The 72,089-nt window shown below is 40.0% G+C and overlaps 1 gene segment (V, D, J or C); it reads right to left on the bottom strand.

Moving 5' to 3' along the window:
- Positions 1–47,179: 47,179 nt before the first annotated feature.
- Positions 47,180–47,752, bottom strand: LOC121139212. The segment is given in 2 exon segments: positions 47,180–47,540; positions 47,642–47,752. Coding segments are annotated over 2 exon segments (390 nt in total).
- Positions 47,753–72,089: the final 24,337 nt, after the last annotated feature.

The raw sequence follows: 72,089 nt of genomic DNA, 5'->3' as shown, positions 1-72,089 counted from the left end.
AGGGTCTCAAATGGTCACAAGTGCCCTGAGACCAGCTATGTCCTGAGACTGTCCATGACCTATAAGTGTTCCCTGTCTACATTTCCTGAGTGCTCATAGCGTGAACATTTTTCCAATAGGCCAGATGATGTAAGGAAACATATTCCCTTTATTTTATCTTGAAATTCATGTTGTGTTTTTGAGTGGCTGTTTTCTTCCATATATTTTCATTTGCAAGCAGCCATCAGATTCCCACATGATCAAAATATCTTCTCCAAATGTTATCCAATATTAATACAAGCACACACTCTCATTATCACCAATATGGGGTCATTTTGGTCCTTTGTTGCCAACTTAAATCTGCTCACTGTCAGAGTCTTCGAGGCAGATTGATCAGGAAAATTCTGAATATAGTGAGAATGGATTGTAACCAACGACACCCAAATCATGATCTGAGAATCCACAGTAGAAGCTCACAGGAAGGACACTGTCCAGACCACACAGCAGCCATCCCTTAGTTCCAGATTAGCAGCTAAGCTCTGAGTTAGTGCACAGAAATCAGAACTAGAATTATATGAATCAACACAGAAGCAGAAGAAACCATGATGTATGCTGTGATGAAAATATTTTAAATAAAAATTCAATGCTATCACTTCTTAGCCTTTTGTGTACCGCCCTGCAGATGAGGAGAGGGGGACAGACAAGTCAGAGTGCCAACCTTTGAATGAACCTGGCTCCTCTTCACTTGGTTTCCAGTGATTTAGTAACTCTGTTCCAGTCGAGGGTCTGCCCCAACCTGAGGATGAGGGAAAAGTCCATCTGAAGTTCCAGAGCTTCCCCACCATCTCATCTTGGTGACCACAGGATTTTTTTTCAGGAAGAACTTGGTGACATATTTGTTTAAAAATTGTATCAAGAGAGGACTTGTTTATTTTTTGAGATATTATCAATTCTCAGAGTCTATAATTGTTAAGAGGATCCTCAGAAAAAAATCAAAAGGAGAGGACACCTACATAACACTAAAAACATATAGCCATTATGTCTGAACTTGGGTTTATGGATGCTGAGCGCCCTCTGCTGTTCTTGGGAACATAGCTGGGAGGTTTTTGTCTGTGCTCACACTAAGACACCTCACTGTGTTGTGTCCCTTGTACAGTAATAGGTGGCCATGTCCTCAGTTCTCAGGTTGTCCATTTGCATGTAGACCATGTTTTGGGAATCATCTCAGTAGGTGAATCCAGAGGCTAGACAGAAATGTTTCAGGGACCAGCCAGCTTTACTAATTCTCCTCCAGACTGAAGCAGCTGCACCTTCCAGTGGACACTTGCAAACAGAGGGGTTGCTGCTCAAGAAACTGTCACAAAAGTCTATTGTATCTCTCACTCATATCTACTCATGCACTCACTATCCTTTATTATCTAACTTTAAAATAACAGCAAAGAAAACCCAGTGCAGCCCCAACCCCATGTTGATTGTCACGCTTTCCATGCTGGTCACTGAATGGGAAGACATGGCTAGAGTCCTTTGCCTGACCTACAGGAACAGGACAGGGCTGGTTTTCATGAACATAGGGAGGACATATTTACATATCTTCCTGCTATATCTCAATCTCTTCTGTGTGTGAGTCTTACAGGCAGCAGGCAATGGTGCCAATGTCTGAAGGACAAGAAAGTAGTTAGGACCTTGATTTCAATAAAATATTATTACTTATTTGTTTGTAAAGAGCTTGAGCATCCTTAATTTATAGTTTTCTTTTTCATACATGAACACTTGATTGCTTACCTATCCAGGTACTATATAGGAAGTTGATAGAAGTATAAAAAGAAAAAATTACAATCTGATAATACATGTGGAACTAATGAAAAGGTCAGTGAATAATGAATCGTACATTAAATTACTGTAAAGAAACTGGGCTCAGGACAGCATAGTGCAAAGCATGAGTATCCAAGTTTTATCTTCATTATAAATACAAAGATATGTATATATAATAAATATGCATATTAAGTAAACATTATATGAATAAATTTGACTTATTTATCATGGCTATATGTGGGTAAGTAAAAGGAAGAAACTCCACACCAATGTGATGACATCCCTTGCTGTTCCATCCTTGAGAAATAGTAAACATATCACAAACTAATTTTACATACATGCCACATGTTAGTATTTCATTTGTTAGTTAAAACCATTTTTGGTTGTGCTGTTAATTTTTCTCAACCTAAATATTGTTTAATTGTCTGTGGTTACCACAGGAATGAGACAAGTCTGGTATTTAGTGCCATGGTTTCAAGTATTCCCATCTCTTCACTCACACTGGAGGTGAGGGACCGTCTTGGTGTTTGTTGGATAAGTCTCAAGAGGCCTCTTTGAATAGTAACCTATGATTTAGAAAGGAGAGTTGGAAAGAAATTTTTAATTGACTAAGTACTTCAACCGTTAGAAAACTTGGCTATGGATAAAAGTTCTTCAGCTGAAGCAAAGGGATCACAGCAATGAGCATGCAGGCAAAGCCAACAAGAAAACAACAGCAAAAAGCAGGAAACTGTGATAAGGAACTGTGCTGCCAATGGATGGGAAACAGAACAGAGACCTTAGAAGACATCACTTGGAATTAGCACAATGGTCACTCAGTTTTTTACACAAGATGGGATATAAGAAATACTTGCAAAGTAATCATTACATGGGGCACTGTGTTGCAAAATTATCTTTACAAGGATGCAGATTTCCAACAAGTTTGTGTAAAAATGTGAATTACCTGTATACTACTAGAGCATTAACACATTGGAAACTGGAAACAGTAGACAATTTACTTTCTCATTTATGTGAGGTAGTAACATTCATTCATGGATGATCCGGATTCTACTCGCCAAGATGAGAAATAACCAGAAAGGATTTCAGATTACTTAAATTTCCATACGGTTTCCATATAAACGTATTGTCATCAAGTCTTAAAATTATAGGCAATATTGAAAAATATCAAGGAAAGTTTTATCTTTTTTTATTCTATCTGAATGCAAGTGGCAACTGAATGCCACTGTTGTTGCCTGCATTGGAGGAAACATGCTGTAAGATTACGTACTCTGATGAGTTAGCTTTCACTAAGTGAGTGAGGCACTGTGTTTCAAGATCTGCACTTGGGTTAGACTTCCATTAATATGACAATCTTTAGGATGATATCACAAAACACAGACCCAGGTAGGTGTATCTGTGCGGTGCCCGTGCCACAAGCAATTCCGAGGTATCAGGAAAACAAAGACCAGATGTCCAGCTGTTTGTACTAAGAAGTGTCTTTATTTTGCAAGTGCTAAGAGGTCTCTCTCTTGTGCGGGGGAGTAGGTATATATAGTCTTACAGCACATTAGAAAAAGTACAGGTGGAAGAGAGCGTGTTTTCCTCCTGCTAGATGTTGATGTCAGTGGGGTAATGAGGAGGCAGTAAGCCAGGACTAGAAAACAGGATGCACCTGTGGCTATCAGCTGACAAACAACTCAGAGACCCTGTGAGGACTAAGCCCCAACATATCTGCTCACAAAATTTTCCCTACTTTGAGGGTGAGGTCCTGGGCTTGGCTAATTCTGAGCTTCCTATGCTGGCCCAGAGTTCCTCTACAGGGAGATTTGTGTCAGGCATTACATAGAAGTCCACTCAGTGTGTGTCTCCTGTATAGTAATATGTGGATTTGTGCTCAGTGGGCACAGAGGTCAGCTGCAGGAAGAACTGGTTCTTGGATGTTTCTCTGCTGATGAAGATGGGACTCCTCATGGATGGGATGAGATGCACTCTCACGCTGAACTCTTGGGGGAGGGTCTAGGCCCTGCCATGGATGAAATGACAGACTATGGATACCCCCATGGAGGGCCTCACCTAACCTGGGTAAATGAGAGGATATTGGGTGGGTTGGTGGGCAGGCACGGGAGGAGGGGAGGGAAACGGAGAGGGACCTGGAATTGACATGTGAAGCAACATTGTTTCTAACTTAAATTTAAATTTAAAAATAAAAAATATATTAAAAAACTGCAAGCCTGAAGAACACAGGAAATAGTACATCTGCTGAAAGACCTGGAATTATCTGCACTGCAGTGTGTACAGGTAACAGACAGCCAGGAAAAGATGTTTTAGAAAACCATTGATTAGAATATGGCTGTTTACAACTCTCAGCTAATGTAGTAGTACACTGGAGCAGAAAGCTTGCCACATAAACAGATATCAATGCTGGGTTTTGTCTAGGAGACAAAATCTGACTTGGAACTGGTAAATTTCAATAAAGCCTGGAATGTGATAAAGGCAGAATTGTGACTTTAGAATATTAAATTTCAAACACTGGTGACAATGTGGAAATTCACTATGGATGTCTACACTTTCTTTCATAATAGCACTTCAATAGGATTAAGATTACATTTATTTAATTTGTCATATTGGAGTCCAGCACTTTTCATTTAACTTAAATTTAATTAATTATTTTTTCTCATCCCCCACTCCTCACAGACTTTTCACCACCTCCTTACCAACCAACTTTCTTCTTTATCTCTTAGAAAGAAAACATAAACAGAAAAACATAAATACAAAATATCCAATGAAGTACCTATTTTGTTCTCAAACTACTCCTGTGAAGTGTGATTGATATATCCTATGTTGTTCTACTGGGAAAAAACTGAAATCCTTCTAGCATTCATCAGTTGTGAATGACTTCATTGCTAAGAGTGCAACTTAGGGATCAGTACCATATCTCCATGCTTGGATTTTGTCCGGATTTAGTTCCTCCATGTTTTGGTCATAATTCCAGTCTTTGTGAGTTTCTATGCATCCCCTGAACACTGTTTCCTTGATGTTGTCCATATTTTGTGCTTTCTAAGTCACTCCAACCATTCTTCTTCATAGATCTTTGAGTAATGAGGGGAGGGTTGTGACAAAGACATCCCATTTAGAAATAAGCATGCCAAAGTCTCTCCCTCTCTAAAGGTCTATCAGTTGAGGTTTTCCTGCTGCTATTCTTAAACACAAGAGTACACTGAAGCCGAGTTTTGGCGCAGCTGGCTCAACTATCCTGCCAACTTCAGATACTTCTCTGTCCATGAGATGTGAATTTACTATGAAATAGCATAAGTTTTCATAACAAGATTTTTGTGGAACTTCCTTTATTATACACTGCATAACATCACATATGATATCAAACAATTTTTATGGACAGAACTTTGTCTCCCCAAACTTCATGAACACAACTAATGAAGCCTTTCATTACTTTTCCTTCTCTCCCTGAACAGAACTCTCACCTTTTCCAATCTCTGTGTTGCTAAGTACCAATCTTGCATTCATTTAAGAGTTTGGACCTATGGTGTAGTGTGAACCAGAATATACTCCCTTTGACACATATGTGTGAATACTTGGTCCTCAGATTGAGGAAATCTTTGGAAGGTATTAGAAGGTATGCCTGCATTGAAGAATATGAGTGGATGGGATAAAGTTTAGAGATTCTAATATCTCATGACATTTAAAGTGTGCCTCTCTGCTGCCTACTTGTGGATCAAGCTGTTATCTGTCTGGGGCAATTGATCGAACTATTCCTTTGGTTTGCATATCTTGGAAACTATAACCCCAATTGTATGCTATCTTTATGAGCTGGACATGTCATGGCATTTTATCGCAGCAATAGAAAAATTACTAATACAAAAATTTCTCACCCTTTTTGCATTGAAAGAGGAAAGCCTCATAGAACAAAGGTGGAATTTCTGTGACTCATAGAGTAATGAGCTGACTCTGTCACAGCAAAGGAGACACCAAATAGACACAACATGATCCCTGTTAGATTTAGATAAAATGGTAACTTGTGTGAAAGATTTTGTAGTTGAGCAGATCTTGCTCCTAATAACGGTTAGCATGTGATCAGAAGCATATATTAAATGCTTTCCTGGTGATGCAATTTTATCTTCAGTTCCTTTGTAAGACATTAATCCATGATTAAGTTGTCATCTCCCCACAGACACTGACTTTGCAAAAGGAATCAGTTCATACATATTCCATGAAAAACAGAAAGAAAAGTCATAAAAAGTGAATTAGTCACAAAAAAGAGGATGTCAGATATGACCCTGATTTTTATACTCCTCAGGGATAGGAAGGAGGGGATCTTTGAGCCTCGGTATGGTTTATGTACACATATTTGGGCATCATCTTCCCATTGATTTCCCTATATATAAGAGATAATCTAATAAAAAATCAGGATGAATGTCTGCCTGAATATGAGAAAAAAAATACTGGAATACCCATGAACTTCTCCCTGTGATTTCAGTGATGTAGCTGCAGAAGTTTTTACCCTCATGACTGTCACTTTGCATTTTGTTCATCCGAGATTCTGCCTCCTTTCTTAAATAACAACAAAAACACATGAGATGTGTTGGCTTTACGGACGCTGTAACGATACGCGACACACAATTACTGAAAATAAGGCTAAGTATTTTATATAGAAAATTACTCACAAGATACCAAACCCCGAGAAGCCCAGCAGATCTCAGCTAGCGACTGGACCGGAAGCCGAACTCCAGGAAAAGAGAGCGAGACTTCCTGTGCGCTGTCTTTTATGCCTTCCCCGTAACGCCCCTAGCCATGCCCAAAAGTGGGCCTGGCTAGTGACGTAGTTCCGCCTACGTACGTATACGTCTTTACGTCCAGCCGTATACGTCTTTAGTCCTGCCTAAAGTGGGTGTGGTTAGCGGTGTGGTAAACCGCCCTTTTATTACCTCATCTGTATGCGCCTCTAGTAAGTCACATGTTTAATGGCGGCATAGACTTAGTAAGTCACATGTTTAATGGCGGCATCAGATTTCCTCCTACAATTCCCCTTTTAGTCTAAAAAAGGACAACTAACTTGTGTCCATGAACAAAATGTATCAAACATCTATTCTATCTAAACCTAAACTTATCTTAAAGAAACACCCAAATATGAACACCTCCTTCCAATCCCAACTCTAAAATAATTGAAAACTAACACTAACAGGTGTAATCTTATAATATCAATAGTAGGGAGAGGGGGCGTGGAATTCTCAAAACTACTTCCTGCTGAGATGGGACGATGATAATCTCATGGGGACCTGTGAAAAGAAAATGTTAGTATAACAAAATCTCAGTAGATCAGACAGTCTCAGTATGGCAGGAGATGCTTGATTGAAGTTCCTGACTAGGGTTCTAATGTTGATTGAAGCTCTTATCTTGAAGCTCTGGTCAGATTGTAGAAGATGTGCTGTTTCAGTTTCTTGATCCGGAGTTGTGTAGAGTGATGTAGTTTCAAGCCAGTTTCAGGATAGTGCTTGTCAGGTGGAGTCAATGATGTGGGGCAATTCAGATGCCTCCAGTCGAATCAGGTGAAGTCAAGGAAGTGGATCCTCATTCTCTTTCTGAAGCAGTTGAGGATTGCTGTCAGGAAATCCCTTGTTCTCTGGAAAACTCAAACATTACTGTTAACAAAGAAATATTTTAACTTTCATATGTAAGCATACAGAAGAGGTGACAATAGGGAAGATGGAAAACTTGGAGGAAATTAGACTGTGCAGAAAAAGAAATCCACAGATAACAGTCCCTCATTTTATTTCTTCTGTCTTATATCAATGGCTCTTTGATATAATACAGAAATTCTGAATTGTATTAAAATAACATGCTTGGGTTTAGAGTAGGAGAGCCAATCCAACTCCAAAGCCAGCTTCAGTTAAATGAATGGGAATTGAGGTATGTGAAGAAATAAAGATAAAAGGATACTATGAAAAAGCAATATAGAGAGATTTAGACTTTGATACCACACAGTGTGTGTTTGATGTTCCTCAGGTAGCTATTCATTCTTCTACAGGAATCCATATGTCCAGTATTCTTTGCTGAGTTTACCTGTGAATACAAAAAACAAAACACTTCTCTTTCCTTTCATGAGGTCACTTTACCCATGGTGGACTATGAATTTGTAGATGTGCTGTTATCTTCCTCCTCCTGATATAATTGATTCATCCTCTGTAGCTAATGTATTATCCAGTGCCGTATTATTTACAATGGGCAGTGGATCTTCTAATTGTCCTGGGAGAGGCTGTCCTCCACTGTCACTGGGAATGACCGGATAATTTCTCTTTTCGGGGCTCGGTTGAGTCCCTGAACCCTGTTTCCCTGCTGTAAAGATCTACCTTGTCTGTCTATTGTGGAAAAGCATTCATCAGTCCAATGGCGCCCCTTCCCACACCTCCTGCACAGACCAGGAGGCTTAGGCCTTCTGTTTGATACATTCCTGGTAAAAGCATTATTTCTAGGAATGCATTGTCTACAGTTCCTACTAAGATGTCCTATTCTACCACAGTTAAAGCATTTTGCATCTTTACGCCTATTTAAATTCTTTGAGATTGCCTTCCCTACCCATGCCTCTATATCATCAAAGGTAGGGTATTTGGCATCCTGGTGCCTCCTCAAGCCTGTAGAAATAGCTTCACCTACCCAAGCTCCTGTATCCTGACTTTTACATTCCAGGTTCGCTGTATGCAGAACCCATTCCTCCAATGGCGCTGATCTTATTTTTAATGGCCAAATTACCTGCCTGCATTGAGGATTCACGTTCTCATACGCCAAAGATTCTATAAGGAGACACCTGGATTCTGGGTTCGCTACCTGTACCTCTACTGCTCTGGATAATCTCTCTAAAAATTCAGTGAACCTTTCCCTTGGGCCCTGTAATACTTTGGTGTAGGGTTGCATTATCTCTCCTGTTTCACAAACCTTATCCAAGGCATTTAAAGCAGCTGTACGGCACAAAGACAACATGTGCTCGTCATATGCAGATTGAACCTGCGTGTCAGCGTAAGGACCCTCCCCAAGAATCTTGTCTTGGGGTACTTCATGACCGTTCTGTAATTCCTGAATTTCTATTGCTTTTGCTTCTTGCCTCCATAAAGCTCTCCATTGAATTTGGCAAGAATTTTCGAGCACTGCAGAGGCTAATTGGGCCCAGTCTTTTGGGGTTACTTTATTTACAGTAGCCCATGAGGTTAGGAGCTCTCTGACAAAGGGAGAATGAAGACCATACATGACAATGGCCTCCTTAATATTTTTTAGATCCTTCATCTGTATAGGCTCCCAGTGATAAGCAATGGGACCATTTGATTGTTTTTTCGTTGCTGGTTTTTCTGTTACAGATACCGGAAAAACCATAGGGGAACGCATAGCAACCTTAGGGAAATCATTCCGGCATTTGAGAAGCTTTGGGAAACTCCTGTCCTGACCTGTTGCCTGTATTTCTGATTCTGAAGTATCAGATTGAGCGTCTTCTAAATCCTGCAGTCTATTCATCATTGTTTCTCTGAGCTCTTGAAGTTCTTGGGACAAATGATTTTCTAAGGATGTCATGGAATCTTTCATTTTTTTACATTCATCATTTACATGTGATTCCAAATTTCTAATATTCTCATCCTTAGCAAGTACCTCAATAGCATGTAAACTGCCTTCTACAAATGATATTCTATCAGTTAGTTTACCATTGCTCTCAGACATGGAACAATTCTTTTCTGCTAGCATTTCAATTTTATGTTCCAGTCTTTGTAATTTGCTAGTGAAATCATCAAACATGGAACCGTGTTTGTCGTTAAATGTTTCCACATTATGTTCCAATTTTTCAATTCTATCTATGGAACACATTTTTCCTGAAAATAATTCAATTTTGTGTTCCGTCTCTTTAAACCTGTTCGTCAGACCTACATTATCATTTTTAATATCCTGAATATTTTCTACCAACCCTTTCTTACTCTCCTGCAATGAATTTTGCATTTCCTGAATCCTTTGTATTAAGATTTCAAAACTATCCTGCGATGACTGTATGACCTGTATAAGTTTATTCCTATTTTTGAGCCATTTCATTAACAAAATTATATTGATTATGAAGCTAATAATCACCATCATGGGTAGGAAGCACCTTTCAGGTAGGTCCTCAACCCTTTCTAAAATCCCATCCATACAAAAACCAAGAAAATTCTTAACATCCTGCATCATAGTGTTAGCTGTTGACATTGTATAAAGCAGTTACGTTTGTTACCAATGGAGTAATTCAGGCCGAAATCAACAGGCTGCCAGCGAAAGAGCACGTGGCCGGAGTCAGCTGGCCGCCAGTAAAACAGCACGTGGCCGCGAGAGAAACCTTGGAATTCCGCCTAACCTTACCGGCAGGTAGAAGGTGCTGGTTCTTGGCGGCAGGAATCGTGCCTTGCCGAGCGAAGTGGTGAGGAACTTAGCGAAAGGAGAGTCCACGTGTGCCTGGTCAGGCCGAGAGAAGCGCCTGGGTCCCGATTCCAATCCCACTCCGACACCAAATTGTTGGCTTTACGGACGCTGTAACGATACGCGACACACAATTACTGAAAATAAGGCTAAGTATTTTATATAGAAAATTACTCACAAGATACCAAACCCCGAGAAGCCCAGCAGATCTCAGCTAGCGACTGGACCGGAAGCCGAACTCCAGGAAAAGAGAGCGAGACTTCCTGTGCGCTGTCTTTTATGCCTTCCCCGTAACGCCCCTAGCCATGCCCAAAAGTGGGCCTGGCTAGTGACGTAGTTCCGCCTACGTACGTATACGTCTTTATGTCCAGCCGTATACGTCTTTAGTCCTGCCTAAAGTGGGTGTGGTTAGCGGTGTGGTAAACCGCCCTTTTATTACCTCATCTGTATGCGCCTCTAGTAAGTCACATGTTTAATGGCGGCATAGACTTAGTAAGTCACATGTTTAATGGCGGCATCAGATTTCCTCCTACAGAGATGTATTGAGGATAACAGTCACCTACAGAACAAATATTTAGAGAGACTTTCTGGGAAATGTAAGATGAAAGGAGACTAAGTTGCTGAGAAGATTGCTCAATTATATCTTATTGTCTTTGTGATGGATATGTGTTCTGTGTGAATTACACTCCCTGGTGCCTCTGTGTGACCTCAGAGTGAAGTTTATGTCTAGGTTCATAGCCTCGATACCTCACTGTGTATTTCACACAGTAATAAGTGGCTGTGTCCTCTGTTCATTTGCAGGTACACAGTGTTCTTGACATTGTCTCTAGAGATGGTGAATCAGTCCTTCATGGATGATGCATAGTGTGTGGTACTGCCATCAGGTTTAATTTCTCCAACTCATTCTAGGCTCTTGCGTGGAGCCTGGCAGACCCAGCTCATCCAATACCTACTGAAAGTGAATCCAGAGTCTAAGTAGATGAGTTTCAGGGACCCCCTAGGCTTCAGCAATTCACTTCCAGTTTTCACTAGCTGCACCTCACACTGGATACCTGCAAACATAAAAAGTCCTGATCAAGAAATCATCACACATGCTCATTATCCCTCATATTAATATCCAGTCACAAATTCAGCATCTACTGCTCTCCATAAATTACCTTTAAAAAGAGCAACAAGGAAACTCCAGCTTAGACCTAACTCCATGTTGATCCCTGAATGAAGTCTTGAGATCCACAGTAGTCTTGGGATCCCATCATTGCAGGATGTATATATAACTCCCTGTATGTGCTCCAGCTATGAGTGTAGCTGCTTCCTCAGATTTTGAACTCCTTCTCTGTAGTGCGATCATGGGATGTGCTGAATTCCAGTGTTCAGCTAAACAACTGCAATAAATTGATTTTCCTTACTAAGTGTTGTCATCATGATGGTGTCTCCTCAAACCAGTAGAAACCCTAAGACAGATGTTGTGTCAAATTTTACATTGATATCACCCAAAGGATTGATTCCTTTATATAAGCTACATGGTCAGGGCTGGACTGCTATTCATGAGAAGAGAGAGGGCCCACTTGTGTATCTTTCTGCCATATAACAAGGTTTGTAGTGGAATCTGAAGATGGCAGGTCCTGGTTTTGTAAATATCCTGGATTTATAATGTTAATGTTGGAAAAATTGGCATTAATTTACATTACTTTCCAGTTGTCATCTACTTCCTTATTAATACTTGCAAAGAGAAATAATGTTTTGATGTTCATTTCAACTCAACTTTTCATGTCATGGTTTATAAATAGCCATAACTTTCCTTTCTAGTGCTCATTTTGTTAAGTATTTGCTGTACTGTGTGGGACCCATCATTACAGGATACATATATTAGTCCCTGAAGCAGTTCCACTATGAGTGTAGCTGCTTCCTCAGACTTTTAACTCCTTCTCTGTATTGAGATCATGGGATGTCCTCAATTCCAGTGTTCAGCTAAACAACTGCAATAAATTGATTTTCCTAAGTGTTGATATCATGGGGGTGTCTCCTCACAGCAATAGAAACCTTAACTAAGACAGATGTCATGTCAAATTTTATATGGATATCACCCAAAGGATAGATGAAAAGTAGGGCTATTGAGGACTTGGATGACATGGAACCATCCTGCCTTGCTTTAGGAATTCATATTACACCAGATCTTAATAGGAGCAGAATGGAGTTTCATAAAAGTGGTTAACATAACCTCTATGAAGTGCTGTCCCACTCCTGGGAACTTACCACACACAGAGAAATATTTCGTCTCTGGACTCTGAGTGCCTCAAAATCCCAGGCAATGGACAGTATGTATATAATCAGTGTTTGTCCAGGGTCTCATGGAGATAGAACTTGAACAACAGCTGAGCTCCCAGAGGCTGATCTTCATGTATATAATCAAGAGCACAGAAGTTTCATTTTCTGGGTGTGCAATAAGATTGTGGAGGTATGAAGATGAATTAATAAATGTACTGTTGACTGACATCTCCTTCTCTTATGTAAAGTCCTCAGGGAGTGAGTGAATTTTTATAATTTGTAAGGATGACCTGTCCCTGGTCACCTTCCTCTTGTTCTTTGTCCTCTACCCTTGTACTATAACAATAACAACCACTTTACTTACCAGGAAATCCAATTGAGGCTTTGCCCTGGGTTTCTTGAGAGAATGTTCTGTTCAGTATCCCTGTGCTTCTTCACATCTAATCCCAATGTACATAAAAGACTAATTTCTGTCACAATATGTGTGATTTGGTTACTTTGTGCAATTTCCTGTAGTAAATTTTAATCAAAAATCACAACTAAAGGAAACAGAACCCTTTATTTACAATGACATAATAGGTCGTACACACTGGAAAACCTGAAAGGATCTCTTGGGAACTCCCAGTTTGGATCCAGCCCTCACACCAGAGTGGAGCTCTCAAATGTATCTGCTGTTGCTCTTGGGTTACTCTTGTTCTCTGTAAGTGCTGAACTCACCCTGATGATCCCAGCTTGTATCGGGGAGATTTGATCTGCACTGACACTTAAGTCTCCTGACAGTCTGTGTCTTACAGCATACTATGTATCCATTTTCTACCAATCTCCAGACTACCTTATGATATGGGACATCCAAGGTGGTTGTTGGTTAAGTTTCAACATTAAGATTGTTGGTATATCTCTGCCCACATCTCCTTAATAAAAGATTGTTGCCCTCCAATCTTAAACCTGTAGAACTTACTGCACTGTGAAAGGAAATATATTTGTGGTAAGTAAATAGGCCTTGGATTATTATTTTATTTCTGTGGCATTCTCAAGAGAGTAACTTGGGTTCAAGGAAAAGAAAAAGATGTAGTGATATTTAATCATTTCTGTGCTGGTTCCTTCAAGGGAAAAGTTGCAAAACATTTAGTTAACAGGGTTTCATGTATCTTGAAATTTGCAGGCAAATGGATGGCAACAGAAGAAACCATCCTGAATGAGGTAACCCAGTCACAAAAAGAGAAACTTGGTATTTACTCACTCATTTATGGATGTTGGACATGAATCAGGGGAGTGGCAGCATAAACTCCCACTGCCAGAGTGTCTGGGAAACAGAATCTTCATCCAGCGACTACTGAAAGCAGAGGCAGATACCCACAAACACTGAACTGAACTCCTGGAATCCAGTGTCAGGAAGAGAGAACTTATGGGCAAAGGAGTTAAGACTGGGCTGGTTTAACCCACAGAAACAGTTGACCTGTACAAGGGGGAGTCTTGGACTCTAAATTGATGGCTATGGGGAAAGCATGGGACTGACCCAGACCACCTGAATGTGGGTGTTAGTAAGGATGCCTAGGTAATCTATGGGGCCTTGCATAGTATTTATCCCTGGTGTATAAATATACTTTGATTGCCCATGCCAAAATGTGGGAAGCTCTCTCAGCTGGGACTCTTGCGGGGAGGGCCTAGGCCCTGCCCTGGAGGAAATGACAGTTAGTGGAGATTCATTATGGAGGGTCTCACCCTCCCTGAGGATTGGAGTGGAGATTGGGTGGGGGAGTTGGGAGAACTGGTGGGAAGGGAGGGGAAGTAAGGGAGGGAGAGTGAGTTGGGATTGAAATGTGAAGCAAGATTGTTTCTAACCTAAGTAAAAAAATAATAATTATTTAAAAAGTAGGGTATCATGTGGGTAAGTGAGTGTAGGAAATTCTGATGGAGTCAGGAAACACCCTTGCTGGAGGCTTTCTGGACCATCTTTTCTAGTCTCTGATTAATGTGTGTTGTGAGTGCCACCTGCTAAGCAGCATTGTCATTGAGGCAGGGTTTACTTAGTCTGGAATTATGCTTTTAATATGTCACCTCAGAATCTGGTTTCTGAATGGGACCTGTGGTAGTTTTAAGGTTATTGGCCCCCGTAAGATCATAGGGGGTGCCATTATTAAGTGGCATGGCCTTGTTGTGGTGGGTATGACCTTGTTGGAGAAAGTGTGTCACTATGAAGGTAGGCTGTGTGGTTCCATATGTGTTCAATCTGCACCCAGTATACATATCAGGCCACTTTCCTGTTGTCTGTAGGTCAAAAAGTAGGAACTTTTAGTTCCTTATCCATTGGCATGTCTGCCTGCATGCTGACTTGCTTAAAGCCCTGTCAATAATGGACTGAACCTCTGACCTGTAAGCGAAGTACTCCAATTAAACATTTACTTTTATAAGCGAGGGCATGGTCATGGAGTTTCATCACAGCAATAAAAACACATACTAAGGTAGACATTGGTACTAGTGAATGAGTTATCACTGTAATAGGACTGACTATGTTTTTGCTTGTAGGACTTTGGTACTATGTGTTAGGGAAACAGTGCAATAGTATAAGCACTCTTTAAGGAGCCATACTCATAGAAGCATCAAAGATTTGAACTGTCAACACCTGGCTCAATATTTTTAAGTGGCAAAGAATTTTATTATGTTTTGTAGAGATCATTCTTTTTCTATTAATTTTATTATTTTTAAAACAATCTCATTTACATACCAATCTCAGTTCCCTCTCCTTCCAACCCTGCCAGTCCCCCCACCATCTCCCCATTATACCTCTTATCCATTATCTAAAGAGGTCAAGGCTTCCCATAGGGTATCATCAAAGTCTATCACATCATTTGGGGCAAGACCAAGGCCATCCTCCTATATATATGTTGTACAAGGTATCCCTCAATATAGAATGGGCTCCAAAAAGCCAGTTCATTTTCCATGGATACTGGTTCCACTGCCAGCATCCTTACAAACTTCCTAAGCCCTCCAATCAACACCCAAAGTCAAGGAATCTAGATCAGTTTCATGTAGTTTCCAAACTGTCAGTTTGGAGTCACTGAGTTCCCCTTTACTTGGGTCAACAGTTTCTTTGTGGGTTTCCCCAGCATGGCGTTGACCCTTTGCTCATAGTGTCACAACTTCCTCTCTATGTCATACTGATGGTATAAATCTATGTTGAAGAAGAGGTAGGATATAATAGTCCTTATTAACCTCTCAGTGTTAATAAATGTCAAATGGGGCCCAGTTGTAGTCCTGAAAATTTTAGGGAATTGTATAGCCAGTTGGACTGCCATATCAACCTCATTGTTGGGAACCACAGATTAAAGAACTCAGTCCATAGACAGACTTACACTCATGCCTTTTAGAGAAACGTCTTTCTAGGTTGGAGAGCAAAGCTGACTGCTTCACAAAGGGATTTCTGCAGAGCACAATGAGACTGTACCCTCTTATGAAATGGTGGCATTTCATGGCCATAGGAGAAATCTGTTGATTGCATACCACCTAGAAGTGATACTTAGGGAAAACTTTCTATGGTCAAGAAAAGAAATGGAGGCATAGATTAGCCCATTGTGATTAGCCGTGATCCCCATGGATCACTATCTTAAAGTGAGGAATATCAGGGCCATTGGTTGGGCTAACTCTGATATCTTATTGGGCTAAAAGTGGGACTCAATTACATCTGCACCTATTCCCACCCTTTTCCTGATATTTATGTACACTCTGCAAACCCTGCTGGTTCACAGCACTCCTGCATGGAGGTTAATGTTGGGGTTCACATTAATGTTCTCTCTCTCTGTGTCCTGCACAGTAATAATTGGCACTGTTTTCTTCTTTTACGGTGTTCATTTGCAGGTAGACACTGCTTTTGGAGACGTCTCTTGAGATGGTGAATCTGCCCCTCGCAGACTGCCGATAGTATGTTGCATAATTATTAGCTTTGCCTCTAATTTGTGCAACCCACTCAAGCCATTTCCCTGGAGCATGGCTATGGTCACTGAATGGGAATCCAGATATTGCACAGGAGACTTATAGGAACTTTCCAGACTGCACCAAGTTTACACAGACTCCTCCAGCTGCACCTCACACTGAACACCTGGAAATACAGAGAGTCCTATCAATAAACTGACACAAATATCTACTCTTCTATGACTCATGTCCATTCACACCATGTTCAGTATTTCTCCTTTGTGTAAACAGCAACAAGAAAAAACAAGTTCAGTATCAATTCCATTGTCAATGTTGCGTGTTCAGTGATGACCACAGAATGCGAGACCAGTCAGTCCAGAAATGGGTGCCTCTGTCAGAGCTGTAGGGTCAGGACTGGTTTTTATGCACAGATGATAATATTATTTGCAAAACTTTCTGTTATTTAATGAACTCGGGGGTGAGACCCTTAGAGGAGACAATTAGTATTGGAATGAATTCAGGATCAATTAGCATTTATAGCATCAAGGCATTACTTATTGTCTGGAAGGTTTGGTTCTGTTAGTAGAGAAAAATTTTGCAAGCCTGCTCCCATCATATGCTAGTGTCTTGCTTTGGTTATATGAATTTTGCCTTAATGAAGATAAGAGGAAAGAAATGTAGAAAAAAGGAACATCACTTAGTATGAATTCATATTTACAAATAATGCAATAAATTTACTTCCTTATTTTATTAAGATTTCTGTATAAAAACTCCTCTGGTGTCTCACCAGAAATTATTATGCCAACTCATAGAAAATTAAGACGTGAAAAATCTAAAATTTGACAATGTAAGGAATGCTGAATGACATTCGGTGAATAATTAATACATACATCAAATTGAATTAACTTATAGTAGCTGAGGCCATAGCCTCATACCTGTGTTACTCCTCATGTCATATAGGGCTGAACTCACACATCCACTATGCAGTCCTGATCCTCCCAATCTCAAACCCACCCCGATATTTTCTGTCTCATTTTGAGGCACCACGTAACACCATTTCTTTCCATACCATGTCCTTCTGATCTCCAGATCCTTGACAACTTGCCTTTCTCTCACCAACAGCTACATTTTCTCTTTCTCACAAAGAATATACACCTGGGCATTTAGATACTTGCCCTCCCTATACCACCTTGTAGTACAAGTCTTATCTCTAAAGTACTGTCTTCCTCTGACCTTCCGTTTCCATCCTTCTGTCTTTAATCCTTTCCACATCTTTCATTGTTTTCCAAGGTCTGATTCTCTGAACTTCTAAGTAGACATTGTTTCTACTTAGCCTACAGAGTAATGTAGGAGAAAGCCTGTATGCCACCATTAACCATGTGACTTACTAGAGGCGCATACAGATGAGGTAATAAAAGGGCGATTTACCACACTGCTAACCACACCCACTTTAGGCATGACTAAAGACGTATATGGCTGGACGTAAAGATGTATAAGTACGTAGGCGGTGAACTACGTCACTAGCCAGGCCCACTTTTGGGCATGGCTAGGAGGCGTTACGGGGAAAGGCATAAAAGACAGCACACAGGAAGTCTCGGTCTCTTTTCCTGGAGTTCGGCTTCCGGTTCGGCAGCGGAAAACTACTTGGCTCATCTGGGTTACTTGTTTGGTATCTTGTGAGTAATTTCTACAATAAATACTTAGTTTTACTTTCAGTAAGTGTGTCACTTATCGTTACAGCATCCATTGGAGCCTCAGAGTAAGAGTGAATTAAAGAAATTATTGAAAATTGTGCTTTCCTGTATGTTGATTGCCTTTCTCTCTCTGTCTCTCTCTCTGTCTCTGTCTCTCTCTCTATCTCTGTCTCTTTCGGTAACTCTCTCTCTGTATGTGTGTGTGTGTGTTTACATGTGTGGTCTTTGAATTAGAGTTTTAGGTGTCCTATCATTATATTAGTCCACCAAATATAGCCTGACCATTAATTTCTGAGCACTACATGATGGAGAGTGGTCTAGTCTTAGGTAGAGTTGATGAAGTGGGGCCCCATTTTCTTTCTGAAATGTTTGACGATTGTTTTAAGGAAATTCCTTGTTATCTGGGGAAAACTTACACAATGGCAACAAAGAAACTTCAGTTTTTATAGGTATGTATACTGGGAAATGCAGCAATAAGGAAGATAATAAATATTAGGGAATTAGATTTTCACCAAAAAACTGAGTACAAACAGATATCAGTCCCTAGATTTTGTTTTCTTCTGTCTTACATCATTTGGCTCCTTGATATAATAAAGAAACTATGAATTTTATTTTTGACAGAATGCTTGGATTTAGGAGTGCCAAATCCAGCTCCAAAGTCAGCGTTTGTTTAAGTGAATTGGGATAAAAGAATATTAGGCAGTAAAGAGAAACTGATATTTAAGGACAAATTTAAGAGAATTAGACATTGATACCAAACATTAGATTCTTCTTTGTTTGATGGTCAATTCTGTAGCCATCCTCTCTTCTTTAGGTATCTACATGGTCCGTATCTTCTCACTGTTTGGAGATGGGTTTTCCTGTGAAGACAAGGACAAAACACTTCTCTTTCCTTTTTTGAAGTCTCCTTAACCTCATAGAATATGACTTTGTGTATGAGCTGTCATCTTTACCCCTCCTAAGTTTTCTCCTGTACAGATTGAATCATGATGAATTATGATGGAATCCAAAGTTTGACTATTGTTTCTCCGAGTGCTTGATCTTCCTGGGTCAAAAGAGTTTCTAAGAATTTCAGAAAGTCTGTAAGTTTCTGGGATTAATCATTTATACACGATTCAAAGAATTTACTATTCTCATCCTTAGATATTATCTGAACAGCATGTATGTTGCCTTCTAGGAACAGTGTTCTATATGAAAGCCACTCATTATCCTCAGTCTTGACATGGATTTTTTCGGCAAGATTACCAATCTGATGTTCCACTCTTTGAGTTTTATCAATCAAGTCATCAGACACGGAACTAGTTGTTTCTGCAAGCCTGATAATGTCCTGCTGACTCAATTCTATTTTGGCCATAAGGGCAGTGGGCATGGAATCAATTCTACCCTGTTCATGTGTTTAAGTTCCAAGGTATCTACTTTGTTAAACATTTACCCATTGACCTGAAGATTTTGAATATTTTACTCTAATCTTTCGATTTGCACGATTTACCTGTTTCCCCCTGTTATTAATGTATTTTTTCTATTCTATTATATGTATTATGAAGCTATTCATTAGCATCAGACATAAATACATTTGGAGCATATCATAATTCTCTCCCAGGTTGTTATTCATGAAATAAGCAATGAGATCCCTGACATTTTGTATTGTTAGATAATCTGCCATGGTTTAAAGCAGCTAATCTTATCAGCAACTTAAACTACGGAATGCAAAAACTTACCTCCAATGATCTCGGGTTGAGGAAAGGAATTTTCCCTGCAATAACTATGCCTGGCCAGGAGGTGGCACAGGTGGGTTGCTGAACACAGCTCCTCCAGAGATGCTCTGAATTTCCCAGTGGAATGCAAAAAAAAATCCTAGGTAGTTTTTACAGAAATTTAGTGAGGAGGAGTTTGCTAAAAAAAAAAAAAGGAAAAAGCCCTGCGCAGATTGCAGGAATGTGCAGGCATGGAGTATTGCAGAACCTTACAAGCAGGAAGGAAAGCAACCACCATTCAGCTTTTATGATGCTCGTTTTGGCAACCAACAAGAGAAGCTCAGCGTGCAACCAGGGGAAGCAGCAGTGTTTAGTGGCTGCTCAGGGGCACTAGTTCTGCAAGCTTCCTGGAGACCAGGGCTTGGAGGTCTGGCTCGGTGGGATGTTGATTTTTGGCTTGGCAGAAGGTCTGTGGAGATGTGTGGTCTCTAAGAATGCTGGCTGCCCAAAGAATGCCTGAGGTGGTTAGCATGGCTGGAGAACAAAAGATATGGAACTCAGTTTTGCAGAAGAAAACAGTGCCAAGCCGGAGAACAGGACTGAGTTGGGAAACCCTGGTGACTTAGGAGAGTGTCTGGGAGTGCCTGGATGCCCCGGGCTGTAGACCACACACATAGACTGGCAGCAGTCACTCAGCCAAGGAGGGAGACAGAGGACCAGAGGTCAGGTAGGCTGGGTAAACTTATTGACACCATATAAAGCAGAAATATTAATCTATGCAAAGTAGGAATATCCTGTGATATTTTATTAAGGGAGAACTCACTTACGTGAGAAGCCAGGAAAGTCAACAAATAAAGGTCCTCATGTTGCTCCACAGGCCGCAACCAGAACCCAAAGTGATAGTATGTTCCACCTAGGTTTGCTCCCCCATACATTCTATGTACATGTGATCATGGCCAAATGGGCATGGTCAGCGTTATGGATACATAGATATCTCCCTATACTATGGAATATGTCACCAGAAATGGACTGTGAGAGATGAGATGATGCTGTATCAGTATAGCTCCATGTTCTGTAAAAGATTTAGGTTAGGAGAGGGCAATGAGGCTAGGAATGCAGACAATATGAGACCAGAGAATTATGCATATTATCAGAATGTATATTCATTTAGCATGTATATGCATAGGGCTATTATGTGACTTTTGTGAAATATCATTTAATAGCACCTTTAATAAACTTACAGGAATTATTTTGGCATTTAACAACATAAAGAATATGTATTAAATTCTAAGAGGGTAATGTTATTGTTGGACATCCCAGCCAGAACGAATAATGAGGTCACTTAAGATTTGAGTGCCATATTACTATATATTTGGCCTGTTTTTAACGTGCCTTTAAGAGAGTAATGAAGCAACGAGCCCTACTGGTTTTGGATTACAGAAACTAAGATAATGCACAATTACAAACATAACCACCACCAACAACCATTCCTAATTAAAGAAGAATGAGCAATCAATGGTCATTAATATCCTTGTCAAAGAAGAAATAAAAGAAATTCAAGACTTCCAAGAATTCAATGAGAATGACGACACAACATACCCAAACCTATGGGACACTTTGAAAGCAGTGCTATGGGGGAAGTTCATAGCACTAAGTGCCCACATGAAGAAACTGGAGAACAGTTATACCAGAGAATAAACAGCACAGCTGAAAACTCTAGAACACAAAGAAGCAAACTCCACCAGGAGGAGTAGATGCCAGGAAATAATCAAATTGAGAGCTGAAATCAATAAAATAGAAACTAGGAAAACAATACAAAGATTCAATACAACGAAGAGTTGGTTCTTTGAGAAAATCAACAAGATACATAACCTTTGTCCAAACTTACCAAACAGTAGAGTGTGAACATGCAAATTAACAAAATCAGAAATGAAAAGGGAGACATAACAACAGACTCTGAGGAAATTCAGAGAATCATCAGGTCATACTTTGAAAACCTGTACTCCACAAAATTCGAAAATTTAATCAAGATGGACAACTTCCTGGATAGCTATCATAAATTTAAATCAAGGACAGATAAGCAATTTAAATAGACCTATATACCCTATGGAAATAGACACAGTCATCAAAAGTCTCCCAACCAAAAAAAAGCCCAGGTCCAGACAGTCTCAGTGAAGAATTCTACAAGAAATTCAAAGAACAACTTACACCATTTCTTCTGAAAGTATTCTACGCAGTAGAAGCAGAAGGGTCTTTGCCAAACTCTTTCTAGGAGGCTTCAATAACTTTGATCCCCAAGGCACACAAAGACACAACTAAGAAAGAGAACTTCAGACGAATATCCCTCATGAACATTGATTCAAAAATACTCAATAAAATACTGGCATATCGGATCCAAGAACACATCAAAACAGTCATTCACCACGATCAAGTAGGTTTCATCCCAGGGATGCAGGGAGGGTTCAACATATGAAAATACATCAATGTAATCCACCATATAAACAAGCTGAAAAGCAAAAATCACATAATCATCTCACTAGATGCTGAAAAAGCTTTTGACAAAATACAACACCACTTTATGATAAAGTTCTTGGAGAGATCTGCGATAACAGGAACATACCTAAACATAATAAAAGCTATATTCCATAAACCAACAGCCAGCATCAAACTAAATGGACAGAAACACAACGCAATTCCTCTAAAATCAGGAACAAGACAAGGCTATCCACTCTCTCCATAGCTTTTCAAAATTGTACCTGAAGTTCTATCCAGAGCCATATGACAACAAAAGGGGATCAAGGGATACAAATTTGGAAGGAAGAGGTCAAACATTCACTATTTGCAGAGGATATGATAGTTTACATAAATGACCCAAAGAACTCTACCAGCGAACACTTACAGCTGATTAACACCTTCAGCAAAGTGGCAGGCTACAAGATCAACTCAAGATTTCCAGTAGCCCTACTATATACAGATGATAAAAGGGCTAAGAAAGAAATCAGAGAAACATCACCCTTTACAATTGCCACAAACAACATAAAATAACTTGGGGTAATGCTAACCAAACAAGTGAAATACCTGTATTGCAGGAAATTTGAATCTTTAAAGAAAGAAAATAGAAGCCATCAGAGGGCCGGGCGGTGGTGGCGCACGCCTTTAATCCCAGCACTCGGGAGGCATAAGCAGGCTGATCTCTGTGAGTTCGAGGCCGGGCTGGACCGACAGCCTCGGAAACAATACAGAGAAACCTTGTCTCGTAAAAAAACAGAAATCAGAAGCCATCAGAAAATGGAAAGATCTCCCATGCACTTTGATAGGCAGGATCATTGTAGTAAAAATGGCAATCCTGCCAGAAGCAATCTACAGATTCAATGCAATCCCCATTAAAATTCCAACACAATTCTTCACAGTCCTTGGAAGAACAATAATCAATGTTGTATGGAAAAACAAAGACCCAGGATAGCCGAAACAACCCTGTTCAACAAGGCAACGTCTGGAGGCTTTACCATCCCTGACTTCAAGCTCTATTATAGAGCAATAGTCCCGAAAAAAAGCTTGTTATTGGCACAAAAATAGACAGGTAGACCAATGTAATAGAATTGAAAACCCTGATATTAACCCACACTCATATGAACATCTGATCTTTGAAAAAGAAGCTAAAAATATCCAATGGAAAACAGAAAGCTTCTTCAACAAATGGTGCTGGCATAACTGGAAGCTGGCATATAGAAGAATGCAGATTGATCCATGTTTATCGCCATGCACAAAGCTTAAGTCCAAATGGATCGAAAACCTCAACATAATTCCAGCCACACTGAACCTCTTAGAAGTGAAAGTGGGTGGTACCCCTGAACGAATTGGTACAGGAGACAGTTTACTGATCATAACACCAGTAGCACAGACAGTGAGATCGAACAATTAATAAGTGGGATCTCCTGAAACTGAGAAGCTTCTGTAAGGCAGAGGACACAGTCAGCAAGACAAAAAGTCAGCCCATAGGATGGGAAAAATATTCACTAACCCCACATCTGGCAGAGGGTTGATCTTCAAAATTTACAAAGAACACAAGAAGCAAGTCTCCAAAACACCAAAGGATACAATTAAAAATTGGGCTGCAGAAATAAATAGAGGATTTTCAATAGAGGAGTCTAAAATGGCTGAGAGGCACTTGAGAAATTGCTCAACATCCTTAGCCATCTGGGAAATGCAAATCAAATCAACTCTGAGATACAATCTCACTCCTGTCAGAATGGCTAAAATCAAAAACACCAACGACAATTAATGCTGGAGAGGATGTGGTAAAAGGGGAACACTCCTCCATTGCTGGTGGGAGTGCCAACTTGTTCAGTCACTTTGGAAATCAGTATGGAGATTCCTTAGGAAAATGGAAATAAACCTACCACAAGACCCAGCAACTCCACTCTTAGGCATATATACAAATGATGCCATTCATACAACAAGGATGTCTGTTCCACTATGTTCATAGCAGCATTATTTTTAATAGCCAGAACTTGGAAGCAACCTAGATGCCCCTGGACTGAAGAGTAAATAGAGAAAATGTAGTACATTTACACAATGGAGTCTTATAATGAAGAAAAAGAACATGGAATCCTGAGATCTGCAGGCAAATGTATGACTCTAGAAGAAACCATCCTGAGTGAGGTAACACAGACACAAAAAGAAAAACATGGCATGTACTCTCTCATATATGGAATTTAGACATAGATCTGGGGAGTGCCACCCTACTTTCCCATGGCCAGAGATTCTGGGAAACAGAACCTTCATTCAGTGGCTGATGGAAGAAGAGGCAGTCTCCCACGACTAAGCACTGAGGTGAACTCAAGAAAGCCAGTAACAGAGAGGGAGGACTGATGCCCAAAGGGATTAAGATTGGACTGGTTTAACCCCCAGAAACAGCTGACCTGACAAGGGTTAGCTCTTGAATCCCAGGCTGATGCCTGGGAATCCAGCATGGGACTGGTCAAGACTCCCTGAATGTGGTTGTCAGTGAGGATGCTTAGGTAATCTATTGAGCCTTGGGCAGTAGATCAGTATTTATCCCGAGTATACAAATGAACTTTGGACTCCCATCCAACAATGTGAGATTCACTCTCACCCTGAACACTTGGGGGAGGTTTTAGGCCCTGCCCTGTATGAAATGACAGACTATGGAAACCCCCAAGGAGGGCCTCACCCTCCCTGGGGAAATGAGGGGATGATGGGGGGTGTTGGGAAGAGGGCACGCGAGGGGGGAGGGAAAAGGAGAGGACCCTGGAACTGATTCGTGAAGTAACCTTGTTTCTATTTTAAATAAATAATAAAAAAGAAAAGAAAAAAACAAACATAAGTCATGTGTTCTTCCATGCTCCAGAATCAAGTGTATCCATTGCATGTGTGGTTTTCTGTGTTCTGTGACAATCATTTTCTCAAAACACAAAACACTTGATTAAATAATCTTATAAAATGCATACCCAGAACAGTGGAATAAAACAGGAATATTGATGGATGAACAATGATGTTTGTGGCATAGAAAGAAGAGGGAAGTAGACAGAGAGAAACAGAGAGATAGTCTGAGACAGAGAGAGACATAGGATTAGAAATGGAGATAGAGCAATTTAGAATTATATAAGAGAGGTACAAGAATGAAAGAAGACACAGGGGAGTGATTTAGAAAACTCAAATCTGAGGTTTCTCTTGGTTCAATATCACTAATTAGGGGAAGAACAAATTTTTATGTTGATATCTTGTAGATGCTGTGAATTTTACTTGATACTAACCATCAAAATTCTCTGCATCTGTCACATTTCTATTTAACAAAAATGTGAGTCTTTATATAGCTGTGTTTAGTAGGAACTACTAAAGGCACTTTTTGTAGCATAAATATCCCTGGTTTCAGGTTATATGTGTTAGCTTTCTGTTATAAAATACGATTTCATTTTCGTTTCCAACATAATGGTGTTTTCTAATATACATGCAGTAACCACAGAGACCAGAATACTGCTTTCTTATTTTAATATTTTAATTTAAATTAGAATCAAGCTTGCCGCACATGTCAATCCCAGCTCACTCTCTCTTGCCTCCTCCCTCATCCCCTAGCCACCCCAGTCCCCAACCAAATCCTTGGTAAGGCCTTCTATGGTGGATCTCCAGAGTCTCTCATTTTATTCAGGGCAGGGCATAAGCCCTCTCCCGAAGAGTCAACGCTATTCGAGCATCCCGCATTGTGGGATGGATCCCCGAAGTCCATTTGTATGCCAGGGATAAATACTGATCTAGTACTGAAGGTCCCATAGATTGCCTAGGCATCCTCACAGAAACCCACATTCAGGGACTCTGGATCACTACGATGATAGTCTCTCAGCCATCAGCATGGGTTCCAAGAGCTCCCACTTCTTCATGTAATCTGTTTCTGTGGGTTTCACCAGTCTAGCCTTGACTCCTTTGCTCATCACTCCTCCTTTTCTGTCACTGGGTTACAGTAGTTCAGTTCCGTGTTTAGCTGTGGGTGTCTGCCTTTGATTCTACCAGTCACTGGATAAAGGTTCTAGGAGGACAAATAAGGTAGTCATCAATCTCATTATCAGAGAAAGGCATTTAAGGTAGTGTTTCCACTATTGCTTAGTTTTACAGTTGGTGTCATCCTTGTAGATCATTGGAAATCTCACTAGTGCCAGATATATCCTCAAATCAAAAATCACTCCTGTTATTATAGTATCTCTCATCCTGCTCTCTTCTCTTCTTCCCCCAACTCAACTTTCCAACTCCCCTATGTCCTCCTCTCCTCTCCTCTTTCCCCCTCTCTTTTTGGGCTCTTTCTCTCCTCCCCTCCATGCTTACAGCCTGCTCAGGAACTCTTGCCTCATATCCCCTCTCTAGGGTAACATGGATATTTCTCTTAGGGTCTGTCCTGTTTCCAAGACTCTGTGGCAGTGAAATTGTAGCCTGGCACTCCCATGATGCATGTCTAAAATCCATATATGAGTGACGACATAATATTTTTGTCTTTTTGTGACTTGGTTATCTCACTAAAGATGGTTTATTCTAGTGCTCTTCATTTTCCTACGGATTTAAAATTCCTTTGTATTTTTTCCTGCTGAGTAGTATTCCATTTTGTAAATGTACCATAATTTCTTTATCCTCTCTTTAGTTGAGGGGCATCTAGGTTGCTTCCACGTGCTGGGTATCACAAATAATCCTGCTATTAATATAGTATAACAGGCATCTTTTGGGTATATGGTTAAGAGTGGAATTTCTAGGTCTTCTGGTAGGCTGATTCCCATTTTTCTGAGGAATCTCCATACTGATCTCCAAAGTGATTGTACGAATTGGAACTCCTTCCAGAAGTCATGGAGTGTTCCCCTTTCTCCTACATAAACTGTCATTGATGTTTTTGATTTTAGCCATTCTGTCAGGATTAAGCTTGTATCTCAGACTTGAATTTCCCTGATAAAAAGGGATGTTGTACACTTCATTGGATGTCTCTCCAGAATGCTTCCTTAGCCAAAAATGTGGAAATTTAAATATTATTAGCTGCCATTTGTTTACTGGGTTAGGTACTTTAGATTAACAGGCATTATTACTAAGTGCATTTATTAGATTTCTGTTGGTTATTAGTTTTTATCAGTTAGAGGCTTACTTCTTTTCTTCAGTGTCTAAGTGATGGGCTCATTAAAGTGACAATAGTAAGCGAGTGTGACCATACCCTTCTATTAGGATGAGTCCTACCCATACACATGGCATACCAATAGGAATTCACATCATGAGGAAGCTATGGACCATGAAATTTATCATGAAAATTCATTAAATTCTATTTTGGATCCCAGACATTTAAACTGTTATGTTGGTTATAGAGAGATATCTTATCATTGAAGAACAATAAATAAAGGAACGTATCATCTAAATCAAGGTGATTTTATCCTATGTACTTAGAGTACAATAATCTCTTATGTGTAATTTTTAGAAATTTAAATGCTTGTTTTTATCATTTCGAATCATATACATATATATTTATGTTCAGGGGAATTTGGTACTCATCATGTGTGTATGATTGAGTGCGTGTGTGTGTGTGTGTGTAAAAGTTGCATGCATACTCTAACTTTGGAGGCATAAAGATGTTGTCACATATCCTGGCAATGGATATCCCTCAGAATGTGTTCAACCCATTGGCACAGAAGGTCACTTCCTAAATATACCCCTAGTAGCACATAAACTAAAAGCAACAATCAATAAGTGGTACCTCCTGAACCTGAAAGTCTTCTCTAAGGCTAAGGACACTGTTGATAAGACAAATTGACAGCCTACAGAATGGTAAAAGACCTTCAGCATCCCCAAATCTGACAGTGGACTGATCTCCTAAATATACAAAAACTCAAGATCTACTGGGTAAATTTGGGGATAGTGTTGTTAACCACAAGGGAAGGGATGATGAGAACATGAGGGACAAAGAATGTATAAGGGAGGGAGTGATGCAGTAGGACAGCAATGAAAAAGAAAACTTAATAGACAGAACCACTATGGGGATAGGGATAAACCTTTTTCCTTGGGTAATTCCCAGTAATCCAGAAAGATGACCCCAGCTAAGATTACTAGCAATACTGGAGAGGAAGCAGAAACTGGCCTATCCCTGTATTCATATTGAGAAATGCCCCAACTTTCATTATAGAGCCTTCATCCAGTAACTGATGGAACCAATCACAGAGATCTGCAATCTAGTACCACAACAAGCCCTGGAAGTTCAGTGAAACAGAAAAGGGTAAACATGAGCAAGGGAGGTAAGATCATGATGGAAAAATTTATAGAAACAGCTGAACCAAGCTCATTGAAACTCATGAACTCTAGTCTGACGTCTGTGTTGACTTCAGGGTACTGAAATAGCCTGTTTGCATGTGGGAGACATTTGTGAAACTTAGAGTCGTTGAGAGACCCCAGGAATCAGTACCTTGATACAAATTTGGAGCCCATTTCCTCTTGTGGGATGACATGCTCAGACTTAATGCATGTGAGAGGCTTGGTCGTGCCAAAACCTATTGTGCCAGACATCATTGACTCCTCATGGGAGCCCTTCCATGAGAGCAAGAGTAGACAGGGGATAGAGGAGTGAGGAAAGTGGAGTCAGTATGAGGGCTATGAGAGAAAATTGTGGTTTGAATGCAAAATGAAGATTTAAAGAAGAAATAAATTAATAAAATGAATAGGTTTGGTCTTTTCACAGTGTCCCATTTTCCTGAATATTTTGTGTTAATGATTTGTTGGAAATGGGATTTTCTTTGGTTGATGATTCTATTTCTTCTAGGGCATCTTCAACACCTGAGATTCACTCTTCTACCTCATTTATTCTATTGGTTATGCTTTCATCTCTAGTTCCTGATCATTTATGCAGATTTTCTATTTTCAGCTTTCACAAATTTTTTGTATTTTCTTTATTGTCTCTATTTCAGTTTTCAGGTCTTGAACTACTCTAATTATTTCCATGATCTGTTTTATTGCTTTTCTTCTTGGCTTTCTCTGCTTTCTTTAAGAGATTTATTTATTTCTTACATTTTTTGGTTTGTCTTTTCCTAAATTTCTTCATTTTTTTGTTTTACATCCTCCATTTCTTTAAGCAAATTTCGCATTTCCTCTTTTATGTATTCTATCATTTTCATAAAGTTGTTTTTAAATTCATTCTCTTCTGATTTATCTGCATTGGGATGATCAGGTCTTGATGGTGTAAAATTTGCAGACACTTTTGGTATCAAATTAGTGTTTCTCTTCTTGAATGTGTTCTATTTTTGTTTTTTTAAGACAGTGATTCTCTGAGTAGCTTGAGATATGCCTGTCTATACTTCCTGAGTATTGGCGTTAAAGGCGTGTGCCTCCAAATCCCAGGTGTTGAAAATGTTCTTATATTGTCATCTTCCCATCCCTTCTTCCAGTGGGTACATGTGGGTTCTTCCCCTCTTTTTGTGGATATGGGTCCAAGGATCACTTTCAACAGGTGCAGATGTGTTCAAGTCTCTCATGGCAGCAGAGGCTAGTTGGCTCTGCCCCTAGATTTCTCTGGAGGATTCAGTTGCAGAACAGTCCTTGGGAGCATGAGTCAGGGGACTCTATCATGCAAAGCAGGCTGTAGAATGCCCTGCCCTGCCCTGACCTTTCCTGGTGAGGAAAGGTTCAAGTCTGTTATGTTGACAGATGCTGCATGCTTTGTTCTGCCTACATGTCTCCCTGGGGTATTCTATGGTTAGAATGTTCTTGGGGCTGCAGGTCAGAGGACTCCAACAGGGATAGGTGGGATGGAGAAGTTCTGGCACACACTTCTTGTGGTGGGTGATGTTCCATGAATTGGATAGCAGCAGATGTGGGATGCTTTGATTAAAAGGCAAAATCTAAGAATAATATGTAGCATGGCATTAGTGGTGCAAGCCTTTAATCCCAGCAATCGTTAGGCAGAGGCAGGCAGATCACTGTGAGTTCAAGGCCAGCCTGGTGTGCAGAGTGAATTCCAGAACAGCCTCCAAAAAATACGGAGAAACACTGTCAATTAATAAAAAGATATGAAGAAAGGCATTTCATATCTATCTCAGAAAAAATCTATCAGGAAGAAGTCTAAATTCTGAACATATTTTCCTCAAATACAAATGAACCCATAATACATAAATGATATATTACTAAAAGTAAAGTCACACATACATCTCCACACACTTATAGTGGGAGACTTTAACATCCCACACTCACCACTAGACAGGACTACCAGACAGAATATTAATAAAGAAACAAAGGAATAAACAGAACTTATGAACCAATTGGTTTTCAGAGTAATATACAGACCATTCCATCAAATCACAAAAAGTACCTTCTTTTCAGCACCAAACTCAACCTTCTCTAAAATTGTTCACATAATAGTCAACAAAGTAAACCCCAACATATGCAAAAACTGTGGAATAAGCACCTGCATTTTATCATATCATCATGCTGTAAAGTTGGAATTCAACAACACAAATCTCAGAAAACACCACAAATTCATGGAAATTGAACAATACACAATTGCATCTCTCATGCATCAAGGAAGAAATAGGTAAAATAAAGACTTCCTAGAATTCAATATGAATGAAGACACAGCATACCCAAAGTGATGGGACACTTTGAAAGCATTTAAGGGGAAAGTTCAAAGCAGTAAAAGCCCACATGAAGATACTGGAGATTAGTTACATGAGAGAATTAACAGCACAACAGAAAGAGCTAGAACAAAAAGTAGCAAACTCACTCAGGAGGAATACATACTAGGAAATATTCAAATTGAGGACTGAAATCATTAAAGTAGAAATAAAGAAAACATTACAAAGAATCAATGAAACAAAGAGATTATCTTTGAGAAAAACAACAAGATAGCTAAAACTGTACACAAACTAACCTAAGACTGAGGGAGATCATGCAAATTAACAAAAACATAACTGAAATAGAGGACCTAACAAGGAGCACTTAGGAAATCCAGAGAATCATTGGGTCCTACATTGAAATAAGTATACAAAAAATTGAAAAATTTAAAGGAAATGACCAGCTTAATCAAGAGCATATAAGCAATTCAAACAGATTGATCTTCCTACCTAATTGGCCAAACAGTGTTTTATTTACTAAACAATAAGAGAAACAAACATACAGAAGGATATCCACATCACATCTATCATTACAATAGCCACAAACAACATGAAATATCTTGTGATAACAGTAACCAAACAAGTGAAAGAACTGTTTGTGTAGCAGTCTGAGTCTTTCGAGAAAAAAAAATAAAGAAGATACCAGAAAATGGAAAGATCTTCCATGCTCTTGGACATGTAGAATCAACATAGTAAAAATGGCAAACATACCAAAAGCAATCTACAGATTCATTACAATCCCTATCAAAATCCCAGCACAATTCTTCACAGATCTTGAAAGAAAAATGATCAACCTTATATGGAAAAAAAACCCAGGATAGCCTAAACAACTGTGTGCAGCTAAAGAACTTCTGGAAGCATCAACATCCCTGATTTAATCCCCTACTGTAGAGCTTTTATTAGTGAAAACAGGTCAGTATTGGCACAAAAACTGACAGGTAGACCAAAAGAATTGAATTAATAACCTGATATTAATTCGCACACCTATAAACACATAAAATTGACAAAGCACCTAAAATTATACAGTGGAAAAAAGAATTTTCAACAAAAGATGCTGGCACAACTGAATTCTGACATATAGTTTATTGTAGATAGAACCTTATCTATTGCTATGCACAAAATTTTAGTCCAAATAAATCAACGACCTCAACAAAAATCCAACCTCACTGAACCTCTTGGAAGAGAAAGTGGGAAGTACCCTTGGATGAATCTAAAATGGCTTAAAGACACTTTAGAAATTACTCAACATTCTTAACAACCAGGGAAATGTAAAACAAAACAGCTGTAAGATACCATCTTATACCTGTCAGAGTGGCTAGAATATAAATCACCAATGACGGTTTATTCTGCAGAGGATAAGGACAATGGGGAATACAGTAGAAAAATATCACATTTTCATACATGAAATCATCACTATCATTTGACCCTTACATGAGGGTGATGGGAAATAGAAACAAATGAAATACAATGCTATATATATCGAAGTACCACAAGGAATCTCTTGTGCTTATACTACAAAAGAAAGACAAAATTGTGAGAAAGACAATATTAGTACTGTGTTGCATGCACAAATTATTAACTCACAGTCTTGATTGCATTTTCTAAAGATGAATACTCCTGTCTTCTCATAAAAGCTGTGTGTACTCATGTCTTTATTTATCCATGTCTTAGTCCTACCAGGAATTTTAACCACACAGTCAGAGATTGTGCACATGTTACATAGATTATTAGGTGTTCAACAAGATCTGGATAAAAAAAGCAAGACTGTGTGTGTTTGAGTCAGTTTGTGATCTCAAAAATAAACATTTATTACCCTCCAGAAATAACAATTTTCCTATACCACTGTCAAATTCTATGTAATCAATATAAACAAAAAAAGTTCCCAAGCTCATATCCGTTGGTTCCATTTCCCACTGGAAATTCACGTTCTCAAATTAAACTAATAGACTAAACAACAGTCCATGCTAGCTAGTACTTCAGTTATGTTGGCTAAAAATCTTCACATCTCCAATCTTTCACCAGACCCAATCCCCATGACTAAGCCACAGCTGTGTTATGAATCCCCAGAAACTTTCCCTGCCCTCTGCTTATTTCTTGTGGATCACACATTTCTCCCCCTCAATGATCCCTTCTCCTACTCTTTGCTTTAACACAGTTTGCACTTCTCACGCAAACATAAAATTACCTAAAAGGCAATATACATCTGTCTCACTTATCTTATAAATGGGATAAAAACTATAAACCAAGGGGTAAAACACCCAACCAACAAATTAATAACAGATATCTGCACTAATACTGCAATCTTCCTCACCAAGGTGCCTAGATACAAGCTGAGAAAAACACCAAAATCTGCCACAAAAATATCTGCAGTAGAGTACAGTATTCCCACTACACAGTCCCAGAACATTCTAGTATAGCTGAATAGAAAATCTTTAAGAAAATGTTTATGAATATGTTATACATTCTTAAAGAGGGAATTAATAAATCTCTTAAAGGTAACACAACAAAAGTAATACAGGTTAAAAAATAAACAGAGGAAACCAATGGATAAAGCAGTACCTGCTGCTCATATCACTAGTTACAGGCACCTTCTCCTTTTGACATTAAGGAGTCCACTCAGAGGATGGAGGGAGTAACTATGTCTGCTCATGAGCATATTGCCTTCAGCTGAGTATTCAGTGAGCTGTCCTATCAGTTGTTCTGATGTCTCAAACCTTAGACAAGTGATAGAAATGAGTTTCTCTTGAGAAGAAAAATGCAAGAAATGAGAGAAACAGTGTTGTAACATTTAACAGGAAGTAGTGATATTTCAAAGACTATTAATCAAAATTAAAAAGTTAATTTTGACATATTAGCATTTCAATCAAGGTTTCATATGCACTACAAAAGAACAGGACCATTATGCTAAATCACAACATTGGAGGAGAACTTTAAAGATTCACTATTTTAAATATATGTCTGTTTCTCTGTTGGTAGTTTAGTAATCATGGAGAACAAGAGGGGCCATAGGTTCCTATAGACTGTTGCTGGTTCTGAGCTTCCCTGAGTCAAGGGTACATAATCTCCATGTTCTTTCGTTTATTCAAGATCTGATGCTGCTCACCACACATAATCTAATCTGCCGTGTGTGATGATATGCACTTTGTTCAAGTCAAATACCCTTATACCTACAAAAAGTAACTTTAAGGGCAGTAAGAATAACTCTATAGTTCAAGTTCTTGAGACAAGGGACTGCTTGAGTGGTGTCTAAATTCAGAACATAGATGTTCATGACTAGAAAAACACTGGGTTTGGCAGTCAACAAGTTATTCCATCTAAGTGAAATGGGGAAAGCATAATCACTTGGACTCACTAGCCAACCAGTGTAGTCAGTTGGTCAATTCCAGGCATAGTTGTAGAAGTTGTCTCATGAAATATGTGCAGCTTGATAGAGTGCATCATATGTGAGCACACACACACACACACACACAAACATGCACACAGACACACACGCACCCACACAAAAAAGTACATTTCATGAAAGAGGTAGGGAAACAGAAGGCCAAAAATACATTGGGGACTGTAGGGAAAACAGGAAGATAGAAAGAGGAAGAGAGGAGAGAAAGGCATATAAGAAGAGAGGTGAGGAGAAAACAATATAATAATTAAATACAAAACAGATAACAATGGAAAATGATATTTGAAGAGATATTTGGACACTTCATGGATTATTATTCATGACACCTGTAGAGAGAAACCCTGAGTGTGGTATGTAGAGGCAGCCTAGACACAGAGTAGTCCATCCCTGTTTGCATCTCTGAACATGCTCCTCCGTGACAAGAGATTTGTGTGTTCTCAATACCCCTTGCTGGTCCTGTAAGCCTTGCAAAGATGTTTGTGTCTGAGCTCACAGTAGCGTTCACTCACTGTGCCACTTTGCGTCTTGCACAGTAATAAGTGGCTGTGTCCTCAGACTTCAGACTGTTCGTTTGTAGGTACAGGGTGTTCTTGGCATTGTCGCTGGAACTAGTGAATCACCGCCTCACAGCTTTGGCATAGTTGATGGTACCACTACTTGCACTAATGCGTGCGACCAACTCTAGCTGCTTCCCTAGAGCCTGGTGCACCCAGTCCAACTCATAGTTACTGAAGTTGAACCCGGAGGCCAAAAAGGAGAGTTTCAAGGACTTTTCAGGCTGCACTAATATTCCACCAGACTCCACCAGCTGCACCTCACACTGGACTCCTGTATACAGAGATAATTCTGGTCAGAAAACTAACACAGAAAACATTTTTTCTTGTTAATAGAACACACAGCATATTGTCTACATAAATTACTAGTTAAAATAAGGGCAAATAAAAAAACAATGATGAGCCCCAAGTCCATAATCAGTGATCTCTTCTCTGTGCTGATCACAAATGATAGAAACTTGTAATCCAGGGCAGTCTCCTAGGCCAGAGCACCAGAGTCAGTGCAGGGCAGCTCTTTAAGAACATGTCTTCCTGATGTATCAGGCACTGGAGTTGGACCGGGAAACATTGCAGAGGTCAGAGAATATGTCATCAGATACACTGATGAAAGATACAGAAAATGATGGACTATCCTATATGAGTCCACATTTTCCATGGTAAGGATTCACCACATTTTATTTTGTTCCTTTTCAGCATACACACAGAGCACACTGTGTTTCCATACTGTCATGTCTCATTATTAATGAGAAACTATAATGCTCCACACAGAGTTGTCTGTCTAGAAATGTGCTCAGTCTATGCCTCCTATCCCTCTGTGCTGACATGACTTTTCCCTGAGGAAGATTTTGCACAGAGACTCACGTGCCTCTAGCAGAACTTCTTCCCTGGGACAGGAAATTGTGAGACTCTCTGAATTTCACTCTTTTCTGAAAGATGTTGTCCTAGGGCAACAGGGGATTTGCAAGTGAGGCATTCCTTGCTACTGCTTGTCTTCCTCTCAGTGGTTGCTGTGGAGACATTTTTATATTTGCAACACTCACTTTTTTACAACCTGAAATTCTGCTGTGGTAAGTTTTTAGTCCCCAATCAGCCTTTCTGTTTTCCACCTCACACCAGGCAACATATGACTATCTTCCTGTCATCATAGGTGAGTATTGATTTCTTCATTTTCATACAGTCAGCAAAAGGCCACATTTAATAAATGTTTATAACATATAGGGAATTGTGGCATTGATATGGCATTGATTTTATTTTCCCCAGGTCTCAGTCTTCCTACCTACCCATCACCTTTCTCTCATACACTCAACTTTTCCTTTCAAAAAATCAAGTATTACCCTGAGCTTTGCTCCTCTTGTCCTTGGTTTAAAATGTCATTTCCTGCTTTGACTTCTATTCTATTTCCAAAGCCTACAACCAGAAGGGATCACCCAAGAGTCACAGTCTCAAATTCACAGTCTGGGTTCTCTATATGGTAGGAACTGTACTTTACAAACTTCTATATGCTGTGTGATATAGAATTCCCAGTATCCTTCATTTTCCTCCAAGTTTCAGAGAATTCTGAGGAAGAGGAGGTGGGAAGAGTGTAAGGTGTGGAGCACAGGGAGGAGTGCTGTTAAATGTTGCCTTTTGGTCATAACATGGCTATAACTATCATGAAAACCTCATGGCTGTTGTCACCTGTATAACCCTAACTAGGGTCAAGTCAGTAGTTAAAATGCTGGTATAGATAGGGCTGATAAATAATTGACCCTAGTTCTTACTGAGGAACAGTTGGAAATATAGTGTTTCTGGATGAGAGATAGAGCCAATTATTCTTGATGTTGGGGCCACTGGTAGATTTCCTATGTTTAGTGTTTGGCTCCACCCACATACGGGCAGCACTAAATGTACTTAAATAAATATACTGTTCATAGAGATCGAGTTTGTAAGATGTGGGGAAAGTTGAATAGAAACATAGGACATAAGTGTCACATTTCATAGTACACATGTTGAGATACTCATGAGCAAAGAAAAATAGTGAAAAAAGTATAGGTGATGCTTGAAACAATAAATTCAGAAAGCAAATGATTAAGGGAGACTGATGAATATAAATAATTGAGTTGACCAATTTTTCTAGCACCACCTTTCCATTCAAATAAGAACTGATGTGGTCTTTCACTTGCTTTAAAAATGTACTTGCAGATAATCTTACATGTGATTTATAAAATATCTATTCACATAGTTTAGCTGTTAATTTACCATAATGAGACAATATCTCAACAAATAGAATTAGGGAAAAACATTACATGGGTACCTCTCATTATTTTACTACCCTTACAGTGCACGTTTTAAGAATATTTGTTCTGGTGTTGGGTTGTACACATGTATCACCTGGGCATTCATTGTCATTATATTTCTCTAGAATAAATCACAGCACACACTAAAGAGAGGACAATTTCAAAGGTCTCTCCATACACTGTTTTTACTTCTGCTCTACTTCAGGGGGAAATCTTAGCCTGATACTATTTGTTCAATATTTACTTACCTTAATATGGATATGAGAACTCATTTAATACATATGGTTAGACTCTCCATAGTATGTTCTGTATATTCTTGGTCTTAAGTAAAATCCTTGGGAGTAGAACTGAGAGCTGTTGGGTCTGATATATTTCAGGTCCAAAACTCAATACAAGTCACTTTCTGACACTGCTGAATGAAACAGTCTGACGTCTCATTGTGAGCTGGAGTACTGTCACTCAGAGAAACAGTGTGGGCTGTGAGTTACATGCTAATGGATCATGACTTGAGGAACTGTAAATAGGAAAAGAAAATGTGTTCATCTTAGGCTGAGGATTCCCTGGAAACCCTTGCAGTGATGCCAACAGTGTGCACCAACCATTGGTGACCAAGATGTCTAGATACCTAGAATCCTCAGAGGAATAGACCTGGCAGTGATGTGAACAACTCCACTGTCATGCTACCCAGGGTCAGGATGAGGGTCAGCTTACATGACTGCTCCTGTAAAGGGATGAGCACACAGTGGCTGTGAGTTCTCTGGTATGAGGATGTACAGAACACATATAGAGGAATCATTAGCTTGGAATTCGAGGTGCAAGCTAATATTCTCTATGATGCTCATGCTTAGAAATAGGATCTTGCAAAAAGGATAACAACTTCATACTTTAAGGTGTCTATTTGTTTATAAGTAGGAAACTTGGATGATTACTTTTCCAGGGTAAACTTTGAAAATACATTAATTCATGGAATTGTGGTTTCTCTCTTACAATTAATGAGGATGAATTATAGATTCTGCGAAATTGCCAAGCTGTCTTTCAGAATTTACAGTCAACAGTGTCATAATGTCAGACTCGTGATGAACTACACACACACACACACACACACACACACACACACACACTATATATATATATATATGCATGTATATATATGGAATGTATATATGAATATATAATATCAATTTGGTGACTTGTCTGATAACAAGAAGCAATTAGATATTTCAGAAATTTATGGGGAACACAGATGATTAGAGTATAATTAAACGCAAGATTAAAAGACTATGACAAGTAAGTGTACTCTAAGGATTTCCTTGTGTGAAAGAGGAAAACCAAACATTCTAGCGCCAAAATAGTTGCAAATACAGAATTTGGAAGTAATTGTTACAGGTCCTGAGATAGGACTCTTGGACCTCAGCGCCCCCTGGTGCTCCTATGTGTCTCTACAGGGAGGTTTCTGTGCAGGTTCACACTGGAGATCCCTCACTGTGTGTCTCTGGCACAGTAATACATGGCTGTTTCCTCAGTTTTCAGATTGTTCAGTTTTAAGAAAACTTGGCTCTTGGAGGTGTCCCTGGTGATGCTGATTCGGGATTGGAGAGCTGAATTATAATCAGTGCTTCCACCACTCCATATTGCTCCCATCCACTCCAGACCCTTTCCTGGAGGCTGGCGGACCCAGTGTACACCATAGCTGCTTAATGAGAACCCAGAGACAGTGCAGGTGAGAGACAGGGTTTGTGAGGGCTGCACCAGGCCAGCTCCTGACTCCTTTAGCTGCACCTGAGACAGGACACCTGGGGACAAACAACATCACCATTAGTCTTATATCCCATAATGACATGCCTGGTTCCCTCTCCTGAAACCCTGCACACTTACAGCTTGGAAAGGTCACCAGGCAGAGGAGCAGCACCAGGACAGCCATGCTTTGTTCGAGGCTGAGTGAGAATGAGATGGGGTTGCTCAGCTAGGCCTGCAATTTCAGCCTAAAACTGGGGCTGCTTTGCATTGGGGGAGGATCCTTAGAGGATAATAGGAGGCACAGCACAAGGTTTTCGCTCTTCCCTCAGGTTACTGTCATTTGCCTTGTTCTTCTTAGAGGAGCTGGTGACAAAATAATCAGGAATTATTTGCTGCTTCTTTCAGGATTCCCACTTACATATAAATAGGAAATTGTATGATTCATACTGTGCTGTCCTTGGGCACAAAACACAGATCCACACTCACACTGTGCAGAGAGAACAGTGTACCACATTCTCAGTGCATATCTCTGAAAATTCCAGCAAAGTGTTTGCAGTGCAATTTAGTCATGTGATACACTTCAGCCTCGCATTGCTGTGAAATAAGTATCAAGGTTCTGATTAAAATCGTTTTTCTTTTACAATGAATCTAATGATATTCTTGTGAGTCACCAAGAAAATCCAACTTGTGCATGTGATATTAAATGTTTATCTGAGAGGAGATCCACGGCACTGATTTTGCTGCCATGTCAGTGATCTCAGAGTATACACCTGCTAACTCAGGGTCACCATATGTGGAAAGCAGTCTTGCTACGTGCAGGGTTCTGTTTGTATTTCTATCAGTCCATCTCTTCTTTCTATTATGTTTCTCTCTTTTCGTCCTTACAACTTGATGCACATTAGAAAAGCAGGTCCCTAAATATGATTATTACATTGGTCAGTGTATGAGGACCAGCTTTTTGTAGCACTTCAAAAAATGCAATGTCATTAAGCTAGGCTTGTGTGTTCTGTTAAATGAAGTAGTAAAAAGACAAATAACTCTAAAAGATAACAAGAAGTGCAGAACAGAGCATGCTTGAACATTGGGAATGGATTGCCTTGTGGAGATTACCACAAGGAAGTACAAGGATTGTGGGCTTTTCTACATGCCTTGGTTATGTAAATCATCAGGAGTTCTGAGCAAACTGTTCTGTAAGATCTCAGAGAATACCCACAACTTCTTTCAAATTGGACACCCACATGCTGTGTCCCTTATTCCTCTGAGCATACCCAGTACTGCGAATGGCAGTGGTGGAGATGAGTCTTACCATTGGGGAGATAGCCATCCTGTTCAAGGCTATATGCCGCCAGTTGTTGCTACTGTATGTTCATAACTGTACTGCCTCTACTGCATCTATAAGACAGAACCAACTCTATCAACTCTTCCAGTAGTGTTTTGTCATCTTTCTTGGTGTTCAGCACATACATGATACATATTTTGGTGGGTGAGTATCTAGCACTCACTTATTTTCAGTATTAGGGCAGTCATGGTTCTGTGCTTTAAATGTGTGAACTGCTTGTGTTGGACACATCCTCCTTCTCATGGCACCTGAGCTCCCCAGAGACACTGCAAAGATAATTCCTAAGGACATGGTCCCTGATGAACTCTGTGCCTTGAGGATAATTACTGTAATCACCTCCTAGAACTCAAGAGGATCACTGAGTCTTAGGATCGTTCCTCTCAGTTTCCTTCCTCTTGCTCATTGGACATTCACAGCTTCTCCAAACACTTCATATCCTCTCTGTGTTTCTCAAATGATGCAAGCAGTCCTTCCTTCCTTCCTTTCCTATTTTAATGTTACAAAGAGATACATATCTAAAAAATTGTTTGCTTCTGAGAATATTCACCCATTTAGTGAAGATCTGAATAATGGGAATAATATTTTATTAATAATATTATTTAAAAGATCTGGTTAATGATGTAAGCCTGTAATTTCCATGTAGAAACTACACACCTCATCCTCAAGGGAACTAATGTAAAGTGACCGGGTGTGAAGAAGAAAGCCTAAGGGAAGGAATGAATGTGTGTTAGAAGGAAAATTCTTTAGTGTTGGTAAATTTGGTGGACGGTACTGATAAACATCAAAGTAATACATAGACTGAAATATGAAAAGAGAAAAATTCCACACACATGGCAGCTCGTAGCATTACAGAATATCCTGTAAACTCCAAACACCAGAGTAATTCAACTACTGACTTAGAAAGGAAGTTGAGGCACAAAGACACCTTTCCTGGTGAGTAGTCCATGAGTCTCAAACAGAAACCTATGACCAAATTCTGTTACCTGCTCTATGGTTCATCCTGCTGCAAGAGACTTCCAAGGATCAATGTCTTTCCACACACCTTATGACAAGCTAGAGAACCAGATGAATGTTTTGTCAGATGTGCACATTAGACTGCATGTAAAGATTTCCAGGACACACAGATCACTGAGCAGGCCTGACCTTTATGTTTAACATGAATCTGCTTTGGGCCCAGGGGTTCCCACTCTTCAGAGTCCCTAAATTGATTCAGAGTCAGATCCTGGTGCCCACAGTAGAGTCAGTTCCTCCCTTATTAATGTTCTCCATCTGATTTGCGTCTGAGTATATTCCATATTTAAATTTATACATCACAGGTGAAAATACTGATTAATATTTGAACAATTCAAATATGCCTACACACCATATTGTAGAGAGATTTTCTGGGAAACTCTTCTGTGATGTACAGAAGCATCCCAGATGGAGGGAGTGAAGCCCTTCACATTCCTCTGTTCTTGCTATGTCTCTGATTTCCATGATTTCACTGTCCCCTATATTCATAAGGACACCCTGCAGGGTGCGTGTGTCTAAGCTCATACTGGAATCCTCTCAGTGTGCACTTTAGACACAGTAATACATGGTTGTGTCACTGACTTCCACCAATACATTATGAGGTACACAGTGTGTGTGAAATTGTCTCTGGAGATGGACAAATTGTCCTTTACGTACTTAGCATATTTCTTCAGACACAAGTCTTACATGTGTGAGACTCATTCCAGTCCCTTCCTGGAACCTGGAAGACACCATCATACACACTCATGCTCTGGATCCACCAGCTGCAGCTCTTACTGGACCCATGCAAACACCAAGGCTCTCATCAGGAAACTGTCAAAAAGGTCCACCATCTCTCACACTCCACTCACACACTCAGCCTCTCGTCTTTGTCACAAATTGCCTAGTAAAACAGGAACAAAAAATGCACCTGAGACCCAATTTCAAGGTGAATAATCAGTGTTTAGTGTTTATCACTGAATGGACAGACCTGAAATCCCTGGCTAGTCTCCTCTGCACAATCTGCAGGATCAGGTATTGCATGGTTTTCCTGAGCAGAATGAGGTCCCAGCTGCAAATTTTCCTCGCATATATGTTGCATTGCGCTGGAATCAAAAGGGAGGATATGCTCAGTGCCGATCTCATAGTCATGGTGGGCACTGTAAAAATGATAGAATTCAAGAAATTCTAACCTATAATGGAGCTGTGTCCTGTGTCTGTTCAACACTGAAACATTTCCAGGCTAATTTGTGTCAATATGGTTCTTTAGATAACAGAGTTCCATGTTTGCAGTTCAGTAAAGAAGCCTAGTTCTCAGACAATCAGGTTCACGTTATGTAGGCCACAACTTATTGTTTCAGTTCAGAAGAATATCTGAGGCAGGGTAGGATCATATTCTGTAATTCTGCCCTATAAACTGTGGGAGCTCACAGGCATTCCAGTGCTCCTTCCCAGTTTTGTATTATTTAGAATCCTATTGTATAACATAGGGAGAACATGACCTCAGAGTCACATAAGCGGACCCACGAGAAGGCACCTTCTTCATCTCAACTATTCATCAGTACTTGCATGCACATCCTTGGATGTATAGGAGACACCAAGGAACATGGGAAATTTTACAATGTAGTTCATCTCTCACAGACTCACATGCCAGCAGCACAAATTGTTGGATTTTTAAAAAATTTTTATTTAAATTAGAAATATGAATGTTTCCCATGTCAGTCCCAGCTCCCTCTCCCACCCTTCCTCCCTTGTCAATCCGCCAACCCCCCAAGCCCCAACCCATCCCCAAGGCCCTCCTTGGGGAGATCTCCCAGGTCTGTCACTTCATCCAGGGCAGGACCTAGGCCCTTCTCCATGTGTCCTGGCTGAGAGAGCACCCCTCTATTTAGAATGGCCTCCCAAAGATCATTCATAAACCATGGTAAACACTGATATACTACCCAAGGCCCCAGTAATTTCTGTGGCCTCCTCACTGAGACTACATTCAGGAAGTCTGGATGAGTCCTTTGTTGGCCTCTCAGGCATCAGTCTGGGACTCTCAGGCATCAGTCTGGGATTCAAGAGCTCCCCCTTATCCGGTCAGCTGTATTTTCAGGTTTCACCATGATGGTCTTGACCCCTTTGCTCAACACTCCTCCATCTCTGTCATTAGGTCCCAGGAGTGCAGTTCAATGTTTAGCTGTGGGTATCTTGTCACTGCCTCTATAGGTCACCAGAAGAAGATTCTAGGATGGCATATAAGGTAGTCATCAACCTTCCCATCAAGGAGGGGCAATTAATGTAGTCTCCATTATTGCTTAGTTTACCAATTGGTGCTGTCCTTGTAGATATCTGGAGATCTCACTAGTGTCAGCTCTCTCCTCAAGCCTATAATGACACAATCTCTCACCCTTCTCTCCTTTATTCTTACCTCAACTGAAGCTTCCTGCTCTCCCATACCTTCTTCTCATGTTTTCTTACCCCCATCTCTTTTTCCTGGCTCCCTCTCCCCTCCCCTGTTGTTCACAATCTGCTCAGGAGATCTTGCCTCATTCCAATTCTCTGGGGTATTGTTATTTCTCTTGGGAACCTCCCTGTTTCTCAGACTCATTGGCACTGTGATTGTAGTTTGACACTACTCTGATCCATGTCGAAAATCCGTATATGAGTGAGTACATACCATGTTTGTCTTTTTGTGTCTGGGTTACCTCACTCAGAATGGTTTCCTCTAGTGCCATCCATTTGCCTGCAAATTTCAAGATTCCATTGTTTTTTTCCACTGATCAGTACTCCTCCATTGTGTAAATGTTTCACATTTTCTCTATCCACTCTTCAGTTGTGGGACATCTAGGTTGCTTCCAAGATCTAGCTATTATAAATAATGCTGCAATGAACACAGTGGAATAGACATCCTTGTTGTGTGAATGGGTGTCTTTTGGGTATATGTCTATGACTGGAATTTCTGGGTCTTGTGGTAGACTGACTCCCAATTTCCTGAGGAATCTCCACACTGATTTCCAATATGGCTGTATGAGTTGGCATCCATTGAGTGTGATATTGGCTGTTGGTTTGCTTTATATAGCTTTTATGATGTTTAGGTATGTTCATGTTTTCCTGGAACTCTCCAAAACATTTATCATGAAGGGGTGCTGGATTTTATCAAAGGCTTTTTCAGCATCTAATGAGATGATCATGTGTTGTTTCTCATATGGTTTACATGGTGGATTACATTGATGGATTTTCATATGTTGAACCATCCTTTAATCCCTAGAATGAAGCCTACTTGATCATGGTGGATGAGTTTTCTGATGTGTTCTTGGATTCAATTTGCCAGTATTCTATTGAGTATTTTTGCATCAATGTTCATTAGGGATATTGGTCTGAAGTTCTATTTCTTAGTTGTGTCTTTGTGTGGCTTGGGTATCAATGTTATTGAAGCCTCATAAAAAGAGTTTGTCAAAGACCCTTCTGCATGGAATACTTTGAGTAGAATTGGTATAAGCTGTTCTTTGAATTTCTGGTAAAATTCTGCGCTGAAGCCATCTGAGCCTGGGCCTTTTTTGGTTGGGAGGCTTTTGATGATTGCTTCTATTTCCTTAAGTGTAATAGGAATATTTAAATTGCTTATCTGTTCTTGATTTAATTTTGGTGTATGATATTTATCCAGAAAATTGTCCATTTCCTTTAAGTTTTCAAATTTTGTGGAGTACAGCTTTTCAAAATATGAGCTGATGATTCTTCCTCATTGTCTGTTGTTATGTCTCCCTTTTCATTTCGATTTTGTTAATTTGCATGTTCACATTCTGCCGCTTGGTAAGTTTGAACAAAGGTTTGTCTATCTTGTTGATTTCCCAAAGAACCAAATCTTCATTACATTGATTCTTTGTGTCGTTTTCCTCATTTCTATTTTATTGATTTCAGCCCTCAAATTAATTATTTCTTGGCGCCTGCTCAACTGGGGTGAGTTTGCTTCCTTTTGTTCTAGAGCATTCAGTTGTGCTCTTAATTCTCTAGTGTGACTATTCTCCAGTTTTTCATGTGGACAATTAGTGATATGAACTTTCCTCTTAGCACTGATTTCAAAATGTCCCATAAGTTTGGGTATGTTGTGTCTTCAGTTTCATTGAATTCTAGGAATTCTTTTATTTCTTTTTTATTTCTTCTTTGACCCAGGAAGGTGCAATTGGGTATTATTCAATTTCCATGAGTTATTGTTGAATTCTAAATTCAAGGCATGATGGTCTGATAAGATACATGGAGTTATTCCAATTTTTTGTACCTGTTGAGGTTTGCTATGTTGCCATGTATGTGTTCAATTTTTAAGAAGGTTTCCTGTGGAGCTGAGAAGAAGGTAAATTCTTTTGTGTTTGGATGGAGTTAAATATAAAGAAATATACACACATATAAAATATTAATTAAAGATGAAGCAGCTATGAACTTGAGAAGGAGAAAGGGATGGATATGAAAGGCATTTGAGTGGGGATATTAATGTGTACAATTACATAGAAAATATCAAAACCCTTTTAACTAAAATATTTTAATTTTAATGTTTAAAACAATCTTTTTATATAACAATCCCAGTTAAATTCAACAAGGAAATCTCCTTTCACACTGAAGCTCAGGGTGAATGTTCTGAGTTCAGTGTTGAAAAATAAATGGAAAATCTGGGAACACAGCACTGGACTCCTAAGCCAGAGATACATGGTCAGGGATGGGCTATTTATTATGAGCATAGGGAGCTCTTGTCTGCATTTCCTGCTGCAGAATGAATTCAGTGGTGGAAGCATTAGCCATGAATGTCTCAATCAGATGAAGGAGGCAATCGGGAAATACTTAAGGAATTATCTATTATTTGTTACATATCTGTGACAAAATCCATAGTAATATTTTATTTTGTTTTTGACAACAGACACCCCTCTGCCTTATTTGTGTCACAGCTCCATTATAATAAAGTTTTGATGATTTTAAAAGGAATAGAAATGATTTATGAATATTGAATCCTCATATTAAATGAAGGAATTGTTTTCAAGGAGATAGCATAGTGCTGATTCATAAAAATCAACTGATGTGTGATACTCACTTTTGAAAAATAAAAAAATATTTAATTCCTATATATTATATTTCTGTAAATATCTTTTGAAATTTTTGAACTTGTTTGTTATTTTTCTTGTCTGGATTGGACTGTGTTTCATACAGCACTCTGTACATTAGGTCAGTATTCCTGATTATTCCCAAAGTAATAAAGGAACATGACTCTAGAACCCTGCTAAGATATCTTCCATCTCTCCAGTCCTGCTCCCACCATACAGATTGGCGATGACTCTCAGCATGAACAGCCTTGAAATTGCATCTGCATGAGACAAATATGCTATCCTCTAGTTTTCCAATTGCGTAATTCATTCTACTACAGGGAAACAGTCCACATTGTGACTATAAGGGCCTTTGCATTATGACATTTGTATTTCTGTAGCATTCCCATGAAAGTCAGAGATTCTAGGAAATAATTGAAATTATCATTGTCATATCTGGTGTCCTTCAAGGCATGGGATATAGCTTACAAAGGAGACAATTTCCTGGTCACTGGATGTGGTAAAACAAAAGGAAAAACCTCTGGGTAGAGTCAGGAAACACACTAGTTGGCCCCCTCTGTGCACCTGATCCACAGACTTGTCATGAGTGATTTACTTTGCATCCTTTTTCCTCTCTCCAAACAATGGTATTGACCAGATGAACATGATGCTATTAAGTAGCAAGTGACACATTGATAGAATCTCCTCAAAGAGCACCATGGAGGATGGCAGGAATGCCTGTAAGAGTCAGCATACACAGAAATTTGTTCTGTAATGCTGAATTTTGATTATGACAGGGATATCTCAACCATGAACGCTTAGATTCTGTGGCTATCTGCAAGTAACAAAGGCACAAGTAACTTCTGCACCTGTTCTTGCAATCTGCTTGTTTTCCAAGTGCTCTCTGCACCCCCTGCTGGTTCAGTGCGCTTCTGCAGGAAGGTTTGTGTCAGGGTTCACAATGAAGTCCTCTCACTGTGTCTCTAATACAGTAATAAATGGCGGTGTCATCTGCTCTTAAGTTGTTCATCTGCAGGTACACGCTGCTTTTGGAGTCGTCTCTTGAGATGGTGAATCTGCCTTTCACAGAATCCCCATATTCTGTTCCATAATTATGAAGTTTGTTTTTAGCTACACCAACCCACTCCAGCCCTTTTCCTGGTGCCTGGCGGAACCAGTTTATCCAGTAGTCACTTAAGGTGAATCCCGAGGCTTCACAGGAGAGTTTCAAGGACTTTCCAGGATGCATCAAGCCTCCCCCAGACTCCACCAACTGTGCCTCACATTGGATGCCTGCAAACAGAGAATCCTGTCAGTAACCTATTACAAATTCCACTATTTCTCTCACTCATAACCCCTCACACACTAAGAATCTGTTTTTATGAATAAATTACCTTGTAAAAGAGCAACAAGGAAAACCCAGCTCAGTCTCAACTCCATGCTGAATGTTGTGATGTCCACAGAATGGGAAGGCCTGTGAGTCGAGTGCTGGGTGACTCTGTCAGAGCTGTAGGGTTGGGGCTTCTTTTCATGGACAGAGGATGATATAATTTGCATAACTTCCTGCAATATCTTGAGCTGACATAAGCGAGCCTCAGATGACACAAGTAATCATGCAGATGTCTGAAATATGGGCAAAGATGGCATTTATAACAACTAGTGTCACTGATTGTCCTGTGGTCATGACTCTGTTGACAGTAAGTATACTTTCAAGGTTGAAGCTCTGTGTTCCACTCCACCAATGCATGGATAAAGAAGTTACAGAAACAGGAGAATTTTATGTATGGGATATGCTTGGCATACATGACACTGTGTCTAAAAAAAGAAAGGTATCAGACAAGAATTTAATCAAAGTCTTACAGCCACTTTGCAAGTGCTTTCCCAGTACATCAGATTCCCAGTCCTTTTCAATTCAGAGGCCTGAAACAGAAGATTCCCATGCCTGCTGGTCAACCCCTACTTTCCAGTTGGAGGAAGACAGGAGGATATTTTATAAAATCACTAGTATTTCAAACACTATTTTAAACTCAATATAGTTTTGTGTAGTCTTTAACACAGAACTGGTCTAGGGGATTCATGCTTACCACCATGAATTCCTCACAAGTTTGCATACATGGGGAGGGAACTTCTGCTAGAAAAACATGCAAATTAAATGTTCTGAATAAAAAGACAGTATTTATTCAAAACCAAATACTCTATAGAATAAACATGAACTTTGTGGGGTGATGCCATGTCAGTGAAGTTCCTTGTTCTGTAAAGGCTGGAGACTGTTGGGCAAGATACTGGGATTGGGAGGGAAGGACTTATGGGAGCCATAGATCACTGTATGATCTCAGAAGCTGTATCAATTAGCATGCACTTACTTTGAATCACTACATGAGTTCTGGGAAAAATGGTTTAATAACACATTTAACCACTTATTTTATCATTTTTTATTTTAATTTTAAATAGCTTGTTTTACATGTCAATCCCAGTTCCCTCTCCCGCCCCTCCTCTCGCACTCCCCTTCCCCCCCTTCCCTCCCACACTATTGCCAAATCCTTCCACATAGGGGATATCTAGAGTCTGTCATTTTACTCTTGGTAGGGTCAAGGCACTCCCCTAAGAGTCCAGGCTGAGAGAGCATCTCTCTTTGTGCTATAGGCACATGAAGACAGTTTGTATACCAGGGATAGACACTGATCCACAGCTCAGGGCCCCATAGGTTGCCCAGGCCTTCTCACTGGCACTCACATTTGGGGGGGTCCAGATCAGTCCCATGCTGGCCTCCCCACTGTCGTTCTGGGGTCCAGGAGCAATCCCCTGTTCAGATCAGCTGTCTCTGCTGGTTTTGCCAGCCCATTCTTTGCCAATTTGCTCATCACTCCTCTCTCTCTGTCACTGGGTTCCTTGGGTTCAGTTCAGTGATTAATTGTGTGTTTGCCTCTGCTTCCATCAGTCACAGGATGAAGGCTTCCGGATGGTTATAGACATCAAGTTCATTATCAGGAATGAGCATTCGAGGTGGTCCCTCCACTATTGCTTAGCTTGCCAATTGGTTTTATGCCTTTAGATCACTTGAGGTCACTCTGGTGCCTGATCTGTATTCGATCCTATGAATCCCTCTTCCCCCTATTCTACCCCCACCCCCTCAACTTCCTGTTCCCCCATGACCAACTCCCTTCCTCTTTACCCCCTCTATTCTTCCCAGGTCCCACTCCCCCCCACCCCTCGCCGTGTTCCCCATCCATTCAGAGGATCTTGTCTCCATCCTCTTCTCTTGGGTACTATGCATATATGCATATCTTTTAGGTTCTTTCCTGTATCCCAGACTCTCTATCTGTGGAAGTGCAGACTGGCACTATCCTGATCCATATCTAAAATCCATATATGAGTGAGTACATACCATGTTTGTCTTTTTGCGACTGGGTTACCTCACTCAGGATGGTTTCTTCCAGTGCTATCCATTTCCCTGCGAATTTCAAGATTCCATTGTTTTTTTCTGCTGAGTAATACTCCATTGTGTAAATGTACCACATTTTCTCTATCCACTCTTCAGCTGAGGGGCATCTAGGTTGCTTCCAGGTTCTGGCTATTACAAACAATGCTGCTATGAACATAGTGGAGCAGATGCCCTTGTTGTATGAACCTGCCTCATTTGGATAAATGCCTAAGAGTGGAATTGCTGGGTCTAGTGGTAGATTAATTCCCATTTTCCTGAGGAATCTCCATACTGATTTCCAAAGAGGCTGTATGAGTCGGCATTCCCACCAGCAGTGGAGGAGTGTTCCTCTCTCTCCACATCCTCTCCAGCATAAATTGTCTTCGGTGTTTTTGATTCTAGCCATTCTGACAGGAGTAAGATGGTATCTCAGAGTTGTTTTGATTTGCATTTCCCTGATGGCTAAGGATGTTGAGCACTTTCTTAAGTGTCTCTTGCCCATTTTAGCCTCCTCTACTGAGAATTCTCTATTTAGCTATGTACCCCACCTTTCAAGTGGCTCCTTTGGTGTTTTGGAGACTTGTTTCTTGTGTTCTTTGTAAATTTTGGAGATTAGCCCTCTGTCAGATGTAGGGTTAGTGAATATCTTTTCCCATTCTGTGGCCTGCCTTTTTGTCTTTTTGACTGTGTCCTTTGCCTTACAGAAGCTTTTTAGTTTCAGAAGGTCCCATTTGTTAATTGTCGATCTCAGTGACTGTGCCACTGGTGTTATGTTTAGGAAATGGTCTCCTGTACCAACTCGTTGAAGAGTATCTCCCACTTTCTCTTCTACAAGTTTCAGTGTGGCTGGATGTATGTTGAGATCTTTGATCCATTTGGACTTAAGTTTTGTACAAGGTGATAAACATGGATCTATCTGCAGTCTTCTGCATACCAGTACCCAGTTATGCCAGCACCATTTGTTGAAGATGCTTTCTTTTTTCCACTGTACAGTTTTAGCTTCTTTGTCAAAAATCAGGTGTTCATAGGTGTGTGGGTTAAAACGAAGGCTTTCGATTCGGTTCCATTGGTCTACCTGCCTATTTTTGTGCCAATACCAAGCTGTTTTCAGGACTATAGCTCTATAATAGAGCTTGAAGTCAGGTATGGTGATGCCTCCTGAAGTTCCTTTATTGTATAGGGATGTTTTGGCTATCCTGGGCCTTTTGTTTTTCCATATAAAGTTGATTAATGTTCTTCCCAGGTCCTTGAAGAAATGTGATGGAATTTTGATAGGGATTGCATTGAATCTATAGACTGCTTTTGGTAAGATTGCCATTTTTATTATGTTGATCCTACCAATCCAAGAGCATGGGAGATCTTTCCATTTTCTGGTATCTTCTTTGATTTCTTTCTTCAAAGACACAAAGTTCTTGATATACAGGTCTTTCACTTCCTTGGTTAGCATTATCCCCAGATATTTGATGCTGTTTTTGGCTATTGTAAAAGGTGATGTTTCTCTGATTTCTTTCTCAGTCACTTCATCCTCTGTGTATAATAGGGCCACTGATTTTTTTGAGTTTACCTTGTGTCCTGCCACATTGCTGAAGGTGTTTGTCAGCTCTAGGAGAAACCTTGCGGAGTTTTTTGGGTCACTTATGTAAACTATCATATCATCTGCAAATAGTGAAAGTTTGACTTCTTCTTTTCCTATTTGTATCCCCTTTATCTCCTTTTGTTGTCTTATTGCTGTAGCTAGAACTTCAAGTACAATATTGAAGAGATATGGAGAGAGTGGACAGCCTTGTCTTGTTCCTGATTTTAGAGGAATTGCTTTGAGATTCTCTCCATTTAGTTTGATGTTAGCTGTTGGTTTACTGTATATTGCTTTTATTATATTCAGGTACGTTCCTGTTATCCCTGATCTCTCTAGGACCTTTATCATGAAGGGGTGCTGGATTTTGTCAAAGGCTTTTTCAGCATCTAGTGAGATGATCATGTGGTTTTTCTTTCGCAGATTGTTAATATGGTGGATTACATTGATAGATTTTCTAATGTTGAACCATCCCTGCATTCCTGGAATGAAGCCTACTTGATCATGGTGGATGATTTTTCTGATGTGTTCTTGAATCCGGTTTGCAAGTATTTTATTGAGTATTTTTGCATCAATGTTCATGAGGGAAATTGGTCTATAGTTCTCTTTCTTAGTTGTGTCTTTGTGTGGCTTGGGTATCAAGGTAATTGTAGCCTCGTAGAAAGAGTTTGGCAGTGAGCCTCCTGCTTCTATTGTGTGGAATACTTTGACGAGTATTGGAATGAGCTCTTCTTTGAATTTCTGGTAGAATTCTGCACTGAAGCCATCTGGGCCTGGGCTTTTTTTGTTTGGGAGACTTTTGATGACTGCTTCTATTTCATTAGGGGTTATAGGTCTGTTTAGATTATTTATCTGTTCTTGATTTAGTTTTGGCAAGTGATATCTATCCAGGAAATTGTCCATTTCCTTTAAATTTTCAAATTTTGTGGAGTACAGATTTTCAAAGTATGCCCTGATGATTCTCTTGATTTCTTCAGAGTCCATTGTTATGTCCCCTTTTTCATCCCTGATTTTGTTAATTAGCATGTCCTCTCTCTGTCTTTTGGTTAGTTTGGACAGAGGTTGGTCTATTTTATTGATTTTCTCAAAGAACCAACTCTTTGTTTCATTGATTCTTCTCAGTGTTTTCCTGGTTTCTACTTGATTGATTTCAGCCCTCAATTTGATTATTTCCTGGCATCTGCTCCTCCTGGGGGAGTTTGCTTCTTTTTGTTCTAGAACATTCAGCTGTGCTATTAATTCTCTAGTATGACTGTTCTCCAGTTTTTTTCATGTGGGCACTTAGTGCTATAAACTTTCCTCTCAGTACTGCTTTCAAAGTGTCCCATAAGTTTGTGTATGTTGTGTCTTCATTTTCATTGAAATCGAGGAAGTCTTTAATTTCTTTTTATATTTGTTCCTTTACCCAGGGATGGTGCAATTGTGCATTGTTCAATCTCCATGAGTTTGTAGGGTTTCTGCGATTTGTGTTATTGTTGAATTCTAATGTTAATGCATGGTGGTCTGATAAGATGCAGGGGGTTATTCCAATTTTTTTGTATCTGTGGAGATTTGCTATGTTTCCTATTATGTGGTCAATTTTAGAGAAGGTTCCATGTGGTGCCGAGAAGAATGTATATCCCTTTGTATTTGGGTGGAGTGTTCTATAGATGTCTGTTAAACCCAGTTGGGTCATAACTTCTATTAATTCTTTTGTTTCTTTGTTAAGTTTCTGTCTGGAGGTCCTGTCTAGCGGTGAGAGCGGAGTGTTGAAGTCTCCTACTATTAGTGTGTGAGATTTTATGTGCATTTTGAGCTTTAGTAATGTTTCTTTCACGAATGTAGGTGCCTTTGTTTTTGGAGCATAGATGTTTAAAATCGAGACTTCGTCTTGATGTATTTTTCCTTTGATGAATATGAAGTGCCCTTCTTCATCTCTTTTGATTGATATTAATTTGAAGTCTAATTTGTTAGATATTAGGATAGCTACGCCCGCTTGTTTCTTGGGGCCGTTTGATTGCAAGATCTTTTCCCAGCCCTTTACTCTGAGATAACGTCTGTCTTTGGTGTTGAGATGTGTTTCTTGTATGCAGCAGAAGGAAGGGTTCTGTCTTCGTATCCATTCTGCTAGTCTGTGTCTTTTTATAGGCAAGTTGAGGCCGTTGACATTGAGGGATATTAATGACCATTGATTGGTGATCCTTGTTTGTGCTTGATTTATTGTTAGTGAAGTTATTTTGTGTAGTTTCTCCTCCCTTTTTCTTTTGGTGTTTTGTAAAGTATGATTATATATTGCCTGTGTCTTTGTGAATGTAGTTATCTTCCTTAGCACTAGGTTTTCCTTCTAGCATTTTCTGTAGAGCTGGATTTATGGATACGTATTGTTTAAATCTGGCTTTGTCATGGAATATTTTGTTTTCTCCATCTATGGTAATTGAGAGCTTTGCTGGATATAGTAGTCTGGGCTGGCATCCTTGTTCCCTTAGTGTTTGTAGGACATCTGACCAGGATCTTCTGGCTTTCATCGTTTCCATTGAGAAGTCAGGTGTAATTCGGATAGGTCTGCCTTTGTATGTTATTTGGCCTTTTTCTTTAGCTGCTCTTAATATTTTCTCTTTACTCTGTAGGTTTGATGTTTTGATTATTATATGGCGAGGTGACTTCTTTTTCTGGTCAAGCCTATTTGGTGTTCTGTAAGATTCTTGTACTTTCATAGGCATATCTTTCTTTAGGTTAGGGAAGTTTTCTTCTATGATTTTGTTGAATATGTTTTCTGTACCTTTAAGTTGAATTTCTTCACCTTCTTCTATACCTATTATTCTCAGGTTTGGCTTCTTCAAATATTTCCTGGATATTTTGTGTTAAGGATTTGTTGGTTTTGAGATTTTCTTTGGTTGACGACTCTATATCCTCTAATGAGTCTTCAACACCTGAGATTCTCTCTTCTATCTCTTGTATTCTATTGGTGATACTTGCATCTGTAGTTCCAGACCTTTTACCAAGCTTTTCTATTTCCAGCATCCCTTCATTCTGTGTTTTCTTTATCGTTTCTATTTCAGCTTTCAATCCTTCAACTGTTTGAGCTGTTTCCTTAATTTTCTTGGTTGATTTTTCTTGGTGCTCTTTAGATTCTTTGAGAGATTTGTTTATTTCTTGAATTTTTTCCCCTATTTCATGGATTTTTTTGTTTGTTTTTTCTTCTATTTCTTTAAGGGATTTCCTCATTTCTTCTTCGAGGGTCTCCATCATCTGCATGAAATAATTTTTAAGGTCTGTCTCCTCTTCTTCATCTATGTAGAGTTTTTCGGGTCTTGCTGGTGTTGGATACCTGGATTCTGGTGGGGTCATGTTGGTGTTTCTATTGCTGAGTGATCTCTTATTCTGTCTTCTTCCCATCTCTTCTTCCAGTGGGTGCTGGTGGGGTCTTTCCGTCTCCACTGGTCTCCTTCCTTACTGCAACTGAAGCTGGGGATGCTGAAGCTGGACTCGCTGGGGTTGGGGTCTTGGAGGGGCTGATGTCTTTCCTGAAGCTGGACTCCCTGCGGTTGGGGTCTTAGAGGGGCTGATGTCTTTCCTGTGTGGGCGGCTCTTCTGGAGGCCAAGAGTGGCCCCGAAGATGGAGGGGGATGGGTGATTGGCGGGCGGTCCCCACCGGAGACCCAATCTCACCTGAAGCTGGGCTCGCTGGGTTGGGGTCTTGGAGGGGCTGATGTCTTTCCTGTGTGGGCGGCTCTTCTGGAGGCCGGGAGCGGCCCCGAAGATGGAGGGGGATGGGTGATTGGTGGTGGGCGGGTGGTCCCCACTGGAGACCCAATCTCACCTGAAGCTGGGCTCGCTGGGGCACATTTAACCACTTTAAGGAATTAATTTCACATTTAGGGCAAAAAAAATGTCAAGCAAAATAACCCTCTATCTGACTTGATCCAAAGTTATGTATTCTTCCATGTCTCTGATGACTGACTGTGTGTTTGTATATATCTTATGATAATTATTTACTGAAAACACAAAACATGGGTTTGAAAAATTTTATAAAATAAATATCCAGAATTATTGAAAAATAATACTTATATGTTTAATAATTAATATTTCTAATCTGTTTATTATTTGAGATAGTTGGAGTTGGCAACAAAGAATCACACTTGTACAACTGTGTTAAAGATTTCTGTAAATATCCCTTATTCTATTCTCACTGGGTGCTCTCTTTGTTGTTCAATAAATGTAGAGTAAAGATTTTTGCTAAGGTTGCTTATACACACATGCATACATGCACTCATGAAATTTCACACACATATACAGAGGGAGAGAGAGAGAGACAGAGAGAGAGAGAGAGAATGGGAGGGAGAGGCAGGGAGGGAGATTGAGTAATAGAGATGGAGAGATGGAAGAAGGGATTGACACTCACAGGACTAAAATATAAAAACAAAGTTGACAACAGGAGAATGAAACATAGAACTCAAATCTGCCCTTGTTCTTGGCTAAATGACATGAAGAGCAAGTCTATTGATTGCTTTCCTTAATGTGTTGTGGAAGGATTACTACTGTGTATGAGTTTATTGTGAATGTGTTTGAATCCACACCATCTAGAATCCAGAGTGGGGAATCACTACTGAAAAAAATCTACTCATTTTTGTGGCCTGAGTTGGAAACATTTAATGTGTCTTTGAGCCATTTTGGAGCACTCAGCTTCAGGAAGGGGTAGACTTAAATCATGAGAGGGAATATTTCTTGGTGAGGATATTACCTTTGGTAATCATGGTTATCAAAAGCATCAGGAGCATGCAAAGTTCCCAAAAAGTCCTCCATCATCTCCCTGGGTCGAGGAGAGTTCCCAGAGTAAAGGGAGACTCGCACTTCTCAGGTCTGAGGCACTTGTAGGTGGATCCATGTCCTAAAGGAAGCCTTATTTTATTTCCCTGTTTCTGTTCCTGTTCATAGTTCAGTCTGACTCTAATTCAAGTTCTTCACAAGGAAAAAGCAGGGCTTTTGTGGATCTGGCCACACGTCTACCTTCTCACTCTGGCTCTCAAATTCCTTGCACTGTGGTAATCTCTGTCCCTTAAGCTCCTGAATCTTCACAGTTCAGGTAACCTCTCCACTACTGATAGGAGTCTTAACTGTGGTCACTCTTATGGATTCTTGGGATTTTCTGTCTGTGAAGACATCTCTTTCATTTCTCTTCCACTACATCCCTAACCCCCTTAACCATCCTGTTCTCTCATGTTCCCAACCCAGTCCCTTTTCTTTAACCACCCTCCACCATCCAGAGTTTTTCCAGAAAATACCATCAAATGTATCTTCAGGAATATTTTCTTGATCACACACTTGTTTGCCTACTCCCAGACAAATGACAAAGGATGAGGATCATACCTTCCAGAGACTGATTTGTGAAAATGAAAATGTCCTCCTTTCCTTTGCTCATATACCAAGGTAAACCTCCATTCCACACCCTCACTGCACTATTGAGTCTGAGTTATGGCAGTTGTTAGAAAATCCTTACAGGTGAGGACACCCTGTAGGACTTGCTGGCTTTTTTGGATGCCCATCCACTTCTTCAACCCTGGAAATCTCATATCTGATTCCTTGATTTTGTGAATGATCTTTAGGCTATGGGAATCTGCCATGCCCACTGTGCAGCCTGTATCCGAGAATGTTCGGAGGGTGTTGGGATTCATGACACAGAGACCAGTCAACGATGTAAAGAAAACGTGAAGCAGGCCCCAGAAAGGCTCAACAAGACTTCCCAAGAAAGGCTTCCCTCCAGAAAAGCTTCTGCTCCCTGTCTTACCCCTGGCTGGTTCTACCCTGACACCAGAGACTGTGTTGGGTGGGTCAGAAGAGGCAGTTAGTCTTTGGAAAAGGTCAAAGTCAGGGCTTTCCCATGGGCAAGTCATTTTCAGGAACTTATTGCCCTGGGCACTGTATTGTTTTTTTATATCACTTTTTATCATTTTTTATTTTAATTTTAAATAGCTTGTTTTCCATGTCAATCCCAGTTCCCTCTCCCTCCCCTCCTCCCGCACTCCCCTTCCCCCCCACCCTCCCACCCTATTGCCAAATCCTTCCACATAGGGGATATCTAGAGTCTGTCATTTTACTCTGGGTAGGGTCCGGGCACTCCCCTAAGAGTCCAGGCTGAGAGAGCATCCCTCTTTGTGCTATAGACACACGAAGACTGTTTGTATACCAGGGATAGACATTGATCCACAGCTCAGGGCCCCATAGGTTGCCCAAGCCTTCTCGCTGACACTCACATTTAGGGGGTCCAGATCAGTCCCATGCTGGCCTACCCACTGTCAGTCTGGGGTCCAAGAGCTCTCCCCTGTTCAGATCAGCTGTCTCTGCTGGTTTTGCCAGCCCATTCTTTGCCAATTTGCTCATCACTCCTCTCTCTCTGTCACTGGGTTCCTTGGGTTCAGTTCAGTGATTAATTGTGTGTTTGCCTCTGCTTCCATCAGTCACAGGATGAAGGCTCCCGGATGGTTATAGACATCAAGTTCATTATCAGGAATGGGCATTTGAGGTGGTCTTTCCACTATTGCTTAGCTTGCCAGTTGGTGTTATCCCTTTAGATCCCTCGAGGTCGCTCTGGTGCCTGATCTGTATTCGATCCTATGATTCCATCTTCCCCCTATTCTACCCCCACCCCCTCAGCTTCCTGTTCCCCCATGACCTACTCTCTTCTTCTTCACCCCCTCTCTTCTTCCCAGGTCCCACTCCCCCCACCCCTCGCCGTGTTCCCCATCCATTCAGGGGATCTTGTCTCCATCCTCTTCTCTTGGGTACTATACATATATGCCTATCTTTTAGGTTCTTTCCTGTTTCCCAGACTCTCTATCAGTAGTAAACATGTTTTTAGTAAGCATTGTCTTACAGCTGCCTATTCCCAGGCTGATGGGGTAGTGGGTCTCTGGCCAAGGTCTGTTGTACCCACAGGAATCCATGTTGGGGACAGATCTTATCAATGGAGGGGCAGCTGTACAGTGTAAGTTCTGTGGAACTTTAACTACTCTGCATGCTGTGTCAGCTTGTGTGTGATAGTATGATAGTTTGGGGGACATTTATTTCAGACATTGTGTCTCATCTTTGTTTTGTTCAGATTTTCCTACTGTTCAGAAAGAATTTTACAAAAGTACCACAGAATACAACATGGGTTTCTTGTTAACTGAAGAGTAGATATGAGATCACTTACACTGCTGATTTCATTTTCATAACATGAGGGTGACACTGTGTTTCATGGTGTGTACATGGATTAGGTTTTCACTCCCATGACTGTGCAAGGGGAGCACAAATCACCAGTCCAGGTAAATCTGAACACATAAGTTTCAATTTTCTTCTATGTCAAAGGAGGATTGTCCTCTGTCACATTTAAAAATATTAACCATGAGTGTGAACACTTGTGTATTTACATAATATGATGTTTTTAATCCTTTCACCAACTGATATATGTGTGTGCGTGTGGGGGGCACAGGTTGAAATCCCTTCACTGTGGCTATTGCACAGTAATTCGTGACTGTGTCCTTAGTGGTCATAGAGTTAAGCTCCTGGAAGAACTGGTTTTTGGATGTTTATCTGGTGATGGATATGTGGCTCTTGAGGGACAAGTTGTAATCGGTGCCACCACCACTGCTTATGTACCCCACCCACTCCAGATTTTCCTTGGGAATTTCTTGATCCAGTTCCTACTATAACCACTGGTAATGGAGTAACCAGTGACAGAACAAGTGAGTTACAGCGATTTTGAGGGCTTCACCAGGCCAGGTCCTAACTCCTGAAGCTAAATCTGGGAAAGGACACCTTCAGACAAGAAGAGTCAATTCTGTCAATCACTTGTTGTCACATCCCCTCATGGACACATATATTAAATTGTCACACTTGCCATGAAGGGATTTCACCAGGTACAGAATAACCAATAGTTTCATCTTCTAGGCTACCCTCCCTTCTCTCAGTGGTCAGCCTGCTGTGAGAGAGATGTGGTATCCTACAGTTCAGGAGGATATTTAACTCACAGCTAGAAAAAGCTTTTGCATGTGGGAACCAGCTTTTTCCTTATAGATTAGGAGGGTGGATACCTAGTCACTTTGATTATTACATTGTGGTCAACACAGACTTTGACTTTGTGTAGTCTGTGTCTGGAAGGAGAGGATATGAGGCCTACAGTGATCACAAAACAACACATCTCTGAGTGACCTACCTCAACTCCCTAGCCCAACCTACCCCCCAAATTCTTCTATTCCTGTATTTTTAAGTCAGTAATTAACTTCCTGTCACACTTGGGTCCTGAGTTCTGGCTTTCTGATTAGTAAGCCTGAACTGCTCCTCGTCTTATCCCTTACTTCCAAAAGTGAGATGGATTCCCATTTTTCCTAAATGCTGATACAATGTCATATTGTTTTTGCTCAGATTACTCACCCACAATGTAGAAGAAGCACACAATGAGAAAATCAGATGGATCCTCAGCATCCCGGACCATCATATTCAGTAACCTCATTCATTTTTCACACATGTCCTGGCTTACAGCCCACCCTAAGTAGACATTTGACAATAATAGAGTAGCAATAGAGTAGCAGTTGTATGACAGACTGAAAAAAACAAAGGGCTAATGATGAAAACGCCAAGGACTCACATTCTCCTTTGACCTCTTCACACATGAAGGCTCCTCTTGGACATTGCAACCAATATCTGGATTTGTACACTCAGAGATATCTAAGAGAAGCATTGGTTACATTATGGCAATGAAGATTCATATCTTCCAAGGTTTACAATTCTCAGCTAATGCAGTAGGATGATGGGGCAGTAAGCTGAACATGTATACAGATATCTTCGCTGACTTTGGATAGGAGACAGAATCTGTCATGGACATGGCAAATTTAATGTCTCGATTGTGATAAGGACAGACTTGTGTCTTTAAAATATCAAATTTTAAACACTGGTGATAATGCGTAAATTCACGGTGGATACCTACAGTATCATCTCATGATTGCACTTGAAAATGATCATGAATACAATTATTTTATTTGTCATGTAGCCATCCTGCACACAAAGGATATTGCTTTTCTTTTTATTTAGATTTACTTAAAATTTTTTCTCAGTCCCTAGGCCTCATAGACTTTTCACCACCTCCCTACCCTCCCACTTTCTTTATCTTTCTCTCTTAGAAAGAAAAACATAAATAGAAAAAAACATGAATTCAAATATCATCCAATGAATTCCCTATTTTGTTCTCAAAACTATTTATCTGAAGTGTGGTTCATGTAACCTATATCTCTCTACTGTGGAAAACTGACTTTCTCCCACCACTTGTCAATTGTGAATGACTTCATTGATAACAGTATGACTTAGTACTCACTGCCCCTCCTCCAATCTTGGATTTGGTCTGGATTTAGCTTCTCTGTGTCTTGTTTATACTATCACAGTTTCGGGAGTTTGTCCATATCCTCTGAAATCCTTCCTTGATGTTGTCCACAGCTTCATCGATCCCTGAGTACTGAGGGGAGGGTTGTGATATATCCTATTTAGGAAGGAGCATGCTAAAGTCTCTCTCTCTCTCTCTCTCTCTCTCTCTCTCTCTCTCTCTCTCTCTCTCCTTCACTGTCTCTCTCTCTGTGAAGCTAGATCCATTGAGGGTTTCAAGTTGTTAAGCACAGCAAGTAGACAGAACCAGAGCAATTGGAGCAGCTGGCTCAAATTTCCTGCCAACTTAAGAACATTCGTTGTTGCTGAGATGTGAACTCACTGTGAAATAGCACCAATTTTCATAATTAGATTCTTATGAAACTTTCTTTATCATACACTTCATAACATCACATCTGTAATAAAACACTTGTTATAGAAAGAACTTGGTATCTCCAACCTTCATGAACTCAGTTAATGGAGTCTTTCATTTTTTTCCATCCCTCCCTGAACAAAACTATTACCTTCTTCTACAAGCTCAGTGTTGCCAGAATATTGCTAAGCGCCAGTCTTGCATTCCTTTCAGAGTTTGGGTCTATGATGAAGTACGAATCAGAATGTACCCCTATTGATACATATGTGTGAATACCTGATCCTCAAACTGAGGAACTCTTTGGAGGGTATTAGTATATATGCCTGTACTTGAGAAAGTGAGTGAATGGGATAAGGCTTAGAGATTCTAAAATCTTATGGCATTTTCAGTGTGCCTCTCTGTTACCTGCTGTGGATCAAGTTGTTAGCCCTCAGCTGCTATTCCTGGCACTATGCCTTTGATTTGCATATCTTTGATAATAATGCTTGGAAACTATAACCCTTTTAAATGATTTCTTTATAAGCTGTATTTTTCATGGTGTTTTATCGAAGCAATAGAAAGTAATTAACAGACATTCTGACCCTTAATACAGTGTTATTAATGGAGATGTTTTTACCCTCATAGCTGTCACTTTGCATTTTATCTGAGACTCTGCCTTCTATTCTTAAATAACAGCAGAAGCATACGAGATGTATTGAGGACAACAGTCAATCACAGAACAAATATTTAGAGTGACTTTCTGGAAACTGTAAGATAAAAGGTGCCTAAGCTGCTGATAAGAGTACATGATTAAATAACTAAAATCTCCTGGGATGGATGTGTGTTCTGTGTCTGCTGCGCACCCCCTGGTGGACCTGTTAGACCGCAAAATGAGGTTTATGTCTGGGTTCACACTGAGATGCCCGCACTGTCTCTAGTACAGTAATATTTGGCTGTGTCCTCAGACTTTACACTGTTTATTTGCATTACAGAGTGCTCTTGGCATTTGTATCTGAAGTTGGTGACTAAGCCCGTCATGGATGATGCATAGTATGTGGTATTGCCATCATATTTAATATTTGCAACCAGTCCAGCCGCTTCTCTGGAGCCTGGTGGACCCAATACATCCAGTAGTCATTGAAAGGTGAATCCACAGGCTAAACAGGAGAGTTTCAGGAATGACCCAGGCTTCAAGAGATGACCCCCAGACTCTACCAGCTTCACCTCACACATAACCCTTGGAAACATAAAAAAATTGTCAATGAATAATAATACATGCCCATTATCTCTTATAGTCTTGCCCATTAACACATTCAGCATCTGCTGTTTTCCATAAATTACCCTTTAAAAAAGAAACAAAGAAAATCCAGCTGAGTCCCAAATCCATGCTGATCATTGAGCAAAGTCTTGGGATCCACAGATGAGCTCCTCTGTCTGAGTTTCAAGGTCAGGTTTGGGCTGCTTTTCATGAACAGAGAGAGGGTCCGTTTGCATGTCTTCCAGCTATATAGAAAGCTCTGTGGTGGAGATTGGAGATGGCAGGTCGTGGGCTATTTGTAAAAGTGATGGAGGTTACAATGATAATGTTGTAAAAATTGGCATGAAATTACATTATTTTCCAGTAGTCAACTACTTCCTTACTAATACTTGCAAACAAAAGACATGTCTTGATGTTCAACTCAACTCTCCATGTCTTATAAATAGCAGTAACTTTGCTTTCTTATGCTAATTTGGTTGAGTGAATTGCAGTGTTCAGCTAAGCACTTGCAATTAATTGATTTTCCTTTAAAAATGTTGTCACAATCAATTAATTGCAAGTGCTTAGCTGAACACTGCAATTCAGCATGTCTCATGATCTCACTACAGAGAGGCATTTCCCAGTCTGAGGAAACAACTCATTGCTGGAGAAGTCTCAGGGAGCTATATGTCCTTCAGTAATGAGGCCCACAGAGTGCAATTAACACTCAACCAAATTAGCATAAGAAAGCGGTTTCCCAGGCGTGGGCTGTAATTCCAAACCACTTCTGCCACCAGGTATCGCGGTAATCGAGGCTATATAGGGAAAAACAATATATTTATTTATCAGGGAGAGAGAGAGTCGCACATACCAGGAGTTAGAAGCGTGGCTGGCTTCCAGGAGAAAAAGAGGGAGCCCCTTTTCCTTTCACTACCTTTTATCTCTACCTTGACCCCGCCCTGTTGGGCGGGTAGCTTTGTGGGGTTCACTCCTACAGTATCTCCTTATAGCAATAGAAACCCTAACTAAGACAGATGTCATCTCAAATTTTATATGACTATCACCCAAAGGACTTATGGAAAGAAGGGCTCTTGAGGACTTGGATGACATGCAATCATCATGGATTGCTTGTAGGAATGTATATTAGTCCATATATTAATAGCAGCAGAATGGAAGTTCTTAAAATGTGGTTAACAGAATCACCACGAGGAGCTATCCCACTCCAGTGGTCTTACCACACACAGGAGAAATATATTGTCTCTGAGAGCCACAGAATCCCAGGATATGGGCAGTTTGTGTATAACCTGTGCTTACCATGGCCTCTCAGAGACAGGATCTGAGCAATAGCTGAGCTCCCAGTGTCTGATCTTCATGTATAACCAAGACAGAGAATTTTCATTTTCTGGGTGAACAATAAGATGGTAGACGTATGAGGATGCATTAATAAATGGACTATTGATTGACATCATTCTCTTATACAAAGTCCTCAGGGAGTTAGTAAGTTATTAGACCTTGTAAGGATTATCTGTCCCTGGTCACTTATGTCTTGATCTATGTCCTTCACACCATACTATAACAATAAAAACCACTTAACTAATCAGAAAATCCAATTTAGTCTCTGCCCTGAGTTTCATGAGAGATTATTCTGTTAAATATCCCTGTGTTTCTTCACATCTGATACCAGTGAACATCAAAGACATATTTATGTCATAGTAGGTCTGATTTGGTTAGTTTGTGCTCTTTGTTCCTCTAGTAACTTTTCATTTTAAATCAATAATCACAACCAATCAAATCAGAAATCTTTATGTACAATGACTTCATTGGTCTTAAACACTTGAAAACCTGAAAAGGATCTCTTGAGATCCCCAGTGGTGATCCAGCCCCCACACCAGAGTGGAGCTCTCAAGTGTATCTGCTCTTGCTCTTAGGTTACTCTTGTTCTGTGTAAGTGCTGAACTCACATTGATGATCCGAGTTTGTACCAGGGACATTTGATCAGGACTGACACTTAAGTCCCCACTCTATGTCTCTTACAGCATAGTAGGTATCAATTTTCCACCAACATCCAGACTACCTGAAAATATGGGACACCCATGGTGGTTGTGTGTTAAGTTCCAATATTAAGATAGATGATATATCTCTGCACACACCTTCTTAATTAAAGATTATTTCTCCTGAATTTTACACCTGTGGAACATACTGCACTGTGGAAGGAACTGTAGCTGTGATGAATAAATAAGCCCTGGATTGTTGCATTTCTGTTTTTATTTCTGTGGCACTCTAAATTGATTTACTTGGCTTCAAGGAAAAGATAAAAAAAAACTACAGTGTTTATAGCCATTTCTGTTCTGGTTCCTTCAAAGGAAACATTGCAAAATATTTGGCTAGCAAGGTTTCATGTGGGTAATTGAGGGAAGGAAACCCTGATGGAGTCAGAAATCTCCCTTAATGGAGGCTCTCTGCACCCGTTTTTGTAGTCTCTGATTAATGTGTGCTGGGAGCTCCACCTCCTGAATGGCATTACCACTGACGCAGGGTTGACTTGCTGCTAACAGTCTGCTTCTAATATGTCAATTCAGAATGGGTCTGTGTCTGTGGTCGTTTGAATACTATTGTTCCCCATAAGCTCAGAGGGAGTGGCATTATCAGAAGGTGTGACCTTATTGGAGTGTGTATGGCCTTGTTGTAGAAAGTGTGTCTCTGTGAGTGTGGGCTATGGAATTCCATATATGTTCAAGCCACACTCAGTGTCTCAGGCCACTTTCCTGTGGTCTGGTTTTCAAAAAGTAGGGATTCTCAGCTACTTATCTTTTGCCATGTATGCCTGAATGCTGCCTTGCTTCAAGCCGTGGCAATAATGGACTGAACCTCTGACCTGTAAGCAAGGTACTCTAATTAAATATTTACTTTCATAATTGATGACATGGTCATGGAGATTATTCACAGCAATAAAACTCAAACAAAGACAGAATTTGGTACTAGTGACTGCGGTATTACTGTGATAGGCCTGACTATGTTTTTATTTGGAGGACTTTGGGCTTTGGTCCTTTGGGTTAGAAAAGCAGTAGAATAATTTAAGGTCATCCTTAATGGGCCATATTCAAAGAAGCATGGAAGATTTGAACTGTGGGCACCTGGGTCAAGAGATTTCATTGGCAAAAATGTTAGTATTACTTTCCATAACAATCTGAGTTCCCTTTCTATCCTGCTCCCCTAACCATCTCCCCATCTTACCCCCTATCCATTATCCATAGAGGGCAAGTTCTCACACTGGGGATCATAAATGTCTGCCACATTTTGGGGCAGGACCAAGAACCTTCCCCTATATCTTGGCTGAGAAAAGTATCCCTCCATAGGGATGTACTCCAAAAAGCCAGTTCATTCACTGGGGATACTAGTTCCATGGACAGCAGGCCCACAAACTGATCAAGTCCCCCAGTGGTCACCCACCTTCAGGGAGTCTAGTTCAGTTTCATGCTGGTTTCCCATATGTCAGTCTGAAGTCATTGATGTCCCCATTACTTGGGTCAGGCTTCTCTGTGGGTTTCCCAACATGATCTTGACCCTTTGCTCATATTATCACTCTTCCATCTCTATGTCATCCTCAAGGTAGAAATCCATGATGGAGAAGAGATAAGTGATCATATTAAAATTCACTCAGTGTCAACAAAGTTCAGATGGGTCCCGATTTTAGCCCTGATAATTTTAGGGCCTGGCATAACCAGTTGAACTGCCATAGCCACTTCCTTGTTTGTAAACCTATCATTAAATAACTCAGTGCCCAGATAGACTAAGACTCATGTCTTTTAGAGTAATTTCTTTCCAGTTTGAAGAGCAAAGCTGACTGATTCACAAAGGAAGTTTTTCAGACTGGAATGAGACTGCAACCTGTTTTTATGAAAAGTGGACATTGCATGACCTTAGGAGAAAACTTTGATTCTAGTATTGGTAATTAGAAAAAGGCTTGCTAGGGTAAATATAAGGAAATAAGGCATAGTTTGGAACATTGGAATTAGCCACGATGCCCATGCCTGACTACCTTACTGTCAGGCTATTAACTGAACTAATAGTAATGCCTATTTGGGCCAAAAGTGACACTGAGTTACTTCAGCACCTATTCTCTACTTGTCCCTGATATTTATGTATGCTCCCTGCTGGTTCACAGAACTCCTGTCAGGAGGTTAATGCAGGAGTTCATGGTGAAGTCCTCTCACTACATCCTTCACTATAATATTTGAGGGTCTACCTGCTGTATCATGAGTCCAGGGGTGAGAGCTTTGGAAGAGATATATAATATTGAGGTAAAATCAGGGCCAAAGTAGCATTTATAGCATCAAAGTATCACTTATTGTCCTGAAGGTTTGGATGTTAGTATAGAAAAAAATTTGCATGCCTGAAGCTGAGGATTCATTCCTAACACTGCACAGATAGAGAACAGAGAGGATCAGGAGATTCATGTGCCTGGGTCTTGCTTTGGCTATATGAATTTTGTCTCAATAAAGAGAAGAAGGAAGAAAGGTAGAAAACGTAAACATCGCTTAGTGTGAATTCATATAAATAATGCTATGACTTCACAGCCTTACTTTATTAGGCTGTCTCACAGGAAATAATTATGCCAACACATAGTAAGTTAAGACATGAAACATCTAAAATTTGACAATGTAAGGAAAGTTGTATAAGGTTTAGTGAATAATTAATACTCACATCAAATTGAAATAAATATATGTGGCTGAGGCCATAACTCAGCAGTAAAGAATGGCATGCAGAAAGCTAAAGATTTATCCTAAATATTGAAAGAAATTCTATAAGTACTGTTATGTGGATTAGATATTCCAAGGATCAATGATTATCTGTGCCTCAGTTGCTTTATAGAAACTAAAAGAAACAAGTTCTTTAATTTGGTGCTGTTCTATCTAGCTGTAGCAGTGCCCACTGATGATGAACTGAATTGATAGACAGCACCACTGATGGACAATATCTACAATACTCTACCAGAGCAAAATCCAAACACTCTGTAAAAGAAAGGTGACCACCAGTTTCATGTGGCCTATGAGAGTTGATGGTGTATCAGTAGAGGTACATATTTTTAAAGACTTGAGACTGTGGGTCAGGTAAATGACACTGGGCAGGAAGTAATTATGGGAACAGGGAATAATGTATGGTCTCAGAATCTACCTCAATGAATATGTACATAAACTGATTTGATTAATTATTTTGTGAAAACTAATGTAATAATATCTTGAAAGTCTTACAGTAATCATACCTGTGTAGTACTGCATTTTGATAGACATATCACATTCTAAGAGACTGGGACTTTGGCTGGACCACACAGACAGAGTTAATGATACCACTGATGTCATGTGAAGTTTCATAGTATGAAAAGATTTTTTGCCCAGATGTTAATATTTGGACTTTATTGGTTAAATTCATATTTAAATTTTTAAAAGCTAAACCAGCAAAGGCAGTCGTATAGAATCCGGAGATAGTTTTCCCATATTGCCTAAACATAATTTTCACTTTTATTGTTTTAGTAATGAAAAAAATGTGCCAATAGAGGTGGTAACTGGTGAAGAGACTGTCAAAGTTTGGTGTACTCTAGGGCAACCTAAATCAGCATCAATTCATATAGAGCTTCAATTCTGAGAAGTTGGTAACACTCTGTAAAATGTCAAAGGGACACTCAGATTGAGTATTTCTGAGGAAGTTCCCAGGCAAATCTTCTCTGTCATCTCATTTACAGAGGTGTTTCTAGCTCCTCTATGGTTTGTGACGCACTCAACATGTGTTTACAACACTGTGTGTCTTGCATCGTAATAGCACAGTCCTCAGATGTCAGGCTGCTAAGCTCCATGTAAACTGTGGTGGAGGAAGTGTCTGTAGTCAGGGTGACCTTGCCTGGAACTTCTATGTGTACTTAGTATCATCATTATAGGTATATATCCATCCAATTCAATGGAGACACCTATTCAGGTCTCTGCTGCATCCACTGTATATAGCAGTCACTGAAGTTATAACCTGAAGCCTTGCAGGAAAGCTACAATGAGGACCTAGCTTTCACCATCTCTGCCCCAGACTGCTGCAGCTGGACCTGGGAGTGGACACCTGTGGGGAGAAAGGCCGATTGGATGTCACTGTCATCGGAGTACATGGCCCTTCCTCATGTCTGGAACTTGGTGCCCTTACCTGAAACTGTTGCCACCAGGAAAAGGAAGATCCAGCTCTATCCCATGGTGATGACGTGTGTGCTCAGTGACTGTGGAGAGGACACTGATCATATGTTGTGGGTGGTATGGAAATCTCTGTTTTTACCACTGTAAACTCACATCATTTACATATTCATGAGCAGGATGTGTCTTCAATAAGTAGCCATTCCTGAGACCTGTGCAGAATCTGCCCCTCATACACTCACCACATTGTGTTGCATAATTAGCAGGTTTGTATTCAACTACACCAACCCACTCTGTTCTCTGGAGTCTGGTGAAACTGAAGGTGAATACAGACTTTGCACAGGAGAGTTTCAGGGAATTTCCAGACTGCACCAAGCAGCCTCCTTACTCTACCAGCTGGATCTCACGCTGGACACCTATGAAAAGGGATTAATATTTGTAAACTCTCACAAAAGTCTACTGCTGAATGCTGTATGTTCAGTGATGTCCACAGAACGGGAGGATCTGTGAGTCCAGAGCTGGGGGCCTTTGTCAGAGCTGTAGGGTCAGGCAGCTTCTCATGAGCAGAAGGGAACATAATTGGCTTGTGTCACTGCTATATCATGAGCACAGGGTCAGGACCAAAGAGCATAATCTAAACTAATCACACCTTCTATGACAGAAATGTGTCTTTGATGTTCACTGGCATCAGATGGGAAGAAACACAGGGATACTGACAGAATATTCTCTCAGGAAACTCATGGGTAGAGCCTCAGTTGGATTTTTCTGATTTGTACAGTTTTTGTTATTGTTACAGTGCAGGGTGGAGGACACAGAACAAGACGAGGGTGACCAGAGACAGGTTATCCTTACAGGGTCTAACACCTTACTCCCCCCTGAGGTATAGCATACAATTATCACCTATTGCCCAGTGCATAGCTAATTTGATTGTATATTGTTTTCCATTTTGAAGCCCTATGTTTATTCCCAGGACTGCATGATATGCAAGAGGATGTGGCAGGAGAATCAGAGGTGTGAGTTATGCTTGGGATTTATGAAACTGTTTGTCAGGATAATAGAGAAAAAAGAAGGAATGGGAAAAATAGTAATTTTACTTAGTATGAGTTTATGGTTTTACATAGAGATATATGTATGTTTTCAGGCCTACTTTATTATTCACTGTATTTCTAAACTCTTTCCCTGCCTTTGGTTAACATATTAAATGATTTAAATGATTTAATAAGAAATTCAGACGAAGAAAACTGAAAGGTAATTATTAAGATTGTATAAGTGAAAAATGAATGCATGCATCAAACTGAAGTAACCAAATGCTCCTGAGGCCATAGCTGAGAGGTAAAGCATATCAAGCATACAAGCCTCACATTGATCTTCAAAAACAATAGAGATACTATGTAAATATAAACACTGAGATTATTCTTTAACAGTGATTAAAACACATTTTGAAGACATATGTTTAGCTCATCCAGTGCTCATCTTCTCCACCTAACATACAGCTATACTCTTCCCTGTCCTAAAGGTACTGCCATTTCTTCTGTGGCATCCCTAAATCATCCAGTGTGACTATTTCCTTCCAACCATACACTGTTACAAGCATTCTTCTTGCAACCCTGGTCTTAGAGCCTTGTCAGTTCCAAATTAATATGCCGACACTATATTACTTATGAACCTTTTGGCAGTTGGCTCGGGCTTCTTATTTTCTAGCTCTGTTTGAATTATTAACTGATTTTCTATTAATATAACTATTTCCACATGATTGTATCCTCCTGAAGAAATTGTCTAGACTTGTGACACCCTTTATATCCTACATGGTGACTTGCTCTACTTTTAATTCCCACAATCCTCATAATCTTTTAGAACACACTCTTGCCATTGGCCTCTCTCTAAACTTACTAGGTGTAGGTCCCCAAGCAAAGGAAATGATGTTTCTCCATTAAGGTTGAACTTCTCACATCAATAAAGATAATCAATACATTCCCCACAGCTCAAAGTGATGTGTGGTATTCCTCATTATGATTCAAGTTGATAATTAGGGATATTATCTACTGTTACTAGAGTTTGACTCCTGGGAACAGTATTGAAAGTCAAGAATGCCAAGAATTCAAGGCCAGGGAATAGGGAGAATGTCTGAAACTTTTCCTCATTTTGCAAAAAAATAATTTTACCCAGGATTTCATTTATGTAGCAATCCAAAGTTGATCTTGGTCATATCATGTGATTTACATTACAGTCAATATGTAATCATATTACTGTCAAAAACGTTTACTAAATTATGTTAGAAACGCATGGTCATATCAACATCAAGAGGGGATGTACAAGTAATCTTTAACTGGGATTACTACAAGTTGAACATTTTGTGAAGAATGAGAAGAAATATTACCAATAGACTGAGAAAGATTCAAATCATCTTTTCCTTGATGATTTTCCCACAAATTTTAAACTAGTATTCAACCTAAGTGTCCCTGTTATCCTAGACTAAGGAAGCTTGCTGTTTCCTCAGGTTTTCTGACACTCAGGATATGTGTTGTCTCACGTTTTCTTGCACAGTAATAGACAGACCAGAGTCCTCAGATGTGAGGCAGTTGTACTCCATGTAGGCTGTGCTGAATAATGGGTTCCAGGTCATAAAGACCTCTTCTTGGCATTTCTGTGTATAACCTATCCTAGAACTTCTAGGATTCATCCAACCTGTCAATTCCAGGCACTGTCCAGGCCTCTGGGTCACACAGTTAGTATAGTACCTAGTGAAGGTGTAGAAAGAGCCCTTGCAGGACACATTTTCTGAGGCTCCAGATCTCCTCAGATTAACCCCTTGTTAACAGCCTCCAACCATGGTAAGTGAACAAAAGATGGAAATAACACTATCTGAAACAGAGGTCTTGTATTTTTACTCAATATACTTACAAGATGAAACGGTATTGAAGCTCTGAGAACATTGCTAGCTTACAAGAGAAACTACTTTTTCTTTCACTTCCTTTTATTCTCACCTTTGCACATCCCCTGTCCACACTATTTTGGGCATGGACAGTACAGTGACACATTTGTGTGTTTCTCACCCGTAAAAAACAGGAGCCAACAGAGTTTTTACTAAATTTATTTTTTTCAGTGGATTGTCTGGAAATTTGTTTCCTGGATTTTGTTTCTCAGTTGCTTAAATGATGAGAATACTAGTCAGCATTTATCATCATTACCTCTGGTATTGATCCCATGGTGTACACACCTCCCAACCTGTGAGCCACCATCATTCTGCTTACTCTCATCTTAGGAAGTGCACCAAGACCAGTTCTGAATACCTCAAAAGAAGTATTAGGTTCTCTACCACAATTTGAGTGAAGAATGTATTCCTGTTCTATCACCTCTTACATCCAAGGTACTCAGATGCATGGAAAATTTTATAACCTGTGTCTTCATTGACTACTAAGTTGGATAAACATTGATAAATATGTTGGCTTATTTTGGCCATCAATTTGAAATACCTAGAAAAAAGAGAACTTCAACTGAAGAATTGCTTCTATTGGACTGGCCTATATCCCTTCAGTTAGGCATGTTCTTAAGTGGTAATTAATGTAAGGATATCCAACGAATTGTGAGTGGTACCATCACTGGGTAGGTGGGCTTGGCCAATATATTAAAACAATCTGAGTAGGCCAGCAAGTTGTGTGCTTTTTTATCTTGCTTCAGTCCTTGCCTTCACATTCCTCTCTTTGTTTCTCAGGATGATTGATT

Source organism: Mesocricetus auratus, unplaced genomic scaffold, assembly GCF_017639785.1.
Source record: "Mesocricetus auratus isolate SY011 unplaced genomic scaffold, BCM_Maur_2.0 Super-Scaffold_15014, whole genome shotgun sequence".
In the NCBI taxonomy this organism is placed as follows: domain Eukaryota; kingdom Metazoa; phylum Chordata; class Mammalia; order Rodentia; family Cricetidae; genus Mesocricetus; species Mesocricetus auratus.
Note: the sequence above shows the minus strand (reverse complement) of the source record. Positions and strands in the feature narration are given on the sequence as shown.